Consider the following 69978-nt stretch of genomic DNA (forward strand, 5'->3'; position numbering starts at 1 on the left):
GGGGGTCATGGTGTGAGGCTTGGGTGGCTTTAAAGTGTGGGCGCTGTGGGGTCTGCTCATGGGTAAGGCAACAAGGAGTATATAATTTATGGTGTGCAAAGTGTCAGGGTGAAGACATAAGGCGTTCAGACTGGAGTACAGCCTTAGAGCAAGAAGCAGGAGTACCATATGCACAGCTCCAGAGCGTATATGAAGCACCAGAACAGCTTATGTTAGCTTGGGCCCGATGGGCAACTACTAAGTGGCTCTGGAGGCAGCGCATTAACGCCAGATCTCGCATTGTTGCTGCCAGGTGTATGCATAAAGTGCCACATCTGCCTTTCCCTCAAGTAGGGCCAGTTAAGCCAGGTACTGATCCAGAAGAAGTGTTAGACCAGTGCATAGAAAAGGTAAAACAGTGGCACATAGCTGCAGACAATCCAAGGTATAGAAAGAAGAAGCCACGTAAGCAGCAAAAATGATACTCATCATACTGCTTATGCTTACTAACTTTGCTTACACAAATGCTTTTCCAATAGAACACACACCTAGAAAAAATGTATGGGTAACATTTGCTAACATAACAAAACAAGAATCAATCTGCTTGAGCTTGGGGGGAGCGCAAAATCCTTTCAAAACTTGTCTTGTAGGATTGCCAGTTTGGAAACCAAGAGAGTTTGCAGGGTATCTTAATGATAGCAACCTACCTAAAAAAGGGGATGACGATTTGTTGCAGGGTTGTACTTTCCCTAGTAGTAATCCCTCACAACACGATGGATGCTGGCAATGTGAATTTGTCCTAGCTTTAGGCAAAACCTTAGCCTCCCCTCCGGAAGAGATTAACCTCTTCGGAAGCACTAACGCATCAATGGGAAGAAACGCAGGAGGATGGTTTAGTTTTATGCCCTTAGAAGACAAAAACTTTGCAACCCTTGATTCAGCCCTTACTAGTCTATCAACAATTCATACTCAATTCTACCCCAAATGTAACGGTAGGTACATCACAAAGGCAAGAGCACTACCCCCAGGAATATTTTTAATTTGTGGGGATCGTGCCTGGAATGGTATTCCAGTGAGGCCACAAGGGGGACCCTGCTATCTAGGGAAACTAGCCATGTTTCACCCCAATGTAACTACTCTCATGCAACTTGCAAGCAATGCAAATAGAACAAAACGCAGTTTACATGATCTTGACTGCACCGGCATAGGGCAACCACATTTTTGGAGTGACTTTAGACAAGTAGCAACTGCTGTACTCCTCCCTCACGCAGCAGCCAAGAAAGCTATGGCCCTAGCTGAACAGTTAGGGTGCTGGGCAAAAAATGAATTTAACACCACCTCTCAGGTGTTAGACATGATGGCCAGAGATGTCTCAAGTGTTAACCATGCAGTACTGCAAAACAGAGCAGCCATCGATTTCCTACTTCTAGCGCAGGGACACGGTTGTGAGAAATTTGAGGGAATGTGCTGCATGAATTTGTCTGACCACTCTAAATCCATTCACAAAAAGATACGAGACATACAAAACAGACTACATGACCTAAAGGAGCAAGATGGTTGGGACATTGATGAATGGCTAAAAAGCCTGGGCCTTGGAGGATGGATTCGGACCATCATTAAGTATGCTATCATGATCTTAGGCGTATTCTTATGCTTAGCTTTGTTGCTTCCTTGCTTAATAACTTGCTTACAGAATTTCATCCAAAAAACTGTTAGCAAGGCTTGGCATACTAATCTTCTCGCTCAAAAAGAAAACGGGGGAAGTGTAGAGAGCCTGGTGCAGGAATGGCTAGAGGAGAGAGGCCATGGTCAGATCAATTTAGTCAGGCTAACAAAGCAGGCCTCAGCCTCAAGGGCACAGTAAAAGGGAAGGCACGTAGGATTGTGATAAGATGAACAAAGACAGACTGTAAAAGAAGAACTAGAAGAACTCTGCTAGCCATGAAATTGCAAAAGTGTAGCCACAAAGTTAGCCGATCAGCATAGTGACGCATATGGCAAGGCAACCAATGATGAGCTTAGCTTTTGCAATATGCATGAGTTAATTAAGCACTGTATTTAATCGCCACTCTAATTATCAATAAACGAGACTTTGCAGATGACCGAATTGGTGTCCGTGTCTCCCTTCTCCGACAGGGAAGTGTGGTTACTGCACTAAAAAGAGAGAGAAAGGACAGTAACACACATGGGCTTCTTTAGGGAAAAAGGTCAACTTTATTGTACAGACAGCACATATTTAAAGCATGTTATGTGGAGCTAGGACAGGACAGTAGCTCATTGGACAATTGGGAAAAACATTGATGGGATAGTACTTCAGGATGTATCCCATGGGAAAGACACCAGCTGTCAATCTTTATTATGAATTCCACTCTGATTTTTACTGTATTATCACCTTGGGAGACTTCCTCCCTAACTGAAGCTAAAGTCAGCTTATTAGCCTGGGAATGGACCTGAGAGTCAGGAGAAATTCAGGCCTGAAAAAGAATTTCCAAGCTGTAATTCCCTAGCTCTCTAATGTGTGTGTCCACAGGGAAGTCTGGCAAATTGATGGCATCACCCTTCCCCAAACCTGCCAAGGCAAGGGCTATGTACCCACCATGGTGAAAGCAACCACAGGATGGTTGGAAACCTACCCTGTGCCTCATGCTACTGCCCAGAACACCATCTTGGGCCTAGAAAAGCAAGTCCTGTTCAGACATGGCACTCCTGAGAGAACTGAGTCGGACAACGGAACCCATTTCAAGAAGGGCCTTATCAATACCTGGGCCAGAGAACATGGCATTGAATGGATATATCATATCCCTTACCACGTGCCAGCTGCTGGGAAAGTTGAATGGTGTAATGGACTCCTTAAGACTACCCTCAAGGCACTTGGTGGGAGAACCTTCAGAAACTGGAAAATGAATTTAGCAAAAACCACATGGATGGTCAACACCCAAGGGTCCATCAATCGAGCTGGTCCTGCCCAGTCTGAACCCCTGCACACAATGGATGGAGACAAAGTCCCTGTGGTAGACATGAAATGTATTTTAGGAAAGACTGCTTGGATTAATTCCAGCGCAGGCAAAGGCAAACCCATCTGTGGGATTGTTTTTGCTCAAGGACCTGGTTACACTTGGTGGGTAATGCAGAAAGATGGGGAAACCCATTGTTTACTAAAAGGAGAACTAATTTGAAGTGTGAACTGTGTGTAAGGTTTCATTCTGTATTTATAAATATATATATCTGTAAGAGGGTATTGGTTGGGGTATGATGTAGATGGTAACAGAATAAGGGGTGGATTATGTCCTAGGTAACAGTGTAAAGATGTGCCCAAAAGTATGTATTCTATCAACATCTGTTGAAACCAGGTGGGGTAGTGATCCTTATATCTGTGGAAAATATCCTCTGCTAATGGGCCATCTGTTAAGAACCAGGTGGGGCAGTGTCCTTTATCTTTTCCACAACCCATCCTTCCTCCAGGGAGGGATCTTCTGTTAATGAGCCATTGAGTCCCACTGTATGACTGACAAAATTACATCATCCCATTGTGGGATGCTCCAACCAGGGGGAGGAGCCAAGCCTTTCCTACCTAGATAAAAACGGAGGTTTGGAACACCAAGGCAGCCCCTTGGTGTTCCCAAACACCACTGGTTCCCACTGAAACCCACTGGTTTCCAGAGGACAAGAGCTACCAGAGCTTTCTACAGGATCACTACTTCAACAAGACCACTTCATCTGGACTGCGACCACCATCATAACTAGCAGGGTGTCAGGTTGTATTCTGACTCTGTCACTAGTTTTCTTTTGTACTATTGCATGTATTTTATCTTTTCTCTTTTTTCTTATTCAATTGTATTTCTGACTTGGAGTCTCTTACTGGTTTTGCTTTCAAAGCAGCATAAGACTTATGTCTTGTTTTTTTTTATTCAGCTGCCTAATACTGGAAAGAAAGCAAGATCTTTCTTGTGACATAGAATGGTGGCAGAAAGAAGATTTGAGTGATTGAATTTAGAGCTTCATTTTTCTTACTGGTTATTTTTGCTGGAATTAAGTAGCTAGAAACAGCCAGAATTGCTCTAAGAGAGTGATGTCTTCAAAGAGAGTAAGAAGGAGGAGACAGGCAAGTACAGGTAAGTCAGCCTGGAAAGTTGATGGAGTAACTAATCCTGGACTCTATTCCAAACAAATGGAGAAGTAGCTGGGGAGTAATGGTTAACCTCCCTGATGCCCAGGATAGGACAGCTAAATTGACAGGATATGGTGGAGCAATGGATGATGTCTACCCAGATTTAGCCAAGCCTTTGAGACTGTCTCCTACAACATCCCTAAATACAAACTATCAAAATGCCCAGGGAGGAAGACTGAAAAACGGATGGGTGGTTGGGCCCAAAGGATTGTCATCAGGGGCATAAAGTAGAGCTGGAGGCAAGTCCTTAGTGCTCTGACCCCAGGTGCTGATACTGGGGCAGATAATCTTGAATGTCTTCATTAACAGCCAGGCTGGAGGAGCAGTTTACCTTCAGCAAGTTTGCAGAAAATACATGATCTCTCCATAATTAGGTCACTTACAACCAGGGCTGCAGAATTAGTCACAGTGACTCAAATGGAAGTAGAAAAAGACTGCCCAAAACTCTCAGTTGGAGCACTGCTATTGCTCAAGTGTGCAGCTCACAAAGAAGCCTCTCAGCACTTGCCCAAGTTCCTTAGCTCATCTGCTATTTTAAGTTATTCCAGCAGTTTGCATGGCTGCATCATGAGAAGGTGTGTCATGAAAGCAGTGATGGGGAATGCACCTGGGGCTGGCTGTTCCATGTGCAGCTACAGTGCCAAAGAATAGAGACTTTATTTTCCTTTGCCTGAATCAAAGCCTTCTGGAGATGTGTCAGACCTGGCAGCACATCCTTCCAGCAAGTGGCAAACAATCCCATGTCACAGACCCATGTCAACTATGTAAGTATGGGACTTAGAACAGCAAACAATGCAGCTCTTTGTGTCAGGGACTGCCCTTAAGCATTTTCACACCACCATTCACAACGACAATTCAGTCCTGATGGCAGTGACTCAGATCTACTACAGCCTAAAACATAAAGACAAGATCACTGCAGATGGATTTTACTCAAATGTTGAGATTCAACAGCAACAGCACTGCTATCATAAAAATGCAACCCCAAATTGGAAACAGGAATAATTAGAAGCAAGCAATAAACAGAGATCCTTGATGCACCAACTCCAAGACTCAGAAAGTCCTTTTAATAATAGGTGTCTATACACCTACAAAATTTCATTCTTAATGTTTTAGTTACTGAAATAACTAAATATATCTATATCTATATCTAATATCTATATCTATTATCTATAAATGTACAGACAGAAGTGACCGACTATATCATTAAATACATTTTATCATCACTACAAGAAAAACACCAGCTTCCATTATTGCATGGAATCTTTTCTACCTTCAAGTACCACCATTCGTATTCTCCTATTCAAAACTCTATGCTAGCTATTCATAAACTATTGGGAAAGAAAAGTCCCAAAACAAAATCAAACCCCAGCGCATAGAATTTATTAACCCAAACAACATTTGGAAAGCTACTACTACCTGGCATCAAATATATGTTGGATGTCTCTGTAATAATTCTTTCTAGAACATTATTCAAAATGAGTCATGTTCAGCAACTACTCCAGCAGCAAATAAAACCACCAGTCCATCAGAGACGAATCAAAATATGACTGAACCTCCACGGAAAATGTAGCTGTTTTCTAAGAACTGCAGAGAAAAATGTCTCCAAGTTTTCCTTACTTAAAAGCCTGGGTGTAAATCCAGGCTCCCACTCATGATATCCAGGAATTTACCGCCAGGGTGAATACGTCAAGCGCTGACATACAGGGACACAGGAACACGGGGACACAGGAACACAGACCCAGACTGCTGGATGCACACACATCCCTCGCACCCACACTTGGAACCATCTTCCTGCTGAGCTGAGGACAAGAAGCGACCGGAACAGCCCGGGCACTCCGCTTCCCTGCAAGGCACCCGACAGCCTTGAAGCTCCAAAGGGAGCCCAGGTCGGAGCTCGTACTGTCCGGAGCGAGCCCGGAGGAGCCCCCCCATCCCGCAGCCCTCCCCAGGCCCAGCTCCTGGCGCAGCCGGGGCCGCTCCCCCTGCGCTGTCGCGGCTCCTCCCGCGGGCGGGGCTGAGGCGGCCCCGCTGCGGCCCCGCTGCGCTCCGAGCTCCGAGCTGCGCTCCGGGCCGGGGCTGGGCCGGGCCGGGAACGGACGGACATGCCGGGAGAGGGGAGAGAGGCCTGGGACAGAGGGGAGATCCTGGAAGAGGGAGGAGTGATCGGGAGAGGGGAAGATGCCGGGAGACGAAGAGAAGCACTGGCTACAGGCCGGGAAAGGGGGGAGCCTGGGACAAGGGGTAGCTCGGGACGGGAGAAACCCGAGAGAGGGGGGAGAGCCCGGGAGACGGGGGAGAACCTGGGAACGGGGAGAGATGCCGAGAGAGCTGGGAGCCGGGTAGAGCGGAGAGAGTCCGGGAAAGGCCTGGGAGAGCAGAGGCCAGCGGCGGGAGGCCGGGAGCGGGGGCTGGTGCAGGCCGAGCGGGAACGGGGGAGCCCGGGAGCAGGGAGTCGTGCAGCCGGGCCGGGAATGGGCGCGGGTCAGCGCCTTTGGGAGAGCGCGGCTGCGGGGGCGGCCCCGGAGCCGGAGACACGTGGAAAGCGACTGCTCGGCAGCCCCGGCGGCCGTGAGAGCACAGCCCTGCCCGGGGAGGCAGCGCCCTGGGCACCGCTCGGGTTCCCAACGAGGCGATGGCACCGCTCGGGTTCGCCGCCGTATCCGCGGCAGCTCAGAGCGTCGGGCCCAAGGCTCACCTGCGCCAGGTGCGCCACAGCATCGCCTCTGTCTGGAGAACCCACAAGGAGCAGTGCCGGGCAGGGACTGCAGATCCCCATCGGTGGCAAGGAAAACAGAGCAAGGAATCTTCCACGGGAGAATACATGGGATCGGAGTGAGGAGTCACTGTGGAATGTGTTAGGATGTCCTCACATGGATATTACTGCTCTTGGCTTGGAACGTGGAAAAGAAGTGCAGAGACATAAATTAGAAGCTGGTTGCAATGACCTGTTATCTGCATAAAATGCTACACAACAGCTGGAAAGCTTTCTGGATGACTAATTACCACTTGCCAGGTAATCTGGACTTGATAGGGGCAGCTTAGTTATTGCTCCAAAATGACTCGGGAGCCACGATTAAGAAAATTCTGAAGCAAGGTGCATAGACTCACATTTTAAAGCAGTTACTGCGTGTTTGATCAATGGAATCTGCTTTTATGCCATGATTCTCCTGAAGGTTTGTAATGTGGATTTTTTTTCATGCAGGCATACATGCAAAATGTGGGGATCTAAGGTAAAGTCCTTTTCTAAGGGATATTGGAAGAGACTGGCCTTGGTTAAGCAATATGTCAGCGAGAGACAGTGAAGCCATTATTACTGAGAGGAAGAACAGCCCTGCAATAGAGGTGTGAGCCTTGGCAGATATTCACTAGAACCACCTTAGACAGAAACAGTTAGAAGGTAGAGTGAAGGGATTAATCACTGGTGCAGTATTCTATGGACTTTGGGATCACTACACTATTCCAAATGGTCTCCCTTCAGTCAGAAGAGGCTTCCATCTCCTCCAAAATTGCCTACTCATACTCTTCTACTCCCTTCCAAATCAGTTCACCCTCAATCACAAACCTCGGGCACATTCCCATATTCCCTCTGTCCCAGCAGCTCAGAGCTGCATTGCACAGTGCTTGCTGTGCTGCAGAGAGCACAAAGCAGGCTGGGCTGGTGCCCCTGAATATTTCTGCAAAGCACTCTGCATTTCACACCTTTGCTGTGGCTCCGTGCACAAGTCCAGGATTGCAGGCGCTTCCTCGCAGGGCTGTGTGAGGCACTGTCTCCTGCAGCTGTGACCTGACAAGCTGTCCCTGCCTCCCGCTGGCCTCGGTTCCCCTGGCACAAGTGCCGTGCCTGAAGGACGCTGCCCTGTGCTGGAGCCTGCGGAGCAGCCCGGCTCCCTGCCCCTGTGCCCAGAGTGCTGCACACACTGCTGACCTTGCCCAGGAGTTACAGGGCAGCCGGCCCAAGAGGGGCAATGCTCAGCCAGGGCACCAGCCCTGGGCTGCTCTTTGCCTTTCTCTCCTGCTGGCCACGCTCCAGGGGGCCAATGCCGCCAGTCTGTGCTGTGCCCAGCACGGCTGCGCTTCCCCTGGGGCCCAGCCAGCTGCCAGCTTGGCTCTGAGAGCAGAGGATTCGCCCGGTGCCAGGAGGAGGCACCCAGGGCCGGGCTGCTGCCTCTTGCAGCTCCAAGGGCCTCCTTCCAGCCTGCCTCTGCCCAGGCTCAGGCTGCTCCGGGCTCTGCCAGGGCTCTGCTGGGGCTCCACCCTGGGCAAGGCTGGGCTCACTCTCCCCTCACAGTCACTGACAGCTCTGCACCACATCCTGGAGACCTTTCAGAGCAGCCTCACTGATCTTTCTGCTTTCTCAGTTGAGCCAAACTCTCCTCCAGCCAAAGAGATTGCACTTAGGGATGCAAATCCAAGTGGCAGGAACGCAAATGCTCTTGAGTCACAGCTGAAGGCTGTCACCGTTGAGATTTAAAAGATACGACACTCCGTAGTTCACACAGCAACAGCCAATATTACCGAGTGCAGTTCCTTTTTAGAAGATGTTAAAAACCCTCCGTGGCTGGTCTCCTAATTGGCTGAATTTGGTTACCACCCAGCTCATTGGCCAGTAGCTGCCTGTGTCCATGCTTGCCAGGGATTGCTGGCATTGTTTGAATTTAAATGTCCCAGCTTTCAAATGCCTTCCTCCTAGGGATGTTGACCTCTTTTCCCTAATGGCATAGACTGGTGGAATTCTAATGAGGGTATCTATGACTGTGAAGCCTCCAGGCCAGATTTTAGCCATCATAGAAGGTCTGCATCTGCATAGGATGGCTTGGCTGCCCCCTCCTCTGGTTTTGCCTGCAAATACCATTGCCTTTTCTGCCTCAAATAGAAGTGCCATGGCTGGGCAAAAACAAGCCAGTGGGCCATATTCCAAAGGCAGTGTGATCTGGAGAGGATAAACGAAGAAGAGCCTTCCCTACTCAGAAACCATGCCAAAGAAGCCATAAGTGTGACTTAGCAGCATTAAAAACAACTGGCAATCCAGAAAGAAATGTTGTATTTTCTGAAAGAATCAGAAGGAGGGGAATCTTACAAATGAGTTGCACTTGAGAAACTTTATTTATTTATTATCTTATTCTATAATCTTACTGTATGATCCTAATCTACAGTTCTCCTCAACAGTCTTATTCTATGCTGGTTGCACAGGTAGTGTTTCAATGTGATATTTAAATTCTTGTCTCCTTCTTCTTCTTCTTCCTCTTCACTGAAATGATGAGAGGTGTCAGGGTTGACACTGGCTTGGCTGATGTTACAAATGGATGCTGTCCACAGGGAAAAAAAAAAACAAAACAAACAATGAATCATGACTTTCAAGGCTCAGTGCTTCACAGGCTCAGTCAGGATTGCTCTGGTTCACAGAAAGATGCAGAAAGAGAACCAACAGGGCCATCTGCACCTCAACCTTCCTGTGCAAGACCTTGCCATCACAGGCAAACCTGGCCCAGAATCCCACTCATCTCTTTATTCTGGTGTCTTCATCTTGCTGGGGTTTTTGTCCTGCCAGGGCTCTGGAAATGGTGCTTTCTGTCCTTGGAGTTTCTTCCTTTCAGGAAACTCCAAAGACTCACATGGGTGCCTCTCTTTGAAAGACAGGCATCACGCTAATTTCCACAGGGGGACACAGCAGTGTCTACCTTTCCATGCCCTGCCCCTCCTGTGCTGGATGGCACCTTCCTTCCTTCCTTGCCAGCAGGGACAGCCGAGTGGCACTGGGTCCTGCAGTTCCCTCTCTGCCACACAAGCTGGCAGTAACCCTGGGGCAGGTCCTGTCCGCTTGACCATGCCAGGCAGCAGATGGGGCTGGGACAAGTCCCTCTCAGCTGTCCCTGTTTGTGTGGCAGAAACCTCTGAGAGTGGGGTGGGGGCACAAACCAGGGCCCCTCAGAGGCTCACAGTGAGCCTGCCACAGCCCCTCCTTCCCACAGCCAAATCTCTGAGTGCTCAGCCAGGACTGGCTTCCTTGGGTTCTTCCATCACCATTTCACACCTCTGGATGCAGCACTGATCTACTTCAATTCTTTTGCCATTAGCTAAAACTAACCACACCATCAAATTACAAAACAGGGCAACAGAAACAGTTAGAGGAGAGAGCACCTCTCTTCTGAGGACAGACTGAGAGACCTGGAGTGATTCAGCTTGGCGAAAAATAGCTCCCAGGGAGACTTTATTGCCACTTGCCAAAACTTCAGTGGGGCTTCTGAGGGAGTATGGGACACCTTTTTAATTATGTCCAGTTGCAATAGGAAGTGGGCTAACATTTTTAAACAAAAAGAGGATTGAGTCAGAGTAGCTCTAAGAAAGAACTTATTTACTAGGAGCACGGTGCAACGGTGGCACAAGTTGCCCTGAGAGCTGGTAGTTGCCCATGCCTGGAACCATCCCAGATCAGGTGGGACAGGGCTCTGAGCAACCTGATCTCCTTCAAGATGTCCCTGCTCATTGCAGGCCACTTGGACCAGATGACCTTTGCACCTCCCTGCCAGCCCAGCCCAGGCTAGGATTCCTCACCATTTTCATTTGAAAAGCACAAGATTGGAGGTGAGGAGGAAAGGGGGGCTGATCTGATGCCTTGGCCTCCAGTGGAGGAGGAGCCCATCCCACGGACACTCTTTCACCTGCAGCCCCTTTGCATTTTACCTGCAGGAGCTCCTTGGCAGACCAGCGCCGAGCCTCGTCTGTCTGCAGGCAGCAGCTCAGGAAGTCCCGCAGCAAAGGCGAGAAGAGGTTGGGCTGCCCCAGCTTTGGTCTCCCTCCTGTGGCTATCGGGAGTTGAGGCTGGAGAAAAAGGAAACACGAGGCTCAGCCTGCTCCTTTCACATCTGTCACTGCTCTCCCAGATGCCTTTGTTTAACCTGCACTCTGCACTGGCAGTTTCTGCCCTGGCAGAGAGGCTGAGATGACTTTGCTGTACCAACAAATCACCCAAACCCCAAAGCAGCCACAGCTTTTCCAACATGCAGGGGATCTCACCTTGGCAGCTGATCTCATTGACTGACCTAGTTAGTGAAAACTACATCAGCAAAAACATGTTTGCTTCTTTGAGAATTCGCACCAGCTTGACAGGCTATTTGGAAGAGGGACTTTTCTGTATTAACTAACTCTTTATTTCCAAGAATTATTACACGAAAGGCTTCTCTGCAGTGCTTGCTGGTCCCTTAAGCACAGCTGCCATAAACCAAAACTCATCAAGCTTTTTGTCCTGTTCTTGAAAAGAATGGTAATTGGAAGAAAAGAAAGGAAATCCACCAGGTATTCCTCAGGTAAGAAAACAAACATTTGGAATGTCATATTCAACACAGACACATAAAGATGCATGCACCAAGTATTGGGATGAAAATGCCTGTTTGGGCACACAAAGAGGAAACGCCTGCAGCTCTGTTTCTCAGCAGTCTGCAAGTTTCAGCTTCTTTATGTGGCAAAAGGAAACCTTTTCATGGGTGTGATGGGTTGACTTGGGAAGCACAAACTCAGAAGTTCTCTCTGAGGGAGCTTCCTCTGTGGGGGTTGGGACCCCTTCAACAGCCCATGGGAGAAAGTTAGTTCGCTCCTTGAAAACACATTTCAAAGGAGGTAATCCGGAACTTGTTTTTTTGTCTTTCCTGTAGCTGAGCAGGTGACACCAACCCGAGCTTCCCCCCTGCCCCCCATGCCGGGGGGAGGCTCGGGAGGCCGCTTGGGCCCCGTTTGCAAACGAGGGGAGCCGATGGCCGGGAGGAGGAGAGGCTCGTTGATGAGACCTTCACGGCTTCCTCCTCCACGGGCCCGCGGCTCTGAGGGGGGCCCGGCTCCTGCTGCTGGCTCGGAGCAGTTTCTGAAGGGCCAGGCCTGCCCAGCCCCCGCACGGCCTGGGGGAGGCAGCCGGGCCTGTCTGGGAGCAGGGGTGGCCATGGGCAGGGTGGGGCTGCAGCCCAGCCCCAGAAAGGCTGAGTGACACCTCAGCCACCCTCACCCAGCACGGCCTGGGCCTGGCCCGACTCTTGGAGTTGTGTTAAACTTCAACTCTTTACTGCTCAGATAAGATTTGCAAAACCTCCGGCCTTCCTTTGAATATGAAAGGGAATAAGATTTCTGAAGCAGTGAAGCAAGAGCTAAGTTTTTTTAGATGGAAGAATGAGGAGATGCTGTCAAGATGGCTAAAAATCCTTTTGTAAGATTGTAGGGATGAAGTGATGTACTGAATATCCCTAAAAACCATGGAGAAAGACATGGGGGGATGGAAATGTTCCATTTGATAGATGATTTGACCAAAAAGTACCTGTGTTAAGAATCTTTTGCCTCGAGGAAAGAAGGGGATCTCGGTTTTCTGAGGATGAATCATGAATAGAAAAAAAAGAAATGGAGAGACCCTTTGCTGTGGAACATTTCATTCTTAAAAGTAATACCCCATGAAATAAACATGGCCCACATCTACAGCTTTGGGAAGGCTGTGGAGTTGGGAGGAGCGTCACGATTGCAGGTCAGGGCGGATGTAAATCGTGAAAATGAAACCACGAGAGGACTGTTTTCTTCCTTCTTGTGGAAAAATCCCTACAGCTTCAACAAGAGGAGGCTTCTTTCTCTGGAAGTGAACTGAAAAAGACTAAATTGGGAACTGACCGAAGTAGTTGTTTTATGTTTGTTTTGTTGTTATGAAGGTTGGGAGAGGGAAGGAAGGAAGGAGTGGTATGGAAAAAATCTTATTCTGAATTTGGTTTTTTCCCCCCCTTTGTTTGTATAGTTAATAATTTTTTTTATATACTCTTAAGTTTTAGGCCTGCCTTGCTCTTTTGCTCCTGGTTCTGTCTCACAACAGAAAAATGAGTTTATTTAAATTAGTAAATCAAAACGAAGACAGTGTGTTTGGTTGGTTGGTTGGTTGGTATTTAAGGAAATGATATCAGCCTTTTACTATTTTACGGTAACAGAATTATCTTACGGTCCATCAACATTTAGCTCATATTTATTCACTTAACTGAATCTTCAGGGTTATAGTTATCACTATAGTGGTCACAAATACTGCACTGAGAACTAAATTTGGGTTTTTTCTTCCAGTTTCTGAATACCTGTACTAATGATAAAAATCCTGTACTAATGATAAAAATGTCCTGCAGGTACCTATACATATATATATATATATATATATATATATATATATATATATATATATATATATAAAATATATATATGTACCTATATTATATATATAATAATAGATTTCTTTGCTGTGAGTGTACATAACATTTTGAGTTATTCACCAGGGACTGTGTCATCAACTGTTTTCCAGTGGGAAAAAATCCTGCTCTCTTCAACAGTAGCTGAGAGATTATATCTCTTAAAATGAACATTGAGATATTCAATTAGAAGGAAGATAAAAATGACTGTTTTGAGGAAATTATTTATGTAATTGTTTATCTTAGACATCTGAAGCAGAATGTCAGCAGCTAACAGATGCTAATAAAAATGGAAATCATCTGAAATAAGCCAGTCAAGACATAACCAAATAACCAACCAACCAATCAAGCAAGCAAAGAACCCACAAATAGACGAACTGAAGACACTGAGATATCTGAAGCTGTTTTCAGAGCATTGCCAGCTGTTCCTGTCTAGTTGGTGGCCTCTGGTGACCCTTCCAGGTCTGTCTCCACGGCTATGGCTGCTCCTGCTTCTCAGAATTAATTTTGATTTCTTATTTTAGGCAGGGTTTCTGATCTGCTGATCCTCACTCCGTTTGATTTCTGCTTTGTCCTAATCCATCTCTCTCTCATTGAGGGGAGGGACCTTGCACAGGCAGCTGTGTCAAAAGCCTTACAGGATTCCAGGTAAGTCAGCAGGCAGCTTGGACACATCTTCCAGGATAACCATGCGGTGCACAGCACCCACTTTCCCAGAAGCTCTTCCACCATCACGGCTGCAGCAGGATTTCCTGTGTGAGGAAATGCTGCCAAAATGGTCCTGGGGCTCCAGGGTCCCTCAGTGGTGGGCTGTGGGCATCAAGCAAAGACATTAGAAAGGGGAGAAAGCAGAACCTAGGGACTTTTTCAGAGAAAGAGAATTTATTTACTTTTTCTTGGCTAAAGGGTTCCTGGAGTCTCACTCGTGCCACCATCAGGGTGGGCTCTTGCTGGGCTAAAGAGAATCCTGGGATCTGGGGGCTCTCCTCATTTGGGCGTGCTGGGAATCCCTGAGACAGTGGTCCCTGCCCTGGCCAGGAGCAGAGGGGCTGCAGATGCTGCCCTGGGCAGACGGATCTGCCACTGCTGCCTGCTCTGGCTCCTCTCAGAGTGGGGCTTGTCCCACCCTGCAGGGTCAGGTATGGGCTGGGGACAGCTGTGACTCCCTTGGAGGCCGGCTGTGACATTCCAGCTTCCTGCTCCATGTTGAAGCTTGCAGGGCCAGTGGCAGGAGTCCTCTCCTGGCAGCTAGAGCAGCTGGAGATGCTGGAGCTGGTGCTGGCCACAGGCCCGTTGTCCTCTGCCGTGATGGAAGTGCAGCAGGCTCGGGGCCTACTCGCGCAATGGCGCTGACGGTGCCGTGCACCAGGCTGAGGAGAGGCTGCAGCGCCTCCACCAAGGCCTCTGCATGCGGACCACGGGCACAAAGGCTGTGCAGGATGGAGGCCTCTGCAGCCTCTGCCCTCCACCCATAGATTTCTGCCAGCCTCTGGCACAGCCAGGGCCACACAGGATCCAGGAGGTGCTGCTGTTGTTGGAACAGTCTTGCCCACACCTCGGGCAGCAGGCCGGCCACAGGCTCTGATCCTGCATCCCCCTGCTCAGCTGGGGACAGTGTTCCCTGTGGAGAAGATGGAGGAGACATGACAGGGCCATGGGGGCCACGGAGGAGACATGAAAGGGCCATGGGGGCTATTTTCTGCAAGGTGGAGGGGAGCTCTCCCTGCCTGGCTGTTGGTCTCTGGTGACTCTGCATGGGGAGCTGATGGGAAATTGTATGTAATCCTGTCCACCCCGCTCAGAAAACCTGACACTCTCTAGTGGATTGCTGCAGAGTGGGCACGAGGGATTTCTCTTTGCCCACTGCTGGATGCAGCCCAGGCAGAACTGGTGGTCACACAGCAGAAGCCATGTCATTCTGAGTGTCCTGGCAGATGGGGCAGCTCCACTCTGTCCCCATGGCTTGGCAAGGGTCTTTTTCTCCTATCTCTGGAAGCAAGGGTTCTCTCTCTCTGTTCAAGCCTCTCACCAGATCACAGCTTCTCAGCATCCACACACTCCAGCATGAGAACCTTTTTCTCATGGGCTGCAGGTGAATTCTGCATCCCCTCCCCACCTAATGAATTACAGAGAAATTGTTTGTTGTATTATATTCCTCACCACGGCTTGCGGGAGAATTTCAGCTCGGGCGCTCAGAGCGCCTTCTCTTCCCCACCCTCTTTTGCACTGACCTTAGTGTCACCATGTTGCTCTTTTCACGTGTTTCCACCTTTTCCTTTTCTCAGGAAAGAATTTCCTTTTTTCAGGAGAGAATTGGTGTTCGTAAGTTCATTTGTTCTCAAGTTCTATCAATTGAAACAGCTTTTAAAGATTTCTGCAGAACTGTAAGGTTGATCTTGTCCAGGCTCCACATAGGGGAATCACTCGTCATGCTTCTGGCTGTTGGTCACATCATCACTACAGGCATGGCACAAGCTTTCACCAGCTTTTTTTTACCAGCTTTTCTAAGTGGCTTAGCAGTGTGCCTATTCTCAGAGCAAGGCAGTGATTGGTGTTACTAGGCAGGGAGAAAGATTTTAACAGCTCCTCACAGAAATATCACTTCCATGGCTAGCTTCTTCCCCCCCCTCACCAAAAACTAACCCCTGCAAAACCAACAAAACTGGACACTAGTGCTCCTGGGGCTGGGGAACTTGGAAGCTTGGAGAAAACTTGACAAACTTGTGTGGAGACATTTAAAAATCTAACATGGCTTCATACCTAGACACACAGCTAAGGGCCAGATATTTATCTATTCTTTTTAACTGAGAAAGAAGTCACAGGTGATGAGTCTCTATACCACATTTGTGGGGTCCTGCCTTGGAGCTCCCAATTTTGATGGAAGTTACTTACTTGGCCCCACTGGCTTCCTCCGCCTGCCACCTTCTACATCTTCCCACATTCTTTCGTAACTTTCTCCTTCTCTTTCCTTATGACCATCCCAACCCCATCTCTGTGGCTCACAGATGTGCCCAGAGGAGCTCCAGGGGTGAGGCACAGGCCCCACATGTTTTTTTGAGATGCCCTAGCAGTGAAGCAGCAGGCTGAGCTGTGTGCAGCAGGTTTGGTACAGGAACAGGCATTCTTGGATTTAGTCAGAAGCATCAGTGGCCACAGGTCTGATTTCCTTTGCTTTAGTCCCATCTCAGTGGTCAGTTGCAGTACAGGCTGTAGGTGCTTGGGGCACTGCAACGTATGAACGATACACAGTCCCCAGACATGGCATATCCAGAAATATTTATTAGAAGAGTATACAGCTTGTGTAATATTTTCACTATCTGGATAGAATAGCGTGAGCCTGGATGGCCAATAACATAAATGTTCAGATGTCTGCTAACCAATAATATACATGATTGATTCCCTATTAGCAACATCAAGTTTTTTTTCCCTAAGACAAGTGCTTGTATAACAATTTCTGCAAACTACTGTGCTTCTGCTACTTGTTGCATTTTAGAAACTTTGTTACATCCATTCAGTCTTCACTGAATAGCTTTCTTTGCACTCTTCTTACAAATTCTCTTTGTTTTCTGTCTCCAAGTTATTCTTGGATCCCTTGAACAACAGGGTTTGGCCCACCAGGCGAGTTCGTGCTACTTTGTGACAGAGGAGAACTTCCCCGGCTAATTTGTGTTTGCTGTAAGGAAGGTTGGGCTGCTTGCATACATTCACAGACTAATGCAGAACGTTTGCTTTGTGATGTCAGGGCATGGTTGCCACGTTGTAGTGGTGACATCAGAAGGTTGCCTTGGGGCACGGAGGCCTCAGTGTCAGAGCCGCCCTTGGGCGTGCTCAGCGCAGGAGCATCCTCCTGTTCATCTGAGGGCAACTGCACAATGACAAGAGACTTGTTTTCTCTTGTGTTCCAAACTTGCACAGCAATGCTACAATGATTGAGGATCTGATCGAGGCAGTTTGCACAGTTTATGGACTTATTTATTCTGGATATTACCTGACTAACCTGGCATGTAAGTAGAGATTTTCCTTGGGTGTAACCTAACCTGGCTTTTGTATGTCTTCCTGCTCTTTCTTAGTGATTGGGTTGATTTTGAAACAGAAAGAGCATTGGGATGCCACTGCTTTGGGAAAGCTTCTGCCAACATATTCAGCTAAAAATGGGATGTCTGTAGCCAGGGGTCTGTGGGCAGCATTTCCAAGGGAACCAGCAGGGGTTGCATTCCCTCCATGGAAAAGTCTGTGGCAGCAGAGTCTGACATTTCCTCAGTTTGCGGGGTCAAGCAGGACAACTTTGAAAATGCAAACTGGGAGGCTATCTCAGAAAGCCTTCTAAAAATGTTATTTTTCTCTCTAATTTTCTCAAAGAATCTGCTTCATTTTACTTGCCCACTACAGGTCACCTGACACATGTATTCCGAGGTGCCGATCCTGAGGTGAGTGAGAAAGGAACCTTTGATGTTTCTAGTGTTTAAGAATTGTGAAGGAAGCTGTGAGCTTGGCCTGTGGCATTAGGGTGAGGAGGGCTAGTTGGATAGGCTAAAAAAAAAAATCCATTTCCATGTGTGCAGCAGCAATAACAAAGGCATTGCTGGCAATTTCCTAATTTTCCTAATTTTAGCTGAAACCCTGGTTTTGCAGAGAGAACATCGCTTGCTGATAGTAACCAGGGTGAAATATCTAATTCAGAGCAATTTTCAGTGCTGTTGAATCAGTCCATTTTAATTTAGTCAGAGTGACTTAGAATCCCATTGCTATGGTTTATCCTTAGTAGACCTGGTTCTAGAGCTGAACAAAAATAAGATTATAAATGATAGGTAATGGCCTGTCCCTCATGCTTCTCTCTCTCCACAGAGCACAGAACCCACAGCAGACTCCCCTCTGGCTCCTGCTGCTCCTGGAGAAGAGGACAAAGATGAGACCAAGGATGAGGAAAATGATCACAAGCCTCCAACTGTGGTCACAGCAGAAGCTGAATATCCCGAGACAGTAAGTGCCAGTTGTGGCTGCTGCTGTCTTTAGTGCAAGACAGAGCTGCAAGTTTCTGACCAGCCAGCACTTGCTGTTGGTGGCTGAGGATGCTAAGTGCTGGCGTCCTGCCAGGACCTAGCAATTCCCCTGCCAGGCAGCGAGAGCTGGGAAATGGGCTTTGATCTGTCTTGTTGAGCCACCAAAGAGCTGGTGCCTCTAGGTGAGCATCTGGCTCCTTGCCCCAGTTAAGCTCTGTCTCTTGGCTTCTGCAGTGCTATGGCCAAAGGCACATGTGGTAGTGCTGGAGATCACAAGGTTTTGTTTGTTTGTTTTCCCTTTCTGGAAACCTGTATTTGGCACCTGTGGAACTGGTCTGCAGTTTTCTTGAGTAATTCTTCACTTCTACTGAGTCTTTTGGCCCACCTGTCTTTTGGCTTTTGATAAACTGTAAAGAGATGATTGTGTTGTCCACGAAGCTGTGGGGGGCATTCTTGTCCCTTGTGGCAAAAGAAACAAAAGAAACACTTCTGAACCCTTATTCTGAGACAAAAACTAGGAGAGGCAAGATTCTGTTGCTATATTTTGTGGTGACGTCTGCAGTTTTGAAAACTGCATTGGAGCCCCAAGTCGGGTAAAGCTGTAAGTCCTTGACTGCTGTCTTGTGCTGCTGAGAACAGGAAAGAGATCTTGAAATTCCGGATGCTGTATCTTAGGTCAAATGTGCAACTTGGACAAAAGGAGCCAGGGGTGCCTGTCAACAGCAGCTGAAGATGAGGCAGCGTGTGCCCAGGTGGCCAAGAAGGCCACTGGGTACTAAGTGTAGATGTGTGTAGCACCAGAAAGTATAGTAAGAGAGAGATTATAATAGATCTATCTATCTATCTATCTATCTATCTATCTATCTATCTATCTATCTGTCTATCTATCTGTCTATCTATCTATCTACCTATCTGTCTATCTATCTGAACCTTCCCAGCTGTGCACCTAGACAGTTGGGTGTGCAAAGCTTACCTAAAGGAATCCCTTCAGTGGGAGAGGAGAAGAGACACATTTTGTCCACAAAGTCTTAGTAGGCAGAAGTTTCCCCCTCCAGAAATGGTTGGTTTTTTCCCCTCAGAGGCCTTCTCCTCCTCCAGCTTCTCCTGCCCTGAAACCCACTGTTTATCCTGTAAGTTTCTGCCTTTCCTAGAGAGGTGGAATAATCTTATGTTCCAGGTGATTTTAGTGACTTTGGTCATACGTACGTGAGATAATCCTCAGTTGACAAAGTAAGGACAATAAACACCTTGGTCCTCCTCCATATAATACACTAAGGTGGCTGTGGAAGCTCTCTGACCTCCATCAGAGGATCTGTGCATGCATCCTTCTCTCCTGATTGAGCAAGATTTCTAACAAGAGAGTAGATGTCAGAAAGGCAGGAATGGTGGTGCAGGCCTGAAGAGAACATGAACTCCAGAAGTGTCTGTCACAAGGAGTGAGCCCACACTGGAAACCACCTGCAGAGCCAGGATGGAGCTGTGGGACAGGGCTGGGTGTCAGTCACCATGGAAAGACAAAGGGGACAGAGCAGAAGTGGAGGGAGGCCCTCAGCAGAGCCTTGAGAAATGCCACACCTTCCCTGTCAGCTGCCTGAGAGGCTGTTGGAGCTTCAGTCCCAGATGGACCCTGACTGTACTGCCAGTGTCACTTTGGAATCTGTGCCTCCCCATGGGCAGAGAATGAGCCAGGGGAGCAGCAGCACAGTGCTTTGGGAACGTGTGAGCCCATCAGTCTCAGAGACTTGGCCCACAAATGTTGTATGGGAAGTTGAAACCCACCTTCTCTTGCTTTCTGTGCAGGCCCTTCTGGAGCAAGAGCATGAGCAGATTGCTTTATCAGAGGTGCCAGGGCAGACTCAGGGAGAGCTGTGCCCAGCCCGAGAGCAGGAAGAGCAGCTCAGGCAGCAGGTGGAAGAGCTAGAGGAGAATGTCCAGGTAAGCCTGGCTCAAGCAGGTGACAGAGTGAAGGGCAGGAACAGGGACATAAAACAGAGCTCTTGGGACTGAGGAGGCCAGGAGTGCCACAGGCACTGGAAGCACAGAGCCTTGTAATCTGCAGAGATCAGGGATGGGAGGGTTACAATGGAAGCAGAGGTGGGTAGGGTAGCAGAAAGAAGTGTCAGAATGAATTTGATTTTGAGGCTGAAAGAGGAAAAAGCTGAGCCTGGTGGCAGCTCCCTGTGATTTGCTCTGCATTTGTGTGTACAGAACATCAAGACAGAGCCACAAGGAGAGGTGCCCAAACCTCAGATTGCCACCATGGCAGTGAAGAGGAGGAACAAGGAAGACATGAGAAGAATACAAGATCACTGGAATCTCCATCGTCAGAGGGGTGATCTACAAAACCAGGTAAGCATAAGAGTGGGTGTCATTCCACGCAAGAAACTTTCTCTCTCTTGCCGTTTACAGAACTTCAGTGAGAAGCTGCACAGAGAGCTGCAGGAAACTCAGGCTATGCTCAAGGCAAGGGAGAAGAGGCTAGAGGAAGAAATGAAAATCGTCAAAGAGAAAATTAATCTCCTCCTTCAGGAGCAAGAGGCTCTAGAAAAGACAGTGAGTGAAAGAGTGATAACCACTGCAGTCACCAAACTGGTGGTTTCTGCCCTTCTTTCTTTTCCTCTACAGAGCAGCAGAGGGTTGGGTGATGCCTCTGAGTGCCATCCTGCTTTGGTCTCTATCACAGCTGCTCTGAAGGACTTCCTGGGCTGCTGAATCTCAGCTGCTGCCCTGGATGTGGCTTACAGCACCTTCCTAAAGGCTTGCATTTGAAATGGGATCTCAGGCTAATTTCTGCCAGCCGCCTTTCTGACATAAACTCGTTTCTTCTCCCAGATCTACACAAGCTCTGACATGGAACCTGCTGCAGCAGCAATGTTGTTTAATGACACTCCCAGTCCCCAGCCTGAGAAGTGGAGCCTTTTCAGCTCGTTTAGATCCAGTGTGGCTGCAGCTGCTCAGAAACAGGAGCTTGAGGAGAAGTACCTGGAGCTACTGAGTAAGTCTGGTGTATTTCTTGTCTGAGGGACAGTGTGTTGTGTGCATGTGTCAGCATAGCTGTACCAAATGTTCCTCCTGAGTTTGGTGTTGGACTCCCCAGAGGAACTGCTGTGCTCTGAGGCAGCAAAAGAGCGTCCTGGGTGTTCCTGCTGCCTCTGAGGGCAGCTCAGACTGGCTTGGGGTTTTTAAAATTTGCTTTTGGAAGTTTTTTGGGTGTGGTTTTATTTTTGTGGGGTTGGTTTTTATTGTCCTCCATCCCAAAGGAGCTCTCCTGCTGCAGGTGTGTTACTGGTGTCATGGACTGTTATAAATACCACTACTACATCTACAGTTTGTTTTTATGAGAATATTACATTTTTGTCCTCCTCAAAGGAGAACTCCTTTGAAAGAACATCAAGTGACAGCACAAATAGAGAGCCAGATGCGTTTTTACTGTGCCCTCAAAGAGAAACAAGATACCTGTATAACGATCTGTATTTAATATCCTAGTTTTATGTTTATAAGGATATGTCCAAGAGAAACAGCTATGTGGTGTGATCAGATAAAACTGCACTGTAGGCATTTCTCAGGAGTGAGCCTCCAGCCCCTCTGCTATATATTCCTCAGATCCATGGCTCTTTTTCATACCTGATTCCCAGTCATTCCCATGTCTGTTCAAATCCTGCCCGTTGGCCCAACTCAGATCAGTCTCTAGGAAAACACATCAAGCCTTTTGTGATTCTGAAGCATAACTCAGTTAATCTGCTTCTCGACCATAACAGCTGCCAGTTCTGTGCTCTCACATAAGACCTGGTAGGGCTGAGAACAGAGCCCAGTTGATTCTGTGTCTACCATCACCTGTTGGGACAAGAAGGGCATTGATCTGCACCTCAGTGTGTCTGATCTCCAAGCCAATCCTGTTGTGTCCTGAATGGGGGCAGCAGATTGTAAGGGGCTCAAGCTGACTGTGGCTTCTTCCCATTGCTTGTCAGTGCTCCTACTTGGGCTTTGCCAGCCTTGTTGTTGTAGCTGCCCTGCCCCTGATGGCTGGTGTGACTGCAGAGGCTGGAGCCTTCCTTAGCTGGGAGAGTCCCGCTGCTACCTGGCTGCTGCAGAGCAGAGCTGCCCCGAGGCAGCAGCCCCTTGTCTGGGCTGGCTTCTGCATGGCAGGGCCTGGACTCACCAGAGGGTCACCATCTCCTCTGGGCAACTGTCGGTGTCACACCGGCGCCTGAGGAGCACTGCTGTCCTTGCCCACTCTGCCGCGCTGGGAAGATGGGGACATGTGCAGTGCTGAGAGGGCGAGCCCAACGCGAGTGACTGATCCACGCTGCCAGGGTGAAGACAAGCAGTGTGGTTCTTCGCATGGGGCACGGGCTAGGGCATCTTTGAGTTTAGCCTGCTCATAAAGGGTGAGGATCCTGATGCTGAAAGCCCCGTTGTGATTACCTATAGCATGAGCTGCTCTGGTTTACAAACAGAAAGGCATTCTTCTGGCAAACTGCTGCAAGGTGCAGAAAATGCCCTTCTCTCCTGTATCTCCCTGTGCATTGCTTCCTAGCAAGAGAGCTCTTCAAAGGACTGTCCAAAATCAGTCTCTGTGCTGGCCATCTGTGCTGCAGAGCTGCCTGTCTTGTTGCTGTTGTTATTGTTGTTGCTGTTGTCATTGTTGTCACCTAGCTGACCACAAAGGGCTCAGAGACCTAGACAGTGGGGCTGCCTTTTGTATTTCCTGGAAACTGGGATCTCTGCTTTCAAGTGAGCATCTTGCATTTTGTTTCCTTCAGGGAAAATGGTGAATATGGGAAATCCTGTGATGAAATACACTGAACTGGAAAATATTGGCAGCGGGTGAGTCCAAACACAGTTACTTCTACATGCACGTGGGCCAGGTGATTTGCTGGTAGAATGTGTATCGAGTGTGAAGTCAGGCGAGCTGCAATCATATATTCATTTAGACAGTTGGGTTAGACTGCTCCACTTCTGAGTGCCAGTCAGAATTTTTAAGTGTGGTCAGAAGGTATGGTCAAAGATACTTCAATCTTCATTTTCAGAAAGAGCAACCTACTCCTATCATAGGGGCAACAGTGCCCCTATCATAGTTGTCAAAAAACAGTTCTCAGGAACATTTCTTTCCAAGAGTTTGCTGAAGGAAATACTCCATGGTCAGGATAAGAACTGCACAGTTTAGAAACTGAAACCCCAGATGGAAGAATAATCTCTCCTTTTGAGCTGAGGCAGTAAACACCAACACTCCAGGAACAGACCCAGTGCTCATGCACTTGAGAGGAAAATGCAAGAGCTGCCTTCTGGCAGAGCCCTCCTGCATCCTGCAGGTTTTAGGCACTGACAGCACAGATCTCCTGTCTGGCCTGGCTTTCACTCTAGGCTCTAAATGGCTTCTCTTTCTTTGCTTTGTTTTGTTTCTAGGACTTTTGGAGAGGTTTGTAGAGCATTTGACACTGCCACAGGAGAAGAGGTAAATGTCAACAGCCCCTGCAGACTCTGCTGCAGCCCTTGAGGGCTTTCCTCTCTGGTGTGAGCTGTGGCTGGAGCTTTGGGTAGAGCTGTGCAGCAAAGGCACAAGAAGCACAGACTGGTGCCAGCCTGGAAATTGCCTTTGGGACAGTCTTTGTCCTTCTCAGCTGCCAGAAGGAAGGCGAGGAGGGCAGCGGTTCCTTTCAGAGAAGGACGCGCTCACTCGCTCTCAATTGCTAAAACAAAGGTGGTGCCTTAGAGCATCTCCCTGCTCTTTGGGGCTACAGCTTCAGAGCTGTATTCTCATTTCTGGCTGCCAGCAAATGCATCTGAATGTTACTGGTAGTTCCTTAGCCCCCTGCAGTGCTGCACTTGGGAACTGCACATAGGGAGAGATCTGCAAGGCGTCCTTAAAAGCCCCAAGCCCTGCTTATAGCCCAAGATGTATCCAGAGAATACCAAGGCACAGATGACTTCTGAATCCCAGACAGAGCAGCAGAGAGTGTGGGCAGAGCTTTGTGGGTGACAGTAAAGACATCTTTGTTATCAAGTGGACAGGGCAAAACATCAATGACCATGTGTCCTGTAACTGGCCCCCAAGGGAGCAGAGAAATGGGCTGTTGGAATGTCAGTTCCTAATTGCTCCAATGTCTAATCACAAGGCACTTTGGCTCAGCTCAGCTGTGTCACTGCAAAATCACTCACTCTATGTGTGCTGTGGTTTTGTGCCACCAGCTTCTGAAGTTACTGATTTTCAATGTCATTTTAGGTGGCCATAAAGAAAATAAATCTTCAAGGACTGACAAGTAAGGAAGTAACCATCAATGAACTCATGGTCATGACGAAGAATCGGAATTCCAACCTGGTCAACTATTTAGACAGGTGAGTGGTTATGGTCTTACTCCATGAATGTTCATTTATGTACCACAAACATGAGAGATCAAAAACCCACATTGGTCACTGGCAGAAAATAGAGCTGTTAATTATTGCATCATCATTTCTCTGCTCATCTCCAGTGGCTGGGAAGAGAGTACATCTTGTCTGCATGAGTCTTCCCCAGCACAGATAGTTTAAAAATTGTTCAAAACCTGGATCCACTCCATTGTAGTAAGTCAGTAGCCTGTAAGTTCACCGCCTCCATGGTGTTGGGCTTGATTTTTTTTCAAGTCTCCTACATGCTGATGAATCATCCTAGAGAGGATTTCCCTTGGATTGTGTCCCCTCTTTTCCATTGCTGTCCCTGCCAGGGACACTAGGTGCTTTTTTTCCAGAAATACCATGTGTGACAGGGTTTTTATCTGGGCTGTTACTAAACTGCACTTTTCATTTGCTGGCCATCTAACACATCTCTTTTTCACAGATGTGTCATTCTCCTCGAGACAGCACAGACTTCAAACACTGCACAGCCTAGAGGGAATGTCTATTCCTTTCACTGTGTCCTCATCACAAAGAGACCCAGGAACAACAGTGAAGCACGTTCATATCCACAGCCTTGTTTCCTTCTTTCAGCTACCTTGTGGATAAGCAATTCTGGCTGGTGATGGAGTACATGGATGGAGGCACTCTGAGAGATGTCATCAGCAAGATGTACCTGTCTGAGGATGAGATGGCAGCTGTCAGTCGGGAGGTCAGAGATCCCACCTGTGCTTCCGAGGGCTTGGTCAGGATTGTTTGGGAAACTGGGGCTCAGAACTGCAGAGATTTCATGTGCCAAGCTTTGTTTCTGTGTTGCTAGAATGCTATGTGCAAGCAAGAGCATTTCAAGTGAATTGCGTGGCAGTGTGCCTGCATTCATTGTACTCTGTTCTTCTACTTTGATCTCCTGCTGTTAAATTCTTGCTCTGTCTCTTGTATTTGTATTTGCTGTTCTCCACTTTGCCTCTCTATGTGTTTACCTCGAGCCTGTCTGGACTGCATTCCTTGCCTGTAAAAGCAAAGTTACTGGTGGCAGAATTTGAAAGCAATGGCAAAGAAAAATACTCATTTCTCTCAGACCTCAGCTGAAAAAGATAATAGTTCACCCCAAATGGCATTTGCTTCTGAAAAGTGAGTAATGTGACACCCTCCTGTTTCTGTTTTCTCTCTCAGTGCCTGCAAGGACTGGATTTTCTTCACTCAAATCTAGTGATCCACCGAGATGTGAAGAGCAGCAACATCCTTCTCAGAACCGATGGCTCTGTCAAATTGGGTCAGTACATTCTTGGTCAGGTGCAGAGTTCTGAGGATATGAAGTGTGGAGCTGCTTTTGAGTGACTGCTAGTTCCCCCAGAGTGGTGCTGGTGGGAGTGCAGGGGCCCCTGCTGCAAATGAAGGCACAGTTGCAACGTGCACAGAGGCATCACAAGGAACAAGCTGTCCAGAAAGGCACTGCTTTGTGGGTGTGTCCCTTCCAGAGGGATGGAGTTGTAATCTAAAGCTTCAGGGGTATAAAATCCACTGCTTGGGGCAGAGTAAAAAACTTGGGGATTTTTGAAATGGCCAATTCCATATTTCCTTGGCTAAAGCCCTGAGAAAACAGAGCAGGGACAGATTTTAGCAGGGAAGGGAGTCTGAACAGTGCACTCTCAGACCTACAGTGGAGAGTTCTTTTGCTTGGTTTTCTAATTGCACAGTATTTCTTGTTCTCCCCAGCTGATTTTGGCCTTTCTGCTCAGCTCATCCCTGAGCAGAATCAAAGGTGCTCGGTGACTGGGACTTCTGGGTGGATGGCGCCTGAAGTTGTGACAGGTCAACCATATGGCCCCAAAGTGGATATTTGGTCTTTTGGAATTGTGGGAGTTGAAATGGTGGAACAAAAAGTTCCTGACTGGAACCAAACTCCTGTCTGGGTAAGGTGCAAATACTCACTGATCCCACTGTCTTTCTCCCCTGTCCCATGTTCTGTGTGCCACTGGACAAAATCCCATTGCCATCTGCTGGCACCACTTCCACCAAGGTCACCTTCTAAAAATGTCCCTGCAGCACATCAGCATGTGCTGTAGTTTGGTTCATTGGTTCAGTGGCTGGTAATTGATTCAGTTCAGTTGAGGAACTCAAGCCTTACCACACACAAACACTCCCCAGCTCTTTTCAGGCAACACTCTGCTTTGAGTTTCAAGTCATTCCAGCTCTTTTGGCTGTGCAGATGGACCTAATATCACAAAACATGAGTCTCAGAGCTGGTGTTACCTCTGCAGAAATGAAGGAAAGAAACTCAAATTAAACAAAGTTTCTAAAACAGTGGTTTTTTAGAGATTAAGTGCACACCCTGTGTACTTTCTTGTCATGGGAATGTTGCCTGAAAGCTGGGCATGAGGGAATAAAGTCCATAGAGTCTCTTCTGCTTCTTATGCAGTGTTGCAGAAACCCTTAATGACCATATTTCTTTCATAGCCCAAGCCACGTTCTCCACATCAAGCCAGAGCATGGTGATGGGGAGAGCCTGCCAAACCTCTCATTTGTTTCCTGGCACTTTCTGGGATGGGCATACCATTAATGCATTCACATGAATATCCAAAAGAGCAGAGGATTACCAAAGGGATGGCACTTCTGCTGTTTAGAACATGGAAAGCTTTTCTTTTCTGCATACTGGAAGCTGAAATTTTCAGACTGCTGAGAGACAGAGCTGCAGGTGGATCCTATGTGCCTAAAGAGGCATTTTCATCCTAGTACATTTGTGCATGCATCTTAATGTATCTGTGTTGAATTTGAGATTCCAAGTGTTGGTTCCTTATCTGAGCAATAACTCCCTTTTATATAATACTTGAAAACAGTTAAAGAAAAGTCCCTGTTCCAAATAGCCTGTCAAACTGGTGTGAACCTTCACAGAACTAAACGTGCTTTTGCTGATGTAGTTCCCACTAACAAGGTTAGCCAATGAGATCAGCTGCCAAGGTGAGATCCCCTGCATGTTGGAAAAGCTGTGGCTGCTTTGGGCTTTCAGTGTTTTGTTGGTATAGGAAAGTCATCTCAGCCTCTCTGCCAGGGCAGAAACTGCCAGTGCAGAGTGCAGGTTAAACAATGGCATCTGGGAGAGCAGTGACAGATGTGAAAGGAGCAGGCTGAGCCTCGTGTTTCCTTTTTCTCCAGCCTCAACTCCCGATAGCCACAGGAGGGAGACCAAAGCTGCAGCAGCCCAACCTCTTCTCGCCTTTGCTGCGGGACTTCCTGAGCTGCTGCCTGCAGACAGACGAGGCTCGGCGCTGGTCTGCCAAGGAGCTCCTGCAGGTAAAATGCAAAGGGGCTGCAGGTGAAAGAGTGTCCGTGGGATGGGCTCCTCCTCCACTGGAGGCCAAGGCATCAGATCAGGCCCCACCTCCTCACCTCCAATCTTGTGCTTTTCAAATGAAAATAATGAGGAGTCCTAGCCTGGGCTGGTAGGGAGGTGCAAAGGTCATCTGGTCCACGTGAGTGACCTGCAATGAGCAGTGTTGCATCATGGTTCTTAGAAATACTCAATCCCCTTTTCACTTAAAAATATTTCCCCTACCTTTAAAACACCAAGTTTGGAAAGTCATAGTCCATTGCTCTTTTTCTTTTTCCCTTTTTACAGCATCAATTTGTAACATCGGCCAAGCCTGCATCCAGCCTGGTGCCACTGATCCTGTCACTGAAGAAGTGGAAGGAGGAGGAGAGTGGCAATCCATTTAGGACCATTTTCTCCAATACGAGCCTAGAGTAGGAATATAGAGTAGGATTGAAAAGAAATAAAGTTTCTGAAACCTCAACTCATTTGGAAGATACCCCTTCTTCTGAGCCTGTGAGAAAGTTCAACATTTCTTTCTGAATTATCAGTTGTTTCTTCATGCTGCAAAGTGACATTTCTGGCTTCCTTGGTGTGCTTCAAAAGTGGGGAAGGCTCTTCTTTATTCATCCTCTCTGGACCACAGTGCCTTTGGAATATGGCCTAATGGCCAGGTTTTGCCCAGCCCTGGTGCTTCTTTTTGAGACAGAAGGGGAAATGGAACTTGCAGGCAAAACCAAAGGAGTGGTGCAGCCAAATCACCCTGTGCAGGTGCAGGCCTTCAGTCGTGAGTGGGCAGAGGCAGGCTGGAAGGAGGCCCTTGGAGCTGCAAGAGGCAGCAGCCCGGCCCTGGGTGCCTCCTCCTGGCACCGGGCGAATCCTCTGCTCTCAGAGCCAAGCTGGCAGCTGGCTGGGCCCCAGGGGAAGCGCAGCCGTGCTGGGCACAGCACAGACTGGTGGCATTGGCCCCCTGGAGTGTGGCCAGCAGGAGAGAAAGGCAAAGAGCAGCCCAGGGCTGGTGCCCTGGCTGAGCATTGCCCCTCTTGGGCCGGCTGCCCTGTAACTCCTGGGCAAGGTCAGCAGTGTGTGCAGCACTCTGGGCACAGGGGCAGGGAGCCGGGCTGCTCCGCAGGCTCCAGCACAGGGCAGCGTCCTTCAGGCACGGCACTTGTGCCAGGGGAACCGAGGCCAGCGGGAGGCAGGGACAGCTTGTCAGGTCACAGCTGCAGGAGACAGTGCCTCACACAGCCCTGCGAGGAAGCGCCTGCAATCCTGGACTTGTGCACGGAGCCACAGCAAAGGTGTGAAATGCAGAGTGCTTTGCAGAAATATTCAGGGGCACCAGGCCAGCCTGCTTTGTGCTCTCTGCAGCACAGCAAGCACTGTGCAATGCAGCTCTGAGCTGCTGGGACAGACAAGTTAGAAATGAACCAACTCTTAGATACAATTAAATGGGACAAACTCATCAAAGCAAAAGAGAACTGTTTCCTAGTATGGATTCAGCTGAGCTGAGTGTGTGTGTCCCTCCCCCAAAAGCCGAACACACACACACTCCTACAAAATGCTGCTTTTTATTGCCGTTCCTGGCTGGGGGCGGTCACTGTCCCCTTTCCCATTGGCTGCACACCAGGGAACTTACATTCTCTCCTGACCACCTACTTTTCTGTCTGTCCCCTGCCCTCTTATCCTACTTTCTTTTTGGTTTGGTGTTCAACCTCGCCCCACTCTCAGCTCACAGCAACACCCAAGAAATTAACTAGAACAACTCCAAACCAGAAATAACAACACCTAGAACCAACGGCTCTCATTCTTTTTTCTGACAACCTTTCAGCTGCAGGAAAATATTACCTCATATCTCACAGAGGGAATTGGGGATGAGTCTGAGGCTTGTGCTTGAGTAGTGAAGTGATTTGGAATGGAGCAGAAGGGTTGCAGAAGGGTTGAATTTGTATTTTCATTATTAATTTCTGAAGGAAGTAAGCAAAATGGTTTTAGTCTGTAGAAGCATTTTCAAGGTGCCTTGACAAAATGCTCGTGTGCAATTCCCAGAGAAAAAAGGTGTTTTGAAGATGTTTAATGATGAATTCCTTTAACAGACAGTGTTGAGCCCTCTATTCCTTCAGTGCAGTGACTAATGTGTGCAAGTGGCTATCTTAGCCTTGAGAATAAAGAGCGTGGTCCTCCTAAGAAGGTAGCTAGAATGCATTCAAGGGGAAGAAAGTGGCTTGAGGAGGCTCTTGGCCATCAGAGGAGAATTTGAGGAATGGGATGTTCCCCAAATGACCACCAGAGACCCTCAAGAAACCCCTACTCTCCTGTCAGTAACTTCTGAGAAGTGATTTAAATATGCCAAGTAATTTGAGGGAATGTTTAGCCTGTGAGTTTCAGCAAAGTGTTACTTAGTTCCATGTTTGCAAACTAGTAGGTGAGATTTCTGAGGGAGCAGGTGTTAGAAAAGTGATCCCCCACGCACCCAGCACTGAAATAAAGTCATGCCTCCTTTCTCACGCTGAGCTGGCACTGGGGATGGGGCCCTGCTGGGTAACCTCCATTGTAGTCACTTCTACTGAAAGGTGAAAATTAAACCTTTCCCAGCCGTTCCCTCTCGTTTCCCTTTTTTAGGGGCCAAAGCTCTGTGCCACAGGTGGCCTGCGTGTGTGCAGAGCAATGCAGTCCCCACAAAGCCCTGGGTTTTCCCCCAAGTCGTCATAACGTGTTCCCAGGTGTGCCCAGCTGTGGCAGGTGAAAGAGCCCGCAGCGCAGTGGGCGCCGTGCCCTGCCCAGCCGGGGCTCTCTGGCACAGAGCAGCAGCAGCGCCAGCACCTTTCAACCCGCTCCCGCCTTGGCTTCACCGGGGAGACACAAGCCTCTGGAAATCAGCACCGCCAGCCACATGCCCAGCTTGGAGCAGCTCCTGCAGGCAGGCAAATCCTGCCTGTTCGACTGCTACTGTGATAAATGTGATTCGTGCTAATTAAATTGTAACTATATTAGCAAAATTGTATTTAGATCAATAGAAGACAATTGTTAGAGAGTGAGGGGGGAGATGGGTGAGACAGGGCAAAGGACATCTTCCAGATGTTGGGAGTTGAAGAAGGAGGTTGGAAGAAAGTCAAACAAGAATAGTAGAAGGACGTAGGTCCGACAAACAGCATCTAGAAATACAGCTTCAACCTTGAAATGGGCAAAAATGGAATGATTCCAAGCATGGGACTTAATTAGAGTCATGTTATGGAAAACATCTGCTCAGTCACACAGGGCGCCTGCGCTACCTGCAGGTCACACCTCGGTCACTGATGATGATGATGGGCCTTCATCGGAAATAAGACCCTCAAAAGGATGAGAGACCCCCTAAGCCATTAGTAGAGCATGCGTCGTACAACACAGTGACCTAGATTTTAGGAATAGAAACTAGGAGGAGCTTTCTAGAAACTTCTGTAGCCTACAGTATATAAGTGGGATTGTTAGCCTGGATGCTTTGGTACGTGAGGAATGGGAGCCACTCCCCGTATCCCCGGTCAGAGGGGGCCCCTCCCCGGTCGGTTTTGCTTATGCTTTATACGAACCTCAATTATACTAAAACACTTACTCTCAAATTTTATCCATCCCAAATTATACAACTGTAATACTTTACTTAGATTGCATTCAGTTTCAATAATTTTTGTAATCATCTTTAATACTTTTGATTGTATTCATTTATAATTGTTACTATTAAAAATTTGTTGTTACGTTTAATCTTTGTTGTTTGATTAATTGGAAAAATAGAAAACCATTCATAACAGCTACCAAATAGGAATAAAGGCAGAGGCAGAGACACAGATAGAGAGAAGCCCTGGGCTTGTCCAAATAGGCGAATGTATGGGGGAATGTGTTAGGAATTATTACAGCTGTTATGCCAATACTGCCTGCTCTCCTGCCCTTTTCTCTCTTCACATTTCTTTTCCTTTTCCCTCTCACGTTTTCACCTGTTCCCACTCACAATTCTCACAGTTTTCCCGTCATGTTTCCCTCCCAAATTTTACTTATTTCCTCCACCCTTTTTAGGTCACTCTCCTCACACTTTTTGTCTCACATTTCCACACCATCCCACTCGTTTCCTGTTGTTTTTCTCCCCTCATGTTTCTCACAATTTTTCTCTCACATACCCTGCCCTTTTCTGCCTTCATTTTTCTCATGTTTCTCAAAATTTTCTCCTCACATTTCTCACTTTCCCCCTCATGTTTCCCACCCTTTTCCTCTCACATTTCTCATGCTTTCCCCTTCACATTTATCATGCTTTCCTCTCACGTTCCTGTGGCTGTGGAAAGGGGTTTTAACCCTTTAAGTGCGGCGGAAATAAGATGCACAGCTACATGGTCGTCTTTCATGACAGGAAGAAAGAGACAAGTTTATTCAGAAACACACTTGCTTTTATAGCATGACTCGCAATTCCAAGGGTAGAGAGAAGGTGATTGGTTCAGAGAGAAGACACCCCATTCCCAGGGCCTGGTCATGCACAATAACAGGTGTTCTATTTTGGTATTAATTCCTTTTTATTTTGACCAAATTATCACCCTGGGAGAAATTCTCCCTAGCCTTGAGATGGATCAGCTTATCGGCTGGGAACAGAGCTGAAAAGCTCCTGCCTGGAATATTTTTCAGGCTGTAATTTTCTTACTTTCTCAATATGTGTCCCACACTGTGGTTAAAAAAGGAAAAAGCAAGCACAACTACTTGGGCACAGCTTTGGTGGGTCATTTTTATCTAATTCTTTTTTTTTCTTTTTCCTTTCTTTTTCTATAAAATTGAACCTCAGAGGATTCAACCTCCATTTTGATAGATATTTATCACCTATCTAACCATTTCACGAAAAAATTGCTTTCCTTCAGGAACAGAGCTCCAACAGTGTTCAAAAAGCAAATGAGAAATGTCAGGCATGGCTGGAGGTAAAAATGGCACGTTGCTGAACTGGTTACCTGCCACTTCCCTTCTGAGGCCACCAAAAGTACAGCAGATACTGATGAGCTGCAGGGACATTTTTAGAAAGGCACCTTGGTGGAAGTGGTGCCAGCAGATGGCAATGGGATTTTGTCCAGTGGCTCCCAGGACATGGGACAGGTGAGAAAGACAGTGGGATCAGTGAGTATTTGCACCTCACCCAGACAGAAGTTTGGCAAGGAACTTCTCGTTCCACCATTTCAATTCCCACAATTCCAAAAGACCAAATATCCACTTTGGGGCCATATGGTTGACCTGTCATGATTTCAGGTGCCATCCACCCAGAAGCGCCGGCCACTGAGCTCTGTCTACTCTGCTCAGGGGTGAGCTGAGCAAAGAGGCCAAAATCAGCTGTGGAGAAAACAACACACCATGAAAGCCAGCTCTAAATAGGAAACCAAGCCAAAGAATTCCCCACTCTCACTCTAAGAATGAGCTGTTGATGAATCTCCTGGAGAACTGGCCATGCTCAGTTTCGTTAGGGCTTTAGACAAGGAGCAGGGAATTGGCCACTTCCAAAAAAACCCAGGATTTTAAACGCTGCTCAGAGCAGTGGCCTTTATTCCCCTGAAGGTTTACATTGTATCTCCCTCCCTCTGGAAGGGACACACACAGACCAATGCCACTCTTGACTGCTTGTGCTTCCCTATCATACCTCTGTGCATGTTGCAGCTGTGCCTTCAGCTCAAAGCAGGGGCCCCTGCACTCCCACCAGCAGCATTTTTGGGGAGCTGGCAGTCACTCAAAGCAGCCCCACACCCCACATCCCTAGAACTCTGCCCCTGACCAAGAATATACTGACCCAGCTTGACAGAGCCATCGGTTCTCAGAAGGATGTTGCTGCTCTTCACATTTTGATGGATCACACGGTTTATGTGAAGAAAATTGAGTCCTTGAAGGCATTGGGAAGGAAAACAGAAATAGGAGGGCAAAAATTAGTCATGTGAGTTCCCAAGAAAGCAAACAACTCGAAATGGTTCCCTTTCCAGGGGAATGGGGAGTAATGGCAGAACACAGTGCCAGTGAGAGGAAGAACTTGCTGCTCCAACACCAGCAGAGCAGGACCTTTCTAAGGAAAGGCATGTCAGCTTTTGGAAGAGCAACAGAAACTGCTGTTGTAGACTGTGCCCTGCAAACCAGCCAGAATGACTGCTGCTGCAGTGGATGTGCTCAGAAGTCAACAGCATTTTGGGTGCACTACTATCCTCTTCAGCTGAGGACTGTGAGAATTGAGTTTCTCTTTTTTCTTTGCTGTTTGTTTCAAATCCTGCCAGCAGCAGCTTTGTTTTTACAGACAAGGAATGCAGTGCAGACAGGCTCGAGGTAAACATTTAGAGAGGCAGGCTGACTAACAGCAATACAAATACAAGAGGCATAGTGAGAATGCAACAGCAGGAGATCAGAGTACAGGAATAGAGAACAGTGAGTTCTGGGGCAGAGGTACAATTGAGATACTTTTACTTCCCTATAGCATACCAGCAACACAGGAACAAAGCTTGGCACATGAAATCTCTGCAGTTCTGAGCCCCAGTTTCCCAAACAATCCTGACCAAGTCCTTGGAAACACAGGTGGAATCCCTGACCTCCCGACTGACAGCTGCCATCTCATCTTCAGACAGGTACATCTTGCTGATGGCATCTCTCAGAGTGCCTCCATCCATGTACTCCATCACCAGCCAGAATTGCTTATCCACAAGGTAGCTGAAAGAAGGAAACAAGGCTGTGGATATGAACGTGCATGGCTGTGTTGCTGTTTGGAAAAGACCAGCGTCATTGTTGTTCCCGGGTCTCTTTGTGATGAGGACACAACGAAAGGAATAGACATTCCCTCTAGGCTGTGCAGTGTTTCCAATCTGTGCAGACTCAAGGAGAATGACACATCTGTGAAAAAGAGATGTGTTAGATGGTCAGAAAATGAAAAGGGTAGTTCAGTAACAGATAAAAACCCTGTCACACTGTGTGTTTCTGGAAAAAACGCACCTAGTGCCCCTGGCATGCACAGCAATGGAAAAGAGGGAACACAATCCAAGGGAAATCCTTGGTAGTTTATATGCGTGTAAGAACACATTTGAAATAAAAGACGCCCCATAACAACATGAAGGCAGTGAACCTACAGGCTATTGATTTAGTAAGATATGGTTGATCCAGGTTATTGAATGTTTTTCAAACTACACGTGCCAGGGAAGACTCATGCAGACAAGATGCACTCTCTTCCCATCCATTGATGATGAGCAAAACAATAATAATGTACTAATAATTAACAGCTCTATTTTATGCCAGGGACCAAAGTGGGTTTTTACCTTGTGTGTTTGCAGTATGTAAACAAACAGTCATGGGACAAAAGAACAACAACTCACCTGTCTAAATAGTTGACCAGGTTGGGATTCCTATTCTTCTTCATGACCATGAGTTCATTGATGGTTACTTCCTTACTTGTCAGTCCTTGAAGATTTATTTTCTTTATGGCCATCTAAAATGACATTGAAAATCAGTAACTTGAGAAGTTGGTGGCATAAGAGCAGAAAGCACATGGAGTGAGCGATTTTGCAATGGCACAGCTGAGCTGATTCAAAGTGCCTTGTGATTAGACATTGGAGTAATTAGGAACTGACATTCCAACAGCCCATTTCTCTCCTCCCTTGGGGGCCAGTTACAGGACACATGGCCATTGATGTTTTGCCCTGTCCATTTGGTAACAAAGATTTCTGACCACACAAAGTAACAAAGCTCTGCCCACACTCTCTGCTGCTCTGTCTGGGATTCAGAAGTCATCTCTGCCTTGGTACTCTCTGGATACATCCTGGGCTCTAAGCAGGGCTTGGGGCTTTTAAGGACGCCTTGCAGATATCTCCCTATGTGCAGTTCCCAAGTGCAGCACTGCAGGGGGCTAAGGAACTACCAGTAACATTCTGATGTATTCACTGACAGCCAGAAATGAGAATACAGCTCTGAAGCTGTAGCCCCAAAGAGCAGGGCGAGGCTTAGGTGTTGTTACAAGAAGCAGGAGTGCTGGTGCCTTTGTCTGGGACCCGCCCCCTCCGCCCCTGGCAGCTGATGGAACGACTCTGACAGGCTGGGTGTCTTGGGCTGTTTTAGTTCGTGCTAGAATAAAGAGTACCAACTAAATGAAGTTTTCTTTTTTATTCTAGAAGTGTAAAAATGTTCTAAGCTTTTCAGAATTCTAAAACTACTTGAAAAATTCTAAACTACTAGTGGAAAAGGGAAGAAATATTTGGGGAATTGTTTCGGTGAAAGTTTTTCCTAAATCTAGCCAGTTGAAAAAATAAATAGAGCAGCTGTTGATCTCAGGAGCAGGAGCTGCCTGCCCAGCCCTGGCTGTGCCCAGACAAGGAGCTCTGCCAGTGCTGGTGGCACCACCCAGACACCAGAGTTGAAGCCCAAAGGTTTTTCTGGACTCAGGCTCTGCCTTGGCCAGAGGGCCTCAACTCTTGTCCTGGCTGGAGAGGAAGGACAGTCCCTTTGGGGACAGAGGGTCCTTTTCTGCATCCTGGTGGCAGCATATGCACAGGAATTACCTGGTAATGCATTTGGGGGAGGGAAAACGGACACGTGCATGGAGATGCAAGATGACAGATCCAGTTCATCCAGACTGAAGTCGTTTGCTGCTCTCGTGAAGCTGCAGGGGTGCTCCTGTGGAGAGAGGAGTGTCTGAGGCCCCAGCTGCTGGTGGTGGACAGGGACCCTCCTGCACAGCTGGGCCCAGAGCTGGCAAGGCTCCCCAGCACGGCTGGAGCTGCTGGCACACCTTGGCCCAGCTGGACAGCTGCCCCTCAAGGCCCCGGCCAGCAGGGGATGGCTCTGGGCAGGGTCCCTGGCCACGAGCAGGCCCCAGAGCTCATCTGCCTTTCAAAGGCAATCTAGACCCTGCTCTTTCTCCTCCCCACCTTGCTTTGCCTCTGCCCACTGCTCCTGGGGCTACTCTTGGGCAGGGTTAATAATCAGGGATTCTTCTGTCAGGAAAGGGACATTCAGAAATTGCCTCCAGCATGCACTATGATCTTCATACTGTGACCAGCCAGGACTTCCAGTCAATCCATCTCTTGATCTAGACGGGAGCACAGACCAGAACCCATCAGAACCGTTTTCATGCTGTGCTGCATTCCCCATCTGCTTGAGGCAACTGCAGGGAAGTCCTCAGTGTGAGAAGCCACCGCCTCAGTTGTAACCCCAGGTGCCTGCTGTGGCCCAGGAACAGCCGTGGCTGTAAATGTGTCTTTGGCTGCAGCACAGGGCCAGGGCATAGCGAGGCCTTTGTTGTGCCTCCGGCACTGCTCGGCAGCGCCATCAGAGCCCGGGGCCGCGGCTCTTCCCTGCCGGGGCCCTGACCCGGCCCGGCCCGGCCGCGGGACCCGGCCCGACCAGGGCGCGGCAGCTCCAGAGGCCCCGCCCGGCCCCAAGGGATGGGCTCTGCCCGCCCGCTGGGCCCGCAGGCCGGGCCCAAGGCTTTGCAGGAGGCTTCCAGCAAACTTTGCACAACCTCGACCCAGAGTGTCCCTTTGCTGTGCTGAGAAGCCTGAAAAAACACGTCTAGTTTAACCCTGCTGCACACCTCATGAGGGATCCCTGCCCACCTTAGCAGAGAGCCCAAAATATCGCTGTGTTCCTGTCATGATCTGCCAACACAGCATGGAGGTCATGATTGTTCGTTTGATCTCAGAGGTGCAAGCAGGCAAATAGCGGGGGACAAATCAGTTTATTCAGAGCAATGTGTTTTTATTGAATGCTAACACCTCAGTTGTGATAGAGGGGAGAGATATAGGAAAAAGAGTCTAGAGAGAGAGAGAAAGAGGAGAATGGGGAAATAGCTACCAACAGATAAGATGGACGTCCTCGTGATCCTCAGCCAATAGACCTTCATCCGTGGGGAATACTCAAGGGTCTTCTCCAGAGGGTCAAAGCGAGTGGCTTCTGGCTGAGAGCTGGGAAGATTTATGGACCATTGTGAGGAGCTCCAAGAGACAGGTGCGTACGTGCAGTACATGCAGGCTTCAGCTGGTACCATGACAGCACAGTGCAGTGAACACAACACACCTGCAAACAGTCTCTTGGCAAGCATCCATCTCGACCAGGCCAAAAAAACCGTTGTCCAGAGTCAGCCCGGGTGGGAGTCCTCGGGGTCTTCTTGTGATGGTCGTGAGACAAAAACGAGGGAAACTTCGGACTGACCCTTAAACCCCCCAGGACTCACAATCGTTGTCAAGAGCGCTCCTTTGCAGTGTTGTTGTGAAGTCTTCAGGACCCATCCAAGTTGGTAGCATATCCCGGAAAACAGAGACAGAATCAGACAGAATAGAAAAGCAGGAAAAATAAAGGAAAGGAAAAGGAGAGAGAGAACGAAACAAAACAAATAATCAATTCTCAATTAAAATATACATTCAATTTTGATTACAAAGAAATTAACAATTTTTTCAGTTTTTTGATTACAAAAGAAGACGTAAATTTTCAATTTTTGATTACAAAAAAATTTAAATAATTCCAAAACATACCACACAATTAAAATAAGCAATTTCAGTCAATATCACAGTTTATCCTATTTTTGAACACCTGTGTAGTTTGTCTTGTGTCAATAACCTTAGGGATGTCAACAGTGACCGATTTGGGTACCTCCATTACAGATGCCAATTTTGTTAAGTGTTTCATCATTCTCCAATTCATAATGTATAGGTTTGCTAATAAAACAAAACCAATTAAAGCCAAAAATCAAGAGAACAATGATGGGATGACACAATTTGGTCAGGACACCTGTAGCAGTAGGTGACCACTCAAATAGAGTATCCCAGCACCTGTGTTCGGCATCTTTCTTTACTCTTTCCAAAACACCATGTTTTTCTTTCACATTGTGATGAACAGTTATTAAAGGTTTTTGTCCATTTTTCTTGATCCTTTCCAAAATTTCAATTAAATCCCGGTGAAGCAGCAATTTCTTCACCAGAGAGAGGCTTATTCCAATGGGGGTGGGCAATAGATGGTGGATCAATGTGTGATTTGACTTCAAAAAGTGGTAAGAAGTAACTGGAGCTACATAGGAAAAGTCACATCCTGCAATTCTATTAAAGTTACAAACACAAAGATTTCAATGATTTTTAGTGTTCACTACCAAATGTTCTATGAAAACACTATCACAAGTACTTCTAAAGCATGCACATCCATTGCCTATATACACCAGTACTGTTTCAGGGATCTTGTTTGGGTGAATTTCAAAGTTACAACATTCTGTTCTGTGTCCAAACAAATATCTTGAGCTCTAATTGTGTTACTTTCACAGATAAACCCTTGTTGTTCCCGGACAACGCAAGTTTCCAAATTGACAGTTTGCCATTGCTCACCAATTTGATGGGCCCATTCCCTATGCTCAAAAAGATAGAGAATAGCTCCATCATGGTTCAACCCTAAGGCAATGATGGGGAATATTGAATGCACTGAAGCATTGCATATCATCAGTACAAAGGCTGTGGCTGTGTTTGTGCTGGGGTCATAGGTAAAATTTACTAAGTTCCACCAGGACTGGAATTCTCTTTCAAAATCAGTGGCACTATCCCAGATTATTTTCTGAATTTCAGTAGGAAAAGTGCCTTCCTCTCCTTCTCTTATAATTGAGGCAGCAACTGACTGCATCCACAACTGAGCCTAGATACAGCTAGAGCAAGAGAAATGTTATTTTGCTTACCTTTTCCCAAGTTGGTAATACATTTGATGACAACCACTCTTGGGTTCCCAAAGCTGTTAAGGACGAGTGCAGTGGCTGCTGTAATTTGGCTACATCTCCAGTTGTGGTAGCCAATTTATTCATCAGTACTTCTGAATTGATACTATTCAAAATTCCCAGTCCTGTCCCCACAACACCTGTTATGCTTCTTGTTGTTTGTTTCTTAGAAGGATTCCATTTTCACAACCAGGTTGTCCACCCCTTTGCAGAAAAAGTGAACAAGCTGGCTGAATTTCGGAGCAAAACTTTTTGGGCTCAGCATAACCGGTGGTTGGGTGGTAGGTGTTACAACATTAACATCAGTTCCCCCCAGTATTTTGGAATGTTTTTACCACACATGATTTTATGAGAAAATTGTACCACAGTTAAGAGTAGCCAACAATTCTGATTTTGAATTTCACAGTATAAAACATGGCCGTGAGGTCCTGTGCCATAACTGTATGCAGGTTCAAGGAGGGATTCAAAAATTAATTTACACATTATTGTGACATCATTGCCTTGTGTTATCATGAAAGGAGGAAAGACATTGTTCTTGTCATCCAACACTGAGGGGATACTTCTTCATGTCGCTCGGTGCTCTTCTGTGAAAAGTAAACACAACAGAGTCTGCCTCCAGGAGGAAGGAGATTAAAATGATGGAACTATCCAGCGTGTAGTGCAGACTGGAATTCTGTTAACTTCCCAATCATTTTGCTGCCAAAAAGGAAGCCATCTGTACCTCCTTTAAACACAGCATAGGAGTCAGTGTAGATGTAAACAGGAGAGGTACTCTGTACCTCGAGTTGGAAAACACTCCAAACAACTGTCAGCTCACCAACCTGAGAGCTGCCTTCTCCCTCAGTAATAATTCATTCACCAGAAGAAGTGGGGAGGGCTACTGCCCTGTATTTCCCCAACTTTCCCTCTCGTTAGGCAGAAGCATCAGTGAACCAAGAATTTGCTGATTGTTCAGGGGAGAAAGGAGGGGCTATTTTAATTACCAAGGCAGGTTTGTCATGGCTGTTAGCCAAGCTCCCAGTTTCTTGTATTGCCAGATTTTTTACAGCTCTTTCTGTTACTGAGAAAATGTTACAGTCATGTTCTATCTGAGCATACCACTTCCTGACTGAGGATCTCTGGGCCACCCTGTCAGGGGGCGGGGGGGTCCCAGTGGTGACTGTAATGTGTTTTCTCCAGAACACTAGTAATACTGGAGCTTGTTGGATATCTTTTCTAGATTCAGGCATTAAAATCTGATCTAAAGAGGCTAGGGTATCAGGAGGAATGCATGTGACACCCCCTTTCCACCAAATTCCCAGGAACTTCACTTCCTGAGGATTGTGAATTTTCTCTGAGGGAATTTGCAAATCTAGGCTTTCCAAATGGGAGATTATTTTTTTGTTGGGTATCTCCCACTACTTCTATTTCGTTTCCTCCCACCAGGATATCATCAATATCTTGATAAACAGCTACATTGCCAGGTTTGGTGTATCTTGTTTAATTCCTGGGCTAAAACCTGGGGGGGCCAAAATGGAGGAGTGTTTATACCCTTAAGAAAGCCTTGTGCAGGTGTACTGCTTTGGCTCAACTCCCAGAATCTGTGGAGAAGGTTACTTGGGGGGTGCATCATTGATAGAATCCTATTCTATTTTAATTACAGGTTTCAAGTTGGGGCAGCAGTGTTCCCCACAATTTTTCTTCAAAATCAGGTCTTTTTGAGGGTATATTTGATTAATATGGACAGTTTCCTTCTCCTGTGTTTCTTTTGGTGAGTCAGCATGCTTTGAATTTTTGGCCCTTTCTTCTCTTAGGGCAGCTTGTATCAAAAGGTTCTCATCCCTTTCTTCATCTAATTGTTTTTGCAAAATTTTGACTAAGTTTTGTCAAGAATCTATGGTTGTGCTTTCCTCACTTCTTCACTTAGAGCGAGTTTCTATAGCAGCTACAAGACAAGCTCCCAAAACTGAGCAGAGTATGGTTTCATTTTTGCCCAGTTTGAACTTCTTCACATTTTCTAGATTTAACCAATTTTTGTTCACCCATTCCTCCCCACCTTGGGATGGTCTGGCGCTATATTTAGCTAGTAAAGCATAAAATGCAGCTTTATCTGTTGCACTGGAATTTTCAGTCATTTTATGAAGAGATAAGTAGAAACCACAACGGGGAGGTCTATGGCTTAAGTTTCACACACAGAGCTTTTGCCGTGTGCCCCCCTTGGCTTCCCTGTGCGGGTGAAGAGACCAAACTACTTGGGAGGCACTCCTTAGGTACAAAATATTGGGTTGTCTCTCCGCTACACCAAGTAGAAAATTTTCACACAAAACCACCAAACAACAACAAAGTCGCACCTTTTGCACCAGGAGATCCTTTGTGAAATTCTGATGACAGAGCCCTCAAGCGAGTGTGGGGATGCTTTACATCGAGGTGTCTGCAGTTTGCAGGAAATCTGAATTTGCCCCCCTTGCTTTCTAGACAGGCTCAACCCTTTCAAGATGCCAGCTAGGTGTGGCTGAGGCAATATATCCTTCCCATACTACAGACTGCACACAACCTTGCATCCCTTCTGTCCGCCAGAAAATCCTGTCCTTGACACCAATTTAATGCCACGATCTGCTGTTAATACAGGCGGGGGTCGTGATGGTTCGTGTGATCTCAGAGGTGCAAAAAGACCTTGCACAGGCCTTCCATCCCTGTGGGTACATGGTCTTGGATAGAAAAAAAAAAAAGAAATACCATTTTTTGTTTCCAACTTTTATATGTTTTCCGTTTTTGATCAACGTGCCTTGAGATGTCAAAAGGTCCCTTTCTTTCCACAAGTCCCATGTGCATGTACCACTCCAAAGGTGTATTTTGAATCACTTCAAATGTTAACTCATTTTCCTTTACTCAATTCTAAAGCTTGAATGACTGAAATTAATTCTGCTTTCTGGGCAGAAACATCAGAGAGGAGTGCCCCCAATTCGACTCTCACAGGTTGTGGAGTCACTGTGTATCCAGAGAGCTGGACAGGAAGGTTGAGGGCATGGTCCTGTGCCAGACCTGCTGCTCGTGCTGCTCGCTCTGCCTGTGGCATCTGCTGTGCTGCAGGTGTGCAGCTGGAGCAGGATTCCCTGTGGGAAGAGGTACCACTGCTGACATGGCCCTCGCACTCCAGGGGCCCATGGCTGTGCCCCCCAGCACAGAGGTGTCACCCACAGTGGGGCACAAGGGGAAAGGGAAGGGCATTAGAAGGAAGAGAAACCAGTGTGCAGGGAGTGTGTGAGGGAAATAACAATTGATTTCCTTCTCCTTGAATAAAGAGTTCCAGGAGCCCTGCTAGAGCTGCTGGTGGATTGGCCTCTTGTGGGGCTGGGGAGAGCCCTGGGGCTGGGGTCCCTCCTCCTTTTGGGGCACCAGATCCACCCAGGCAAGTGCCCCCTGTTCCAGCTAGGAGCAGAGGTGCTGTGCCTTCTGCCCTGGGCACAGGGATCTGCCACTGTCACCACCTCTTGCCACAGGTGCTCCTGATGCTGGTGCTGCCCTGCAGGGATGGGCACAGGTGGGGAGTGGCTGTGAAGCCCAGGCAGGGAGTTTAACACTGACTGCTCTCGATGAGTTGTCTGAAGTGACAGTTTTCCTTTTTCTGCCAACCAAGGCTGTCAATGTTTCTGTGTTTGTATTAATCTCTTTAATGATTTAACACAGGTGATGCACATCAAGTCACTTGAAATTTTTGCTTCAACTTTCAATGATATTTTGAATATAAGAATGTCCATTTGAGGGAGGAGCAGAAAGCATTTGCACCATCCTATTGTTATGGGTAAAATTTAGTTAGTGTGTTACAAGTCAAGGTTGTTAATTTTCTAAGTGAAGTGTTGAAGAAGTTAATTGTGTTTCAAGTTAGTTGAAATGTTACAGTAAGTTAAAGTAATGTTTGTTAAAAGTTTAAAGGAGTCCAGGATGGCGTGGGGGTTGTTCCTGAGGGGAGTGGTAACATCTCGAGAGTGAGGCCAGCGCAGTGACATCAGTGCCATGAGATGAGATTGGCGGAAGGAGCGGTCCAGTCACTCGACGCCCCGAGAGAATGGTTGGACAGGAATGAACCGTGATAAGGACCAATAAAAGCCCCCAAACCGGACCAATTATCACGGGGATCCAAACCCCACCAATCCTGGACCCAAGGCGGGGGTACAAAAGGGGCTGTCAGACTCCTGCTGGTCGCTCTCCTGAGGAGTTCGTTCCGAGGGAGTGCCCGGTGTGTCGGGGGTTCGACACATTTGTTTGTTTTCCGGCTTGCTGCGAGGGGACTCGAGCTTATCTCGGGTCCTCCGTTTTCTACAGCTCATTTGAATAAACGAGTGCTGACTTTTGGCTAAAAGTTCTGGCCTCGTTCATTACACTATTATGGTTTTATTTTTCAACACACAGATCCTCTCATTTCCCCTTCTTTAGCTTTAAGCTTTAAAGTCAACCATCTGCTTTGGAGTGTAAATGCAACTCAAATGTAACTGTTTCTGCTATTCTACTTAACTTTCTTGATGAGCTGAAAATATTCAGTTGTAATTTGCTTTATAGAATTCTTTGTCACTCTGGGAAAAGACCATAGGAATTTCTCCCACCACAGATTTTAAAATATTTTAAAATATTATTATAAAGACTATTTGGCAATATTTAAGTTTTGCTTTCTGTGTAACTTTATAAAGTCTGTACTTTAAAACAAGTGTTACCTAGCAGGCTTTCAGTTCAATTACAGCAGTTGCTGTTCAGCAGGCTAATTTTCCTGTAGGACTAGAGAAGGAAAGTAATCACTTAGGAAATGTAGTTTCCCACATTGTTGCAGTGTAGGAATGGCATTCCCCAGTTTAGTGCTCACACTGAAATACCTCGGACCATGTGCCATTCCCTGACTTCCCCATGACTTTCCCTGTGGCAGGATGGAGAGGAGGGCACAAAGAGATAAAGATCATGGGTTGAAGATGAGAGCAATTTACTAGAAACAGCAGTGAAATAAGAACAGAAACAGTAATAACAACACTAAAGCAGAGCGCACGAGGTGAACAAGTCACACGTGATGGTTCACCAGACGGTTCTTGGCACACTCTGCATCTTACAGCACACCGGCCAAGGAAAAACAAATCCCTTCCACTTCCCCCTGCCACCTAGAGGGTGGTATCTAATTACCCCAAGGTTCTGGTCGTGCTCTGCCTGGCTGCTGCAAAAATTGCCCCAGTCCTGGCCGGATCCAGGGCAGAGGATCTACCCTGGGGGTCCTGGCTCTTGCTCTGGGTGAGAGATCCCCATGGCATCTGCCTCAGCAAAAGGAACTTCAGGACAACCTCTCACTTATTGACGTTCCCCCCTCTGCCCCCGCCCCAGCTCCCTTTTTGCCTCCTGAAAACTTTGAACAGAAGTAGCACTCAAGTACAATTCTGGACATACTGAACTGGCAGGAAAGCGACTCGCATGTCGCTCTTGGCACGAGTGCAGCATGGACAAAGTTTTGGAGGGGCCTGGGTCTCAAGGCATTCTCTCATGCAATAGGGGCCCTGTTTCTAAGAGGCACGACCAACAGCGGAGCAGTCTAGCGTGGAGAACAGGGGCACATCCCGAGCCAGGGAAACTCTGGGGCAGCAGAGAGACGCAGACACCGGGCGGACACCAAGCGACAGCAGCTGCTGGCGCAGAGGCACGGCGGGGACATGCACACTCGGGTGTGAGCTTGCTAGGCTTTACTGGCAGAGCCAGGCCTGTGTCATAGCTGGCGCTCTCCGGGCTCTGGCTGTCTGGGTCGAGCCCCGGGCTCAGCTCAGAGGTAGCGGCGGCGGCGGCTGCGGTGCCGGCGATCCCCGCGGCGGCGGGACATGGCCCGGCGCCTCCTCCGCACGCCCCGGAGCCGGGAGCGCCTGCGGCTCCTACTCCGGCTCCTGCTCCTGCTCCGGCGTCCTCTCCGACCGTGACAGGGCATGATGGTTTCGGGTGAGTGCTGGCTGTGTGCCTGCCCTGCTTTTTTATACCGGTGCTGGGGCGGAGCACATAGTGACAGAGCCAACACTAGCCATGAGGTCACAATGGGCTGTGTAGTGCATACGCATTCTGTTTCTCAGAAATCATTAAATATGCATAAATTGCTTGAGTCTGCACAGTTGGTCTCTGGCGGTCTAGTTCGGGATCTTTAGAGACCCTGAGTGGTGGCTGAGCTTTTGGACTTTAGTTGACCTTTCATTGTGGTCTTCCATACAGTAGTCATTTTCATCTTGGTTATCTGAGCTGCACAATACGTTCTCGAACAAACTGCACTGCTCTGGCTGATTTGGGAGCTAGGTGGTTTCAGAGCTCTTAGTGTTCCACTGATCTGTTCCACTAACTGCTTCCTCCTAAGCTATTTGCAACAATCCCCCACTTAGAGACTTTGAAGATTTATCTTGGAAGTCTCACTTCTAAAGCTCATTTTCTTATCTATGATAATCATGTTTGTTAGTATAAATATTTGCAAAACATCTAATGAATGCCTTGAACTATTACACACACACACAAAAAAAGGAACCATAGCAATTCCAACACAGGTTATAAATATATAAATAATTCTTTAAGCCTTTAGTGGACTGGTAGCTGTGAGGAAAGCCAGTCCCAGCAAGAGTGGGGACTTTTAGTCTTCTCCCGTTCTTAATTGCTTTTTTGAATTGATGGTATTCCAGATTACTGCATATCAAGTCCATCAGCATTCTTGTAACAAATCCAGCAATTTGTAACCTTCACGGTTTCCACAAGCTTGATTTTCAAATTTACTAAGTTCTTCCACAGCTTACCCTTCATGACTTATCTTTATTTTATGGTATTTCTTCTAAATAATTCTACACAACATGAAAGAGGTCATAGTTTCATGCTTTAACAAGTTTAAGCCTCAAATTCTCAGCTGAGTCTATTTTCCCCTCTAGTTCCTCATGTGTTGGGGCTGGCTTCCCTTGGGGAACTTGTATCAATGGTTGCATCAATGCACTGATCTCATCCCCATTTGTTGCTGCAGGAATGCTCAGGAGTACTTGAATTGTTCCTTCTCACTTTAAGTGCCTTGTTGCTCTGCTTTCTGACATAGACGCAGTTCCCAGGTTGATGAGGATGTACCTGAGCACTCAAAGTCATCAGGGATGCTCACACCACAAAGCTGTGCAAAGATGAGAGCACTTTTTCCCAAAGATGAGAGAACTTTTCCCAGAGATGATACACACAGACTTAAATTATCATTTCCTATTACAAGATTATCTCCAGAACGGATTGTAGCTTGGGAAGGTCTTCCACAGACCATTTCATATGGACTTCTTTTTTCTTTAGAAGCCACTTGAATTCTGATCCTCAGGAGTGCAAGGGCAAGCCCTTGTGGCCACATCCCAGTGGTTTGTCTTTTTAGACTCTGATTTGTTCTCTCAGCTTGCTGCTGGGGTAAGACCTCCATGGGCTAAGTCGGTCCCATGTAACTGGGAGTGTTTTCCATTGATTTTGTCCAATTTCAGCTATGAAATGACAATCTCCACCTGATGACATTCTGAGCTGTGTGTATGCAGTGGCAATGTAAGCTAACCATGACTATTAAGGATCCTGTGGTTTTTACACTCACCACAAAACCACAAATGGAAAGCAGAGAGAGATTCCCAAGATCCTCCGTGTTCCTACCTCTTTCAGCTGATTTTTCCTTATGGCAACTCTTTTTATTATCATAATTCTTCAGCATTTCTTTGAAAAGATAGCTTTGAGTTTCTCCGTGGAGAGCTTCCTGAATGCCTTTCAAAGGAGCCAAAGAGCAATTCACAAGTGCAGAACTCCTTCCAATCCAATCCTGTCATTTTAATGAGGAGCACTCTGCTTTGTATGCAGGTTATTGGAGCCTTGGTGCCAGTAACCTCTATAGAATGGAATTGGCTTTCTTTCCGACAAGAGTGCAGAAACTCTGCCAAGCTTTGGGCCTCTGGATTCACACTTTAATGAGCCCTGTGATAAATGTGGCTCGTGCTAACTAAATTGTAAATATATTAGCAAAATTATACTCAAATCAATAGAAAATAATCGTTACAAAGCAAAAAGGAGATGAGTGAGACAAAGCAGATGCAATCCTCAAGATGTTAGAAGGGAGTCGTAGAATGATGTAGGTTTGACAAGCAGCATTTAGAAATAGAAAGATTCGACCATGAAATGGGCCAAAATGGGATGATTCCAGGCATGGGACTTAATTAAAATCTTAGTATGGAAAACATCTCCTCAGTTACGTAGTGCACCTGCGCTACCTGCGGGTCACACCTCGGTCATTGATGAAGACGACGAGCCTTCATCGGAAATAAGACCCTCAACGGGATGAGAGACCCCCTAACTACTAGTAGAGCATGTGCAACACAACATAGTGACGTAGACTTTAGGAACAGAAACTAGGAGGAGTTTTACAAAAAATTCTGTATTAATATGTATTAGCATATAGTATAAAAGTGGGATTTTTGGCCTTGATTGTTGGGTACATGAGAGAGGGAGAGCCTCTCCTCATACCCCCGGACAGGGGAGGGCCCCTCTCCAGTTGGTTTTGCTTAAGCTTTATGCAAACCTCAATTATACTAAATTACTCACTGGCAATTTTGTACATTCTCAAATATATGTATCTACTATACTTGGATTGTATTCATTTATATGCAATTGTTACTGTTAAAAAAATTGCTGCTAAATTTAATCTTGTCTGATAAATTGGACAAATAGAACGTCATTCATAACAGCCCTGTGATGAGCAAATATCCTGGCTTGACTTTATGATGCTCGTATCCCCAATTGTTTGTTCTGTTTGGGTTGTATATTAAGTTCTGCAGCTTTAAGATTGGTTCCAAGACTAAAGGTGGAGAAAAGAGCTGCAGAGTTTGTTACCAGAGACTGCACTTGCTTCCCCACATTCCTTCATACAGACTGTGCTGTCTGCAGTGGACAGCAGGAGAGAGCTCTCCTTTGCTTTTATTTAGCCTTTGACTAGCTGTAGCAGAGAAGTTCCATGGACTACGTTTTTTTTCTTTTTCTTGGAATTCTTGGAACCTGCTCTGGAATGAAAACCCAGAGGAGCAGTGGGAGCTGGCACCTGTGTCACACCAGGCCTGGCCTGGGCCGTGGCATTTCCCAGGGATGGAGGGACTGAGAACAGCCTGAGTGAGCCGAGCTGCAACCCACGGAAGGGACTCTTCTGAATTTGTCATCTCGTCAGAGCAGCAAGAGGTTCTGTGGTTCATTATTGTTCATTTTGTGTGCTGGGGAGTGTGGCTTTGACCCTTTGAGTCTTCACCCTTTCCTCCGGACTAGCTCAGATGTTAGGGCGAAGACTTCCAGATCCGCCACATGAACGTGAATAAAAGATAACAAAAGAGGCTCTTTCCCCCGGGGAGGTTGCAGGGGTTTATTTCTTGTGGTTCCCCAGGAGCGACAGGAGAGAAAAAAGGAAAGAGAGAAAAAGAGAGGGAAAGAGAGGGTGAAAGAGGGAGAGAAAGAGGGAAAGAGAGTGAGGTCAGGGGGCACAGGTCTTTTCTAGGGTCTGAAAGGGGGGTGTGAAGAAATTGGATCTCGGCCAGCCAGGTATGGCCAGGAGGGGAGAGGGACCAGACCACAGGACATTGCAGGGGTCACGGAATCGACCATTTCCAATACATCTAGGGAGATGCAACAGGGGAGTGCTTTGCCTATTACATAGAAAGCTTTTTTCTGCTTCTCTCCAAGGAAATCTTTTCCCGAACCACTTGGGAGAGAGGCTGCTGGAGTCTGTTTCCCAGAGGGACCCCATTCAGAGACCCCAAATTTGCCTTAAACCAGGACAGCAAGAAGCAGAGGATTGACCAGCAGCCCTGTCAAGTCCATCCAGCAGCTGCTTCCTTGTTTCTGCCTTCCAGATGCCATTCCACTTCCATCCCTGTCTCCAAGTGTCAGCTCCATTTCGCCCTGCACCTGTGAGGTGCCACAAAAAGAGAAATGATGGAGTTCTAGAATCCCAGCACCTGCCATGGTGCAGAAGTAGACCCAAAAGTCCAAGAGGAAGTAAAAAGGACTGGAGAGGCTGAAGCAGTAGTTGGATGCTGATGAAGGTATTATCGTGCTGTGTTTCTTAGGTCCTGTGTGGATAACAATGGTGGAATGATTTGATTATTAAGAGAAGCCTGTGCCTGAATTAAGGTGCAAGCAAGCCCATATACCAGAGTCAATAGTACAGACGTTATTTAGCAGTAAATGTGAACTTGGGAGATAGAAAGAAATAGGAGGAGATGGGCGGGTTGAGGGGAAGAGCTGAGATGAGCCCCGAGGTGGGTTGGGCCCAGACGGGCCCTCCCTTCCTGCAGTGCAGTTGCACAGGGGCAGCTGCAGCACTGCTGTTGCATCCCCCCCTCGTCTTTGCAGGGCAGGAGGGGACAGAGAAGTGTGTGTGTGTGTGTGTGTGTGTGTGTGTGTGTGTGTGTGTGGTATCAAAGGCTGGGAATTGGTGCCAGCTCCTGTCAGAGCAGTGATGTTGGCAAGGGCAGTCAGGCCTCCTGCAGCCCTTGGGCTCTGGGGCAGCTGTGGCCTTTGGAGCAGGCGCGGCAGGGCCCTGGCTCACATTGGATACAGCCAGGGATGCTCCGTGGCAAGGCTGAGGGCAAGTCTGGCCCTGCAGGGCAGCAGCTGAGTGAGGCCTGTGCTGGGGCTCTTGCTAGGAAATGCCACTGGGCACAAGCCACTAGTCCAGGCTATTTCTTCTCTGGCACCACCCAGAATGTTGAAAGACATCTGTAGTTTTCTTTTCAGAGCACACCAGCACACCAGTCAGGTACATCTGGCCTGGGATGCATCCCTGGCACAAGTTGTTGTCTGTCTTGGTACTGAATTTCAGCTGGTTAAAGATTTCCTACTTGCAGCAATTAATCTCAGGATGCTTTGAAGGATTTATTCCCATGTGGATGGAGTTTTTGTCCTCCAAAAGAATCAGATGTTCCATCCTGGAGGAGCAGAAGCATTGGTGTGTCAATGTTGGGAAGTGGTGTCTATTATTCTCATTGACACTTCATCTTGGATTTGTATCAAGAGCTTTGTAAACCTCAATTGTATCTATTTGAGGGACAAGGGAATTGAGAATTTTTTTCTCCCATTGGTAGCTTTGAGCATTGATGAGTTTTGCCCTCCTTAGGAGCTGATGTGGTTTAGCTTTTTGCAGTTGTAGTTTCAGACTTTATAGAGTTTGTTTGTATGGCTGTATTACAAATGTCACCCTGTTTGAGGTGTCTATAAACAAAGAGTAAGGTGAGATTTGTCCCAAGCAGGTTCTTAGAGCATGTGCTCCTTCTATTCCCTATGAGAGGCTTAATTGCAGATCTTGGGTGATGCTGGGAGTTGGGGATTTGTTTTTGCAAACCTCCCAGAAGAGTGGTGGCTCACAGAGAAGAAAATCTCTAGAGTCAAACTGAGGTAATTTTTAGTGTTTTGCCTAGGTTTGCATTTTATGGTGGCAGTAAAACATTCTTCATCTGCCTTTTTCTTGAAGATGCTGCTTCATCGAATCCTAGCAGATTATCAGCAGTTACAAGTATGTGTGACACCAGACCTGCAGGGCCATGGTTACTGCTGAGTTTGGCTCAAGGCTTTTTTAAAGTGAAGGACACCAGATTCAAAATTCTGCAGAGATGTTTGCATGCCGTAATTTTCTTTTGCTTTCTCCTTCACAGGGTAGCCCCAGTTACTCTGAAATGAAGAGCAGGTGCCAATACCTCCACAAAAAGCTGTCCCATATTTAGAACCAGACATCTGAATTTGACAAGCAGAAAGTAGAGTCCTATCACCAGACTTAGGCTTCAGCCTGATAAAATCTCTGAACTTTGGATTTTTATCTCAAATTTGAGATTAGGTTTCTAGGATTATGTATGTTAGTATTAAACAGTAGGTTATATTAGAATTGAGCAGATTATTTGTTAAAAATGTAGGATTATATCAAAGAAGATTAGCAAATTTTGGAAATTTAAAGAAGTTAGTATTGAACTTGAACAATAAAGAAATTTCACTACTGATAACTCTTTCTCTCATCAGGGCTTATATCGTATTTGGAGGGGCTTTCTTCTGATCAATTCTTTTCTTCAAGACTTAGGTTTCTCCACTGAAATAGACTTTATCAGAAGAGGGTGCAAGCCCAATATCTCTACGAGGAAGTTGTGCACATTTTAAAAAAATAGTGTGGCAAATTGAAATATTTTATGATAAGTATAGAGGTGTTTACTGAACTTTCTTGTTAATTTAAACTCTTTGCCTTATGCTGTCAACAGCGTAGAAGTTTGGACAACCTGCTCCCAAATGCCCTTGTTTTGGAGGGTTACAGAGGAATGCATGTGGGCTGCTCCAAGATGTCAGCTGAAGCATTTCCTAGGACTGCTTGTAGATCTTGGTTTCACCTTGTCAGAGAGCCAAGGAATATCTAAGTATTTGCAAGTGTTTCATAAAACACATTTACAAGTATTGGAGACAAGATACTTTAATGGGTTTTACAGAAAAATTGGGAGAATGTGTCCATATAGAAAGTCTGGCAGTTTTGTAGTTTTCTCAGAGGTAATCTGTTCCAATCAGTCTTTGCACAGTGACATAGATGGTGATCCCTACACAGACCTATGGGGTCCCAGAAGTTTGATGTCTAATCCTTTTCCTCAGCTTCCTTCCGTTTATTTATTCAGCTGACAGGGTAGAGGTGTGGCCAGCACTGCCATAACCATCTTCTGGGGAAGGATATGAAATTGACTGAGGGAGGACAATATTTAGGAACAATCAAAGGGGCTGTGAATGCTCCGTTTTTCCTTGGAGAGTATCTTGGAACTTCCTCAATTGTCTCCATGCCAAAAATGTTGAAGAAATCTTGGAGCGTTTTGTGATCAACTACCTGTAACATGATCTAGGCCTACTTCCATCCTGGTGCCACTCATAATTTCAGTGAAGAGGAGAAAGGAGGAGAGAAGACTGTGATAATCACGTCAAGATCATTTAGTCCACAACCAGCTTAGAGTAGAATTACTGAAAAGAATAGTAGAGTAGGAATATAGACTAGGATTGAAAAGAAATAAAATCTCTGAAACCTCAATTCATTTGGAAGATTCCCCTCCTTCTGAGCCTGTGAGAAAGTTCAACATTTCTTTCTGAATTGTCAGTTGTTTCTTCATGGTGCAAAGTGACATTTCTGGCTTCTTTGGGATGCTTTGTAAGTGGGGAAAGCTCTTCTTCATTCATCCTCTCCAGACCACCCTGCCTTTGGAATTTGGCCCACTGGCCCGTTTTTGCCCAGCTGTGTGACTTCTATTTGAGGGAAGAAGGGCAATGGAATTTGGAGGCAGAAGCAAAGGATGAGTGGGGCAGCCAAGACATCCAATATGGATGCAGGCCTTCATCTGTGACTCAAGAGCATTTGCGTTCCTGCCACTTGGATTTGCATTCCTAAGTGCAATCTCTTTGGCTGGAGGAGAGCTTGGCTCAACTGAGAAAGCAGAAAGATCAGTGAGGCTGCTCTGAAAGGTCTCCAGGATGTGGTGCAGAGCTGTCAGTGACTGTGAGGGGAGAGTGAGCCCAGCCTTGCCCAGGGTGGAGCCCCAGCAGAGCCCTGGCAGAGCCCGGAGCAGCCTGAGCCTGGGCAGAGGCAGGCTGGAAGGAGGCCCTTGGAGCTGCAAGAGGCAGCAGCCCGGCCCTGGGTGCCTCCTCCTGGCACCGGGCGAATCCTCTGCTCTCAGAGCCAAGCTGGCAGCTGGCTGGGCCCCAGGGGAAGCGCAGCCGTGCTGGGCACAGCACAGACTGGTGGCATTGGCCCCCTGGAGTGTGGCCAGCAGGAGAGAAAGGCAAAGAGCAGCCCAGGGCTGGTGCCCTGGCTGAGCATTGCCCCTCTTGGGCCGGCTGCCCTGTAACTCCTGGGCAAGGTCAGCAGTGTGTGCAGCACTCTGGGCACAGGGGCAGGGAGCCGGGCTGCTCCGCAGGCTCCAGCACAGGGCAGCGTCCTTCAGGCACGGCACTTGTGCCAGGGGAACCGAGGCCAGCGGGAGGCAGGGACAGCTTGTCAGGTCACAGCTGCAGGAGACAGTGCCTCACACAGCCCTGCGAGGAAGCGCCTGCAATCCTGGACTTGTGCACGGAGCCACAGCAAAGGTGTGAAATGCAGAGTGCTTTGCAGAAATATTCAGGGGCACCAGCCCAGCCTGCTTTGTGCTCTCTGCAGCACAGCAAGCACTGTGCAATGCAGCTCTGAGCTGCTGGGAGAGAGGGAATATGGGGATGTGCCTGAGGGTTGGGCTTGAATAGTCAACTGATTTGGAAAGGAGCAGGAGGGTTTTGGCAGGCAATTTGTGTTCTCTCAGTGTGTTCTCAGTGCTTAATCCTGTATTAGCCATTTCAGTGATTATTGTATGCAAGTGGCTGTCTTTGCCTTGAGACTAAGAGAGTGGTTCTGTTAAGAAGGTAGCTGGAATGCATGTCCAATATATGTGCAAATCTGTGGAGAACTTTGCTAGGATTTATTTCAGCTCTTATGCCAACAGTGCCTTCTCTCCTAGTTCTGTCCAATGCTTATGGAAATTTTATTGGTCTGGTTTCCTTTGCTTTGGTCCCATCTGAGTGCTGAGTTGGGGTACAGGCTGTAGGTGCTTGGGACACTCTTGGAATTACTCTTGGATCCCTTGAACAACAGGTTTTGGCCCACCAGGGGAGTTTGTGCTACTTTGTGACAGAGAACTTCCCAGGCTATTTTATGTTTGATGTAAGGAAGGTTGGGCTGCTTTGCATAAATTCAGAGCCCAATGCAGAACGTTTGCTTTGTGATGTCAGGGCATGGTTGCCACGTTGTAGTGGTGACATCAGAAGGTTGCCTTGGGGCACGGAAGGCCTCAGTGTCAGAGCAGCTCTTGGGCTTGCTCAGTGCAGGAGCATCCTCCTGCTTGAGGCGTCTGTCAGTGGGCAGCTGCACAGTGACAGGAGCCTTGTTTTTTCTTGCATTGCAGCACAGTCTGCAAACTTGCACAGCAGTGCTACAGTCATGGAGCAACTCGCTGCTGCAGTTTGCACTGTTTATGGCATTGGTTATTCCGGCTATTACCTGACACACCTGGCACGTAAGTAGAGATTTCCCTTGAGTGTAACCTAACCTGGCTTTTGTATATCTTCCTGCTCTTTCTTAGTAATTGAGTTGATTTTGAAACAGAAAGAGCATTGGGATGCCACTGCTTTGGGAAAGCTCCTGTCAACACATTCCGCTAAAAACAGGGTTTCTGTAGCCAGGGGTCTGTGGGCAGCATTTGCACGGGAACCTACAGGGGTTGAATTCCCTCCACGGGAGAGTCTGTGGCAGCAGAGTCTGACATTTCCTCACTTTGCTGGATCAAGCGGGACAACTTTGAAAATGCAAACTGGGAGGCCTTCTCAGAAAGCCTTCTAAAATTTCTGCAGCTCTTCCAAGAATTCAGAGAAAGCTTCTTTATTCTAAATTTTGTCGTGAAAGGATTTGCCTGCCTAACTTGACCCTTTCTGAAGTGTTAAAATAGTGATTCCCTTTACAATGAAGTGCAAACTGCAAAGCAATGAATGTCTGCTCCCGAACCCTGGAGCTGCTGCTGTGCTGTTTCACTGCCACTGGAACTTCCACAGTTCAGAGGGATCTTGTGGAAGCTTTTCTGGGCAAGTCTTTCCAGCAAGTTAATGAGAATTAGTGCATGGAACCAATTTAAAAAAACATTGTCTGAAGGAGAGGATAAAAAAGGCTGCTTTATGTGTCGGACAGAAAAGGAGCATTGAGTGTTAAAGAACTGTTTTCATTATAGTGATCCAATTTGTATGAATTTGCTGGCAAAACAGGCCAAAGCGCAGTCACAGCCAAGAATATTGTCCTGTTCTCTTGCTGGCAGTGCACAAGAGCTGTGTCTCCTGGTCCCCTGTAGTGAAACAGAAAATGCTCTGTATTAGGGTTGCCTTGTTTTGTGGGATTGATCAGCCCAGGCAGTTGTCTCAAGGAATCTGTTTCATTTTCCCTGCCCACTACAGGTCACCTGAGACGTGTATTCAGAGGTGCCCAATGGGAGGTGAGTGAGAAAGGAACATTTGATGTTGCTGTTGTGTAAGAAACGAGGAGAAAGCAGTGAGCTTGGCCTGTGGCAGTAGAGGGTGGAGGGCCAGCTGGGTGGGCTGTAAAAAAATCCATTTCCATGTCTGAAGCAGCAATAGCAAAGGCATTACTGGCTATTTCCTAATTTTCCATGTCACAGCTTTAAAGAACTGAAAGCTCAGTTTTCAGAGAGGCTGTTGCTTGCTGATAGTAACCAGGGTGGAATATTGAATTCAGAGCCATATGCAGTTCTGTTGAACCAGCCCATCTGAATTTAGTCAGAGTGAACTTAGAATTGCACTGTGATGACAGTTGATGATTTTGCCTTTGTAGATCAGGTTGTAGAGCTGCACAGAATTAAGTATATAAATGATAGGTAATGGCCTGTCCCTCATGCTTCTCTCTCTCCACAGAACCCTGAGCCAAGAGCAGACTCTCCTCTGGCTCCCTCTGCTCCTGGAGATGAGGCCAAAGAGGAGCAAAACGGCCACAAACCTGCAAGTGTGGTCACAGCAGAAGCTGAATATTGCGAGCCGGTAAGTGCCAGTTGTGGCTGCTGCTGTCTTTAGTGCAAGACAGAGCTGCAAGCTTCTGTCCAGCCAGGACCTGCCTTTGGTGGCTCAGGTTGCTGAGTGCTGCAGTCCTGTCAGGAGTTAGGAATTGCCCTGCAAAGCCGTGAGAGCTGGAGAATGGGCTTTGCTGTGTCGTCTTTAGGCCCCAGCTTGCTGGGATTCTGCTAGGGGCCGGCGTGAAGCATGAAGGCTCCCCAGCCCCAGAGGAGGGAGCATGTCCAAGGCACTGAGCTCAGCCACGTTGGATACGTAGGGGACACGGCGGTCTGGAGAGACCTGTGCCACTCCACAGGGTGGCCGAGGAGCAAGAGGCAGAGAAATGCTTGATCTGACCTCACAGGCTCTTTGGGGCGCTTTGTCGCCACGAGCTTCTTGGCTCTGCTTATGTGGCAGTATTTCAGAGACACATTGTGGAGTGGCAGGTGGTAGTCAGAGATTTGGTGCCTTTATTGCCAGGTTGCTCTTTTGCCTCTTCAGGCAGAGTGGTCAGTAGCAGAGTGCAGTGTGAGCTGGCTTATTTTAGAGAAGCTGCAAAGAGATGATTGTGTGTCCGTGGATCCTTATGGGCCTGCACATGTCCCGTGTGGCAAAAGACAAAAACTGCATAGTTGTGGACCCATTGCTGGGGCAAAAACCAGAGGCTACATGCGTCTGTTGATGCTTTCTATTGTGTGGTCTATTCTGTTCTTGATAACTGCATATGAAAATGCCATTGGTGCCTGCAGAGGGGGAAGAGTTGAAAGACTTGGACTAGTGTCCTGTGTTGCTAAGAAGAGGAGAGGTATCTTGGAATTCCGGATGCTGCATCTGAAGTCAAATATGGAAGGTGGACAAAAGGAGCCACGAGTGCCTGTCAAGAGCAGCTGAAGATGCGGCAGCGTGTGCCCAGGTGGCCAAGAAGGCCAAGGCCGTGCTGGCCTGTGTCAGCACTAGAGGGGCAGCAGGAGCAGGGCAGTGAGCTGTGGCCTGTGCTGGGCAGGGCTGCAGCGGCAGCTGGAGTGCTGTGTCCACATGTGGGCAGCTGTGAAGCAGAAAGAGCTTGAGGGGCTGGAGCGTGTGCGCAGAAGGGCACAGGAGCTGGGGAGGGGTGGGAGCACAAGGCCAGTGAGGAGGTGCTGAGGGAGCTATAGCCTGGGGAAAGGGAGACTCATGAGGGACCTTCTAGGCACACTTCCATGACTGTCTAGGTGACAGTGCTCCCCACAAGGGCCGTTTCTGTGCCAAGGATCCCCACAGTGCATCCAGATGCTTTAGATGCTGGAGTAGGTGACAATTTGATCATTGGGTTTGTTGTTGGTCTGCTAGAAGGTGAAGACCTGTTTATTTTCTTCCTCTAGCAAGCAAAGGTGCTTTTGCTCAAGATTTCCTGCACAAGAAGATGTAGTTTGGGGCAGGGACGTTGGAGCACAAGGAGATTTTCTGATGCCAGGCCAGCCAGTTTGATCTTGCACATCACTTTCATGTTACCACCACTCTTATCTTTTGGCAGCCTTGGGGATCAGCAATTGTCCAATAATACAATCAGGACTAGATTTGGGAATTTAGCAGGAAATCAAAACCTTGAATTCTGGTTGCTTCTCAGAGATCAAATGAGCTGGGAGGGGCTGGGCTTAATTTCTGATTACAGCCACTTTGGCACCATCAGTGTGCTTGTTACAAAGAGAAGAACTTGCCCTAACACAGATGCAGAAAGAGTGCAGTTCCCAGTGCAGTTCTTTGGGTTTGATCTCATTCCATAATGACCTACATGCTCCAGATTCCCCAGGAGTTTGGTTTATTGATGCAACAGGCGAGCAAGTTCAGGATTGCTGCTGATGGGGGCATTGGTTGCATTGGTGTTGATGTGTGTCATAACAGAAATTATAGTAAGAGAAATTACATAAATGAGATCTATCTATCTGTCTAGCTATCAATCTACCTATGTAATATTTCCATAATTGATTCTTCCTGGCTCTGGTCAGAGGCAGTTGGAGTTGCAAATCTCCCCTACAGGCATCCCTTCAGGGGGAGAAGAGCAGAGACATGTTGTTTCAACTGATCCCGAGCAGGCAGAGATGTTTCCCCTCCAGAAATGGTTGGTTTTTTTCCCTCAGAGTTGTTTTCCTCCTCCAGCCTCTTCTACCCTGAAGCCCCCAGTTTATTCTTTAAATTCTCCCTGTCCTGGTGACATGGAACAATTCCATGCTTCAGGTGATGTTTGGTGACTCTTGTCATACATGCAGTACATGACACATGATTTTCTTCAATGACATCCCTAAGGGTGTCTAAGTTCATTTGTTGATGGGGCCTTAAGAAGGTCTCTGTTACTGCTGGTCTGAATTCTCAGTTGACAAGAGAGGAAGAATAAACACCTTGATCCTCCTCCATATACTGAGGTGGCTGTGGAAGCTCTCTGACCTCCATCAGAGGATCTGTGCATGCATCCTTCTCTCCTGATTGAGCAGGATTTCTAACAAGAGAGTAGATGTCAGAAAGGCAGGAATGGTGGTGCAGGCCTGAAGAGAACATGAACTCCAGAAGTGTCTGTCACAAGGAGTGAGCCCACACTGGAAACCACCTGCAGAGCCAGGATGGAGCTGTGGGACAGGGCTGGGTGTCTGTCACCATGGAAAGACAAAGGGGACAGAGCAGAAGTGGAGGGAGGCCCTCAGCAGAGCCTTGAGAAATGCCACACCTTCCCTGTCAGCTGCCTGAGAGGCTGTTGGAGCTTCAGTCCCAGATGGACCCTGACTGTACTGCCAGTGTCACTTTGGAATCTGTGCCTCCCCATGGGCAGAGAATGAGCCAGGGGAGCAGCAGCACAGTGCTTTGGGAACGTGTGAGCCCATCAGTCTCAGAGACTTGGCCCACAAATGTTGTATGGGAAGTTGAAACCCATCTCCTCTTGCTTTCTGTGCAGGCCCTTCTGGAGCAAGAGCATGAGCAGATTGCTTTATCAGAGGTGCCAGGGCAGACTCAGGGAGAGCTGTGCCCAGCCCGAGAGCAGGAAGAGCAGCTCAGGCAGCAGGTGGAAGAGCTAGAGGAGAATGTCCAGGTAAGCCTGGCTCAAGCAGGTGACAGAGTGAAGGGCAGGAACAGGGACATAAAACAGAGCTCTTGGGACTGAGGAGGCCAGGAGTGCCACAGGCACTGGAAGCACAGAGCCTTGTAATCTGCAGAGATCAGGGATGGGAGGGTTACAATGGAAGCAGTGGTGGGTAGGGAAGTAGAAAGAATGGCGGAATGAATTTGATTTTGAGGCTGAAAGAGGAAAAAGCTGAGCCTGGTGACAGCTCCCTGTGATTTGCTCTGCATTTGTGTGTACAGAACATCAAGGCAGAGCCACAAGGAGAGCTGCCCAAACCTCAGATTGCCACCATGGCAGTAAAGAGGAGGAACAAGGAGGACAAGAGAAGCATCCAGGAGGAGATGAATCTCCATCAGCAGAGAGACAATCAACAAAACCCGGTGAGTGCAAGAGTGGCAGACCCTCCATTCAAGAACTATTTCTCTTGCTTTTTACGGAACCTCAAGGATCAGCTGCACACAGAGCTGCAGGAAACTGAGGCTAGGATGAAGGCAAGAGTGAAGAGGCTGGAGGAAGAAACAAAAATGATCAGAGAGAAACATAATCCCATGCTTGAGGCTGTACAAAATCAAGTGAGTGAAACAGCAATAGCCAGTGCAGTCACCAAACTGGTGGTTTCTGCCCTTCTTGCCTTTCCACTGTAGAGTAGCAGGGGGTGGGGTGATGCCTCTGGGTGCAATCCTTCTGTAGGGTTACTGTGTTCCTTGTTCTTGAGGTATTTTTACAGTGGGACATGGTGACCCAGATGGAGGATTGAAACAAGCTGTCTGTAGCCCTGTTCTCTCCCTTTCCTCACAGTTGATGACTCTTGGCTGACAGGGACAAGCTGTAGTCTCTGACTGCTTTGTTCTGTTTAACTTGAGGTGGAAGTGTTGACATCTCACCTGCCAGCCTGCAAAGACTTCCAGCAAAGGACTGGAAACAAAAAGCCCCGTGGTCGGTGTGAGGCACAGGAGCTGTCCCAGCCGGAGATGCTGCAGGTTGGGCACGTCCCAAAGATGGTGGAGGAAAAGAGATCTGAGTGGAAGGAGGTAGAACATTTGAACAAGTGTGTCTGCAGCCATTAGAGGGGAAAGGAATCCATAAGGAGGAAGTGGAATGATCATTGTGGCAGTTATCCTTCAGAAAACATGAAAATGGAACATGAATCTGGCCTTGAACTTGAGTAAAACCAGCCTTTGATTTTGACCCATCCAGTTGGAGAAGTGGACATGCAAATAATCCATTTTAATAGCCATGCATGTGGCTGAAAACATCTTCCTGAGGGCTTGCATTTGAAAAGGGATCTCGAAGTAATCTCTGCCAGCCACCGTTCTGAGATAAACTCATTACTTGTCTCAGATCTACACAGGCTCTGTTACTGAACCTGCTGCAGCAGCAGCGTTGTCTAAAGGAGCCTTTGTTCCCCAGCCTGAGAAGTGGAGCCTGGGCAGACTGTTCATCTCCAGCACTGACACAGCTGCTGCTCAGCGACAGGAGACTGAGGAGAAGTACCTGCAGCTACTGAGTACGTCCTGTGTATTTGAGGGACAGTGTGTTGTGTGCATGTGTCAGCATAGCTGCACCAAATATTCCTCCTGAGCCTGGTACCACAGGGACATTTAGGAATCCTTATAGGAACTGCTGTGGAAAAATCACTCTCTGTGCTGGCCATCTGTGCTGCAGAGCTGTCTGTCTGGCTGTTGTTTTTGTTACCCAGCCAAGCACAAAGGGTTCAGAGACCCAGACAGTGGGGCTGCCTTTTTGATCTTCTGGAAGCTGGGACCTCTGCTTTCAAGTGAGCATCTTGCATTTTGTTTCTCTCAGGGAAAATAGTGACCATGGAAAATCCTGTGACAAAATACACTGAACTGGAAAATATTGGCAGCGGGTGAGTCCAACCACAGTTACTTTTACATAAACATGGGCCAGGTGATTTGCTGGTAGAATGTCTATCAAGTGTGAAGTCAAGCAAGCTGCAAACATATTCAGACACTGGAGTTAGATTGTCCCATCTCTCATTACTGGTCAGACTTTGTGAACGTGGTCAGAAGGCAATGCCAAAGACATCTCCATGCTGGCAAGGTCTTGCCAGCAACAAGGAACAGGACCTGGAAGATCTCCTTGTCTCTCAAGTGTGGGACAGCTCTGTGCTAATTTCCTTAGCATTTTTGAATACCTCCAAATCCTAGAGCCACACTAATGAAAGCAGAAGGATCTTGCTTGCCTGAAATAGCAACCTACCCCCTATGAAAGCTGTGAGATAACTGTTCCCAGGAACAGTTCTTTCCAAGAGTTTGCTGAATGAAATACTCCATGGTCAGGATAAGAACTGCAGAGTTTAGAAATTGAAACTCGAGATGAGATAATAAGCTCTCTTTTTGAGCTGAGGCAGTAAATCCCAACACTCCAGGAGCTGGCTCAGTGCCTCCACACCTGAGAGGAAAACGTATCAGTTGTCTTCTGGTATTCCCATCCCACATCCTGCAGGTTTTAGGCACTGACAGGACTGGTGTCCTCCTTGGCTTTCACTCCAAATTCTAAATGGCTTCTCCTTTCTTTGCTTTGCTTTGTTTCTAGGACTTTTGGAGAGGTTTGCAGGGCATTCGACAAGACCAGAGGAAGAGAGGTGAATGTCAACAGCCCCTGCAGACTCTGCAGCCCTTGAGGGCTTTCCCCTCTGGTGTGAGCTGTGGCTGGAGCTTTGGGTAGAGCTGTGCAGAAAAGGCACAAGAAGCACAGACTGGTGCCAGCCTGGAAATTGCCTTTGGGACAGTCTTTGTCCTACTCAGCTGCCAGAAGGAAGGCGAGGAGGGCAGCGGTTCCTTTCAGAGAAGGATGCGCTCACTCGCTCTCAATTGCTAAAACAAAGGTGGTGCCTTAGAGCATCTCCTTGCTCTTTGGGGCTACAGCTTCAGAGCTGTATTCTCATTTCTGGCTGCCAGCAAATGCATCTGAATGTTCCTGGTAGCTCCTTAGCCCCCTGCAGTGCTGCACTTGGGAACTGCGTGTAGGGAGACATGTGTGAGGTGTCCCTGAAAACCTCAAGCCCAGCTTAGAGCCCAGGATGTATCCAGAGAGTACCAAGGCACAGATTACTTCTGAATCCCAGACAGAGCAGCAGAGAGTGTGGGCAGAGCTTTGTTACTGTGTGGTCAGACATCTTTGTTACCAAATGGACAAGGCAAAACATCAATGGCCATGTGTCCTGTAACTGGCCCCCAAGGGAGCAGAGAAATGGGCTGTTGGAATGTCAGTTCCTAATTACTCCAATGTCTAATCACAAGGCACTTTGAATCAGCTCAGCTGTGTCATTGCAAAATCACTCACTCGATGTGTGCTCTGTGGTTTTGTGCCACCAGCTTCTCAAGTTACTGATTTTCAATGTCATTTTAGGTGGCCATAAAGAAAATAAATCTTCAAGGAATGACAAGTATAGAAATAAAGGTCAATGAACTCATGGTCATGAAGAAGAATAGGAATCCCAACCTGGTCAACTATTTAGACAGGTGAGCTGTTGTGCTTTTGTCCCATGACTGTTTGTTTACATACTGCAAACACGCAGGATAAAACCCACATTTGTCCCTGGCAGAAAATAGAGCTGTTAATTATTAATAAATTAGTATTGTTCTGCTCATCCTCAATGGATGGGAAGAGAGGGCATCTTGTCTGAATGAGTCTTCCCTGGCACATGTAGTGTGAAAATTGTTCAAAACCTGGATCAACCGTATCTTACTAAATCAATAGACGATAAATTCACTGCCTTCATGTTGTTGTGGGGCTTGATTTACTTCAAGTACCTTCTTGCATGCAGGTAAACTAACAAGGATTTCCCTTGGATTGTGTCCCCTCTTTTCCATTGCTGTCCATGCCAGGGGCACTAGGTGCTTTTTTTCCAGAAACACACAGCGTGACAGGTTTTTTAATCTCTTACTAAAGCAGGTTTTTTACTTGATGGCCACCTAACACATCTATTTATCACAGATGTGTCATTAGCCTTAGTAAATCAATAGCTTGTATGTTCATCTCCTTCTTGTTGTTTTGGGGCTTCCTTTATTTCAAGTGTTTTCTTACATGTGGATAAAGCACCAAGGATTTCACTTGGATTGTGTCCACTCTTTTCCATTGCTGTGCATGCCAGGGACACTAGATGCTTTTTTTCTGGAAACACACAGTGTGACAGGTTTTTTATCTGTTACTGAACTACCCTTTTCATTTGCTGGCCATCTAACACATCTCTTTTGCACAGATGTGTCATTCTCCTTGAGTCTGCACAGATTGGAAACACTGCACAGCCTAGAGGGAATGTCTATTCCTTTCATTGTGTCCTCATCACAAAGAGACCCGGGAACAACAATGACGCTTGTCTTTTCCAAACAGCAACACAGCCATGCACGTTCATATCCACAGCCTTGTTTCCTTCTTTCAGCTACCTTGTGGATAAGCAATTCTGGCTGGTGATGGAGTACATGGATGGAGGCACTCTGAGAGATGTCATCAGCAAGATGTACCTGTCTGAGGATGAGATGGCAGCTGTCAGTCGGGAGGTCAGGGTTTCCACCTGTGCTTCCAAGGGCTTGGTCAGGATTGTTTGGGAAACTGGGGCTCAAAACTGCAGAGATTTCATGTGCCAAGCTTTGTTTCTGTGTTGCTGGTATGCTCTGGGGAAGTAAAAGCATCTCAAGTCAACTGTGTGCCAGTGCCCCAGAACTCACTGTCCTCTATTCCTGTACTCTTCTCTCCTGCTCTTGTATTCTCACTCTGTCTCTCGTATTTGTATTTGCTGTTCTCCACCCTGCCTCGAGGGTTTACCTCGAGCCTGTCTGCACTGCATTCCTTATCTGTAAAAACAAAGGTGCTGGTGGCAGGATTTGAAACAAACAGCAAAGAAAAAAGAGAGACTCATTTCTCACAGTCCTCAGCTGAAGAGGATAGTAGTGCACCCAAAATGCTCTTGACTTCTGAGCACATCCACTGCAGCAGCAGTCATTCTGGCTGGTTTGCAGGGCACAGTCTACAACAGCAGTTGCTGCTGCTCTTCCAAAAGCTGACATGCCTTTCCTTAGAAAGGTCCTGCTCTGCTGGTGTTTGAGCAGCAAGCTCTTCCTCTCACTGGCACTGTGTTCTGCCATTAGTCTTCATTCTGCTGGAAAAGGAATCATTTAGAGCTGTTTCCTTTCTTGTATGATGACCTCACATCACTAATGTTTGCCCTCCCGCTTCTGTTTTTCTTCCCAGTGCCTGCAAGGACTGGATTTTCTTCATGTAAATGACGTGATCCATCAAAATGTGAAGAGCTGCAACATCCTTCTGAGAACCGATGGCTCTGTCAAGCTGGGTCAGTATATTCTTGGTCAGGGGCAGAGTTCTAGGGATGTGGGGTGTGGGGCTGCTTTGAGTGACTGCCAGCTCCCCAAAAATGCTGCTGGTGGGAGTTCAGGGGTCCCTGCTTTGAGCTGAAGGCACAGCTGCAACATGCACAGAGGTACGATAGGGAAGCACAAGCAGTCAAGGGTGGCATTGGTCTGTGTGTGTCCCTTCCAGAGGGAGGGAGATACAATGTAAACCTTCAGGGGAATAAAGTCCACTGTTCTGAGCAGCGTTTAAAATCCTGGGTTTTCTTGGAATTGGACAATTCCCTACTACTTTGGCTAAAGCCCCCAGGAAACTGAGCATGGCCAGTTCTCCAGGAGATTCATCAACAGCTCATTCTTAGAGTGAGAGTGGGGAATTCTTTGGCTTGGTTTCCTAATTAGAGCTGGCTTTCATGGTGTGTTGTTTTCTCCACAGCTGATTTTGGCCTCTTTGCTCAGTTCACCCCTGAGCAGAGTAGACAGAACTCAGTGGCCGGCGCTTCTGGGTGGATGGCACCTGAAGTTGTGATGGGGCAGCCATATGGCCCCAAAGTGGACATTTGGTCTCTTGGAATCGTGGGCATTGAAATGGTGGAAGGAGAAGTGCCTCACTGGAACCAAACTCCTGTCTGGGTGAGGTGCAAATACTTACTGATCCCACTGTCTTTCCCACCTGTCCCATGTTCTGTGTGCCACTGGACAAAATCCCATTGCCATCTGCTGGCACCACTTCCATCAAGGTCCTTTTCTAAAAATATCGCTGCAGGTCATCAGTATCTGCTGTACTTTTGGTGGCCTCAGAAGGGAAGTGGCAGGTAACCATTTCAGCAACGTGCCATTTTGGCCTCCAGCCTATCCTGACATTTCTCATTTGCTTTTTGAACACTGTTGGAGCTGTGTTACTGAAGGAAGTGAATTTTTCAGTGAAATGTTTAGATATGTTTTAAATATCCTTAAATTGGAGGTTGAATCTTCCTAGATTAAATTTTATAGAAAAATAGAGGAAAAAGAATAAAGGGAAAAAAAAGAAAAAGAAAAAGAAAAAGAAAAAGAAAAAGAAAAAGAAAAAGAAAAAGAAAAAGAAAAAGAAAAAGAAAAAGAAAAAGAAAAAGAGAAAAGGAAAACGGAAAAGGAAAAGGAAAAAGGAAAAACAAAAACCACCAAAGCAAAACAAACAATTCGGCTAGCTTTCTCCTTTTTTTAACCAAGAAGTGGACAACAAGCTTGATGAGTTTTGTTTTATGGCAGCTCTGCTTAAGGGACCAACAAGCACTGCAGAGATGCCCTTCCTGTAATTACCCTTGGAAATTGTAGAGTTAGTTCATATAGCAAACTCCCTCTTCCAAAATGCCTGTTAAGCTCATGTGAATCCCCAGGGAACCAAATGTGCTTTTGAGGATGTAGTTCCCACTAACTAGGTCAGTCAATGAGATCAGCTGCCAAGGTGAGATCCCCTGCATGTTGGAAAAGCTGTGGCTGCTTTGGGGTTTGGGTGATTTGTTGGTACAGCAAAGTCATCTCAGCCTCTCTGCCAGGGCAGAAACTGCCAGTGCAGAGTGCAGGTTAAACAATGGCATCTGGGAGAGCAGTGACAGATGTGAAAGGAGCAGGCTGAGCCTCGTGTTTCCTTTTTCTCCAGCCTCAACTCCCGATAGCCACAGGAGGGAGACCAAAGCTGCGGCAGCCCAACCTCTTCTCGCCTTTGCTGCGGGACTTCCTGAGCTGCTGCCTGCAGACAGACGAGGCTCGGCGCTGGTCTGCCAAGGAGCTCCTGCAGGTAAAATGCAAAGGGGCTGCAGGTGAAAGAGTGTCTGAGGGATGGGCTCCTCCTCCACTGGAGGCCAAGGCATCAGATCAGGCCCCTCCTCCTCACCTCCAATCTTGTGCTTTTCCAATGAAAATGGTGAGGAATCCTAGACTGGGCTGGGCTGGTAGGGAGGTGTGAAGGTCATCTGGTCCAAGTGGCCTGCAATGAGCAGGGACATCTTGAAGGAGATCAGGTTGCTCAGAGCCCTGTCCCACCTGATGTGGGATGGTTCCAGGCATGGGCAACTACCAGCTCTCAAGGCAATTTTTGCCCATGTTGCACTATGCTCCCAGTAAACAAGTTCTTCCTTAGACCTACTCTGACTCAATCCCCTTTTTGGTTAAAAATATTAGCCCACATCCTACTGTAACTGGGCATATTAAAAAAGGTGTCCCACACTCCCTCAGAAGCCCCCACTGAAGTTCTGGCAAGTGTCAATAAAGTCTCCCTGGGGCCTATAGTTCCCCAGGCTGAATAACTCCAGGTCTCTCAGTTTGTCCTCAGAGGAGAGGTGCTCTGTTCTCTGACGGTTTCTGTCGCCCTGTTTTGTAATTTGGTGGTGTGGACAGTTTTATCTAATGGCAAAAGAATTGTAGTAGAGCAATTCTGGATCCAGAGGTGTGAAATGTTGATAGAAGAACCCAAGGAAGCCAGTCCTGGCTGAGCACTCAGAGATTTGGCTGTGGGAAGGAGGGGCTGTGGCAGGCTCACTGTGAGCCTCTGAGGGGCCCTGGTTTGTGCCCCCACACCACTCTCAGAGGTTTCTGCCACGCAAACAGGGACAGCTGAGAGGGACTTGTCCCAGCCCCATCTGCTGCCTGGCATGGTCAAGCAGACAGGACCTGCCCCAGGGTTACTGCCAGCTTGTGTGGCAGAGAGGGAACTGCAGGACCCAGTGCCACTCGGCTGTCCCTGCTGGCAAGGAAGGAAGGAAGGTGCCATCCAGCACAGGAGGGGCAGGGCATGGAAAGGTAGACACTGCTGTGTCCCCCTGTGGAAATTAGCATGATGCCTGTCTTTCAAAGAGAGGCACCTATGTGAGCCTTTGGAGTTTCCTGATAGGAAGAAACTCCAAGGATAGAAAGCACCATTTCCAGAGCCCTGGCAGGGCAAAGTCCCCAGCAAGATGAAGACACCAGAATAAAGAGATGAGTGGGATTCTGGGCCAGGTTTGCCTGTGATGGCAAGGTCCTGCACATGAAGGTTGAGGTGCAGATGGCCCTGTTGGTTCTCTTTCTGCATCTTTCTGTGAACCAGAGCAATCCTGATTGAGCCTGTGAGGCACTGAGCTTGGAAATCTTGATTCATTGTTTTTTGTTGCTGATGTTTTTATTTTGTTGTTTTTATTTTCCGGTGGGCAGCATCCATTTGTAGCATCCGTCGAGCCTACTTCCTGCCTGGTGCCACTGATAGTTTCCATGAAGAAAAGGATGATGGAGAAACAGCTGCCATAATTACATCTGGACCATGTGCTCCACCACCAGTTTAAAATTGTAGAGTAGGGTTGCAGAGTAGAATTGAAGAGTAGGATTGCAGAGTAGAATTGAAGAGTAGGATTGAAGAGTAGGGTTGAAGAGTAGGATTGAAGAGTAGGATTGAAGAGTAGGATTGAAGAGTAGAATTGAAGAGTAGAATTGAAGAGTAGGATTGAAGAGTAGAATTGAAGACTAGGACTGCAGAGTAGGATTGTAGACAAGGATTATAGAGGATTATAGAGTAGGATTGTAAATAAATACATTTTCTCAAACCTCAAATCATCTGGAAGATTTCTTTCAAACCATGTGTCAGAAACTGAAATATTACAATTTTTGACTTCAGCATTTTCTTGAAGGATGTTTAGAACTGAAATACATCAGCTGAACAGAATACCACCATATCCTGAATAGGCCTTTGGAGTGGGGCCCTGAACTGTTCCCTGATGAAGATAAGATAAAACACAGGAACTGGGGACATTCACAAAGCCAAGCTTAGCACCTTTGGGGAGGAGACAAGAGCCACAAGGCTGTCAGCTGCCAGGCTGGCACAGAGCCTCTCACCAACGGGTGGGCAGAGAGAAGCTTTGGGTGTGTGTTGGAAAGCCTCTGGTGAGAGTCTCAGTGACCGCCCATTCTCTGATGTGCAGACCAGCCCTGCTCTGGGGTCCTTCACCCGGGGGAAAGCTTATCCACAACAGAGGGGGTGACATAGCCCATGTCACCAGCTGACATGAAGTTGGTGCATCAAGGATCTCCATGGATTGCTTGCTTCTAATTATTCCTCTTTCCAATTTGGGCTTGCTTTGTTTATTGTTTTATTTGAATTTCATCATTTGAGTAAAATTTGTCTGCAGTGATCTTGTCTTTATATTTTAGGCTGTAACACATCTGAGTGAGCATCATCAGAATTGAGTTGCTCTTGTTCCAGTCCAAATCTGGAAGAAAAACCAATTTCATGTAGTGGTTTTAGTTGGCCACTCTGAAATTTCCCGGCCAATGCACCAATTGATGTGTTGGGTCAAGTGCTGCCCAAATCACCAGTGCACCCACTAGAATTATTTACTCATTTCCTGCTGTGAGATAGGGTTAGGAGGGAAGGCTAAGCAAGCTCAAATTTTAAAGGGTAGAAAGGAAAACTTCATTAAGAGAAACTAAAGGTAATAATAAGAAGAAACAGAATAAAACCTTTTGAACATATCTTTTCTTTCCCACTGACAAAGTACAGAAACAATTTGGTCAGTTTGTCACCTCTAGAATAGTCTTTCTTCATGTCACTTAGGGAGATGAGTCTCTCTTGTCAGTCTATGGACACTTCTCCACAAGACAACAGTTCTCTCGTGGATGCAACTTCCACACATAGCAGCCGTCCAGGAAATCTGCAATCATGAAGTCCCTCCCATCTTTTCACAGCCTTCCCACAGCTGAATTTATGGGCCATGTCAGACTCAGGGGGTATTATTTGTAAGGATGAAACTGTTTCAGTAAATGTTCTCTTGGAAGAGAGATCTTCTTCTTCCCTGGGGGCAAAGGTTCTTCAACACTCTTCTCTCTGTTTTAAGTTCTCCTGGGACCACAGCTACTTCAACATCTGCTTACTTCAGCACGGGTGCTTCTGCTCATGACTGTGCTTAGAACACTTCATTCTCCACAAATGCATTCCATGAGTTACAGAGGAAAAAGTGTCTGATATCTCAATCATATCTTCTCTATTACTTACAAGAGAATTTCAGTCCAAGAGTGAGGCATCTCTTCAATCCCTCCCACCTTGGAAATTCTACTTCACTCACCTTGGTGTCCTCATGTTTTTTCTGTGTGTCTTCACTCTGCCACTTTTCTGTCACTCAAGAGAGAATTGAAGCTCTGCAAGTCTCATCTGTGCACTGAAAGAGTTCATATTTTTCCCGAGGCCTGCAGAGGGCCCTGTGATCCCCGCCAGTCCCGGCCGGAGCTGTTTACGA

At 47.3% G+C, this 69978-nt stretch overlaps 3 protein-coding genes across 3 annotated transcripts; 2 read left to right on the forward strand and 1 right to left on the reverse strand.

Annotated features, from left to right (window-relative positions):
* Positions 1 to 9357: 9357 nt before the first annotated feature.
* Positions 9358 to 35401, reverse strand: LOC148219599 (serine/threonine-protein kinase PAK 3-like). Its single transcript, XM_088155855.1, has 6 exons — positions 35352 to 35401; positions 34580 to 34695; positions 33797 to 33898; positions 33155 to 33345; positions 10829 to 10966; positions 9358 to 9453 (listed from the first exon to the last, which is right to left on the reverse strand). The coding sequence occupies exons 1-6, from the start codon at positions 35399 to 35401 to the stop codon at positions 9358 to 9360; spliced, it is 693 nt and encodes a 230-aa protein (XP_088011981.1).
* LOC148219600 (uncharacterized) lies at positions 17267 to 21033 on the forward strand. Its single transcript, XM_088156297.1, has 6 exons — positions 17267 to 17345; positions 17731 to 17768; positions 18187 to 18321; positions 20142 to 20276; positions 20550 to 20894; positions 21025 to 21033. Exons 1-6 carry the CDS (start codon positions 17267 to 17269, stop codon positions 21031 to 21033), a joined length of 741 nt encoding a protein of 246 aa, XP_088012423.1.
* A 19303-nt stretch (positions 35402 to 54704) lies between the features above and the next one.
* LOC148219601 (serine/threonine-protein kinase PAK 3-like) lies at positions 54705 to 68243 on the forward strand. Its single transcript, XM_088156374.1, has 15 exons — positions 54705 to 54780; positions 56100 to 56104; positions 56216 to 56302; positions 59238 to 59372; positions 59645 to 59977; positions 60269 to 60436; positions 60747 to 60912; positions 61212 to 61275; positions 61965 to 62013; positions 62781 to 62893; positions 63814 to 63931; positions 64623 to 64722; positions 65175 to 65371; positions 66378 to 66515; positions 67907 to 68243. Exons 1-15 carry the CDS (start codon positions 54705 to 54707, stop codon positions 67997 to 67999), a joined length of 1842 nt encoding a protein of 613 aa, XP_088012500.1. The 3' UTR covers positions 68000 to 68243.
* The last annotated feature ends 1735 nt before the right edge of the window (positions 68244 to 69978 follow it).

The sequence above is a fragment of the Sturnus vulgaris genome, chromosome Z, assembly GCF_052056855.1.
Source record: "Sturnus vulgaris isolate bStuVul1 chromosome Z, bStuVul1.hap1, whole genome shotgun sequence".
Classification (NCBI taxonomy): Eukaryota; Metazoa; Chordata; class Aves; order Passeriformes; family Sturnidae; genus Sturnus; species Sturnus vulgaris.

Coding starts and splice junctions, on each gene's coding strand:
- LOC148219600 (XM_088156297.1), top strand. CDS start 17,267: ATGATTGAGGATCTGATCGAGGCAGTTTGCACAGTTTATGGACTTATT. Junction 18,322..20,141: donor AAGCTGAATATCCCGAGACA/GTAAGTGCCAGT, acceptor CTTTCTGTGCAG/GCCCTTCTGGAGCAAGAGCA. Junction 20,277..20,549: donor AGCTAGAGGAGAATGTCCAG/GTAAGCCTGGCT, acceptor TTGTGTGTACAG/AACATCAAGACAGAGCCACA.
- LOC148219601 (XM_088156374.1), top strand. CDS start 54,705: ATGGAGCAACTCGCTGCTGCAGTTTGCACTGTTTATGGCATTGGTTAT. Junction 62,014..62,780: donor ACAAGACCAGAGGAAGAGAG/GTGAATGTCAAC, acceptor ATGTCATTTTAG/GTGGCCATAAAGAAAATAAA. Junction 66,516..67,906: donor CTGCCAAGGAGCTCCTGCAG/GTAAAATGCAAA, acceptor TCCGGTGGGCAG/CATCCATTTGTAGCATCCGT.
- LOC148219599 (XM_088155855.1), bottom strand. CDS start 35,401: ATGGTCATGAAGAAGAATAGGAATCCCAACCTGGTCAACTATTTAGAC. Junction 33,899..34,579: donor GATGGCAGCTGTCAGTCGGG/AGGTCAGGGATT, acceptor GTTTTCCTTCCC/AATGCCTTCAAGGACTCAAT. Junction 10,967..33,154: donor CTTGCCAAACTTCTGTCTGG/GTGAGGTGCAAA, acceptor CTTTTTCTCCAG/CCTCAACTCCCGATAGCCAC.